The 72,089-nt window shown below is 38.1% G+C and overlaps 3 protein-coding genes and 1 pseudogene across 4 annotated transcripts; all 4 read right to left on the bottom strand.

The window, feature by feature from the left end:
* Positions 1-32,613: 32,613 nt before the first annotated feature.
* Positions 32,614-35,313, bottom strand: LOC107782732 (LEAF RUST 10 DISEASE-RESISTANCE LOCUS RECEPTOR-LIKE PROTEIN KINASE-like 1.1; annotated as a pseudogene).
* Positions 35,314-36,723: 1,410 nt separating this feature from the next.
* LOC107782731 (LEAF RUST 10 DISEASE-RESISTANCE LOCUS RECEPTOR-LIKE PROTEIN KINASE-like 1.1) lies at positions 36,724-40,602 on the bottom strand. Of its 2 annotated transcripts, none has more exons than XM_016603660.2 (4): positions 38,526-40,602; positions 38,365-38,412; positions 37,893-38,147; positions 36,724-37,812 (listed from the first exon to the last, which is right to left on the bottom strand). In XM_016603660.2, exons 1-4 carry the CDS (start codon positions 39,211-39,213, stop codon positions 36,872-36,874), a joined length of 1,932 nt encoding a protein of 643 aa, XP_016459146.1. In that variant the 5' UTR covers positions 39,214-40,602; the 3' UTR covers positions 36,724-36,871. The 2 variants fall into 2 exon arrangements, with proteins under 2 accessions (XP_016459146.1, XP_016459147.1); XM_016603661.2 differs by having other exon boundaries at positions 37,893-38,132.
* A 7,882-nt stretch (positions 40,603-48,484) lies between these two features.
* On the bottom strand, positions 48,485-51,191 carry LOC107782730 (LEAF RUST 10 DISEASE-RESISTANCE LOCUS RECEPTOR-LIKE PROTEIN KINASE-like 1.1). The gene is made up of 4 exons (XM_016603659.2): positions 50,137-51,191; positions 49,982-50,023; positions 49,643-49,873; positions 48,485-49,563 (listed from the first exon to the last, which is right to left on the bottom strand). The coding sequence occupies exons 1-4, from the start codon at positions 50,855-50,857 to the stop codon at positions 48,584-48,586; spliced, it is 1,974 nt and encodes a 657-aa protein (XP_016459145.1). The 5' UTR covers positions 50,858-51,191; the 3' UTR covers positions 48,485-48,583.
* A 7,107-nt stretch (positions 51,192-58,298) lies between these two features.
* On the bottom strand, positions 58,299-63,174 carry LOC107810176 (LEAF RUST 10 DISEASE-RESISTANCE LOCUS RECEPTOR-LIKE PROTEIN KINASE-like 1.2). The gene is made up of 4 exons (XM_016634920.2): positions 62,098-63,174; positions 59,805-59,837; positions 59,464-59,715; positions 58,299-59,371 (listed from the first exon to the last, which is right to left on the bottom strand). Exons 1-4 carry the CDS (start codon positions 62,864-62,866, stop codon positions 58,398-58,400), a joined length of 2,028 nt encoding a protein of 675 aa, XP_016490406.1. The 5' UTR covers positions 62,867-63,174; the 3' UTR covers positions 58,299-58,397.
* Positions 63,175-72,089: the final 8,915 nt, after the last annotated feature.

Here is a 72,089-nt window from a genome sequence, read left to right as displayed (position 1 = left end):
GTAAAAACGAGCAACTTGATGGTCCTGTCCTTAATCAATTGCCCGAAGACGGTGTATTTAATCAGGATCTGGTAGATGCGCAGAGTCAGGAAGAGACTAGTGATTATGACAACAATGCCGATGAGTCTGGAGATGACATACCCTTCCCTGGCGAGGGTGATGTTGAGGAGGAAGAGAATGCTGAACCTGATTTGACGAGGGAGCATGCTCCACCTCCCGTTAGACCAAAAGTATACGAGTCCCACGTGCCGTTTCATTCGAGACATATTCCCTACCTTGATCATTTGCCAAATATGCCGGATGTGGATGCCCTCACAAGGGATATTGACGAAATTCGGTCAGCAATGTGGGATGAATCTAGACCAACGGTGCTGTCAAAGGGCATATTTGTTTCCTGATAAGGCGCGCCTAATCAGGGCGGTGAAAATGTACAGCGTAAAAGAGTGCCGTGAGATGATGGCATGGGATTAATCTCCGAATGTATACAAGGCTGTTTGCCGTAGATGGTTTATGGGTTGTAATTAGATGTTGCGTGCGAGGAAGAAGAAAACAAATATGTGGGTTGTGGGTAAATACATTGGCACCCACAATTGTGAAATGGACACATTCAACGGAAATCACTTTAACTTGGATGTTGACTTGATTTCTCTTGTCTTGATTCCACACATTGAAGCCTCCATAAGGTACAAGATCAAAAAGTGTATTACATCTGTCCACCAGGAATATGGGTGTACCATTACCAAAAAAAGGCATTTCTCGAGCATAAACGTGCGTTTGAAATTGTTTACGGTGACTGGGATAAGTCATTTGCATCTCTATCCAGGTACATGGCCACATTGCAACACTTTAACCTCGGGACTATTGTTGAATGGAAGTTTGAGCAGAGTCCGAGAATACGAGAATATATATTCAGATACGTGTTCTGGGCCTTCAAACTAGCAATTGATGGTTTTGTGCATTGCCAGCCGATAATATCCATAGACGGCACTCATGTCTATGGAAAGTATGATATTAAGTTGTTGATCGCCGTTGCAGTAAATGCTAATGGACAAATATTTCCCCTAGCTTTTGCTATTTGTGCTAATGAAAGCGAAGAGACATGGACGCTATTTTTGGACCACTTGAAGGAGCATGTTGTCAAACAACGTTCAGGTATTTGTCTAATATCTGATCGGCATGGCGGTATTTTAAGTTCTGTACAGTATTTGCCTGAATGGCAGGAACCGTATGCATACAACTGTTACTGTGTGAGGCACCTGAAGGCCAATTTCCAGAAGGCACATCCCAACAAGGACTTGCATGATTTAATATGGATGGCTGCAACTGATCACTAGGAGTGCAAATTCAGGAGGCGCATGGAATCTATCAGGCAGGAAGACGAAAGAGCTTATCATTGGTTGATGCGACATGAGCTTGACAAGTGGACATTGCATGCGGATGGTGGCAGATGATGGAGAACCCTGACTACAAATGTTTCAGAGTCTTTCAATGGGTTATTGAAGTCTACACGTAGATTGCCTGTCACTGGCATGGTGCGGATGCCATTCAAACAGATGGCGGAGAGGTTTGTTGAAAGGCATAGAGGTACATCAAAATTGATGGAGAGGGGTGTTAAATTTATGCCAATACCAATGAAAAGATTTGAGAATACAGGAGGCGAGCACAATGGCATTCATTTTTACAGTATTCCAACGAGCGAAATATTTTTGAAGTTCGCACCGCTATCCATCAAAATCGGGGGAATAATACACACACCATAAATGAAGCCAGCAGGTTGTGTTCTTGTGGAAAATGGTCCATCTACTACATGTCGTGCTCACATGCCATGAAGTGCTTTCAACATACAGGTTTCGCGGCAACCCGGTACGTTGATAAGCAATATAGTGTTACTGCATACCTAAATACCTATAGTGGGCAGTTGCAGCCAGTTGGTGCTGAGCATTATTGGCCGCCAGAATCATTTAAAATGGTGTGTAACAAGGAGTATTTGCGTAAGCTACAAGTGCAAAAAAGAATGTGTATACGGAACCAAATGGATGTTGGTGATACCGTTTATGCGCGCAAATGTGACGTATGCTCGCAAACAGGACACGACCGTCGTAAATGTCTTTCAACTGGTTTGGGTGTCGGTGGTAATCCTACTCCTGGTAGAAGTTCATCTAATGTAGCCAACAATCAAGGATACACGTAGTGTTTTTATTTCGTTATGTAGTTGTAATAAGTGTATGTACTTGTTTATATTACAGAATGTATGAAATAAAATTATGTTTCCATTGCTGTTAAATATTTTTGATATTTAACATTAATACTTCAATACAACAATCTAACATAAACCCATTTTAAAAAAAAAACCTTCAAAACAATCTTTTTTATATTTAACATTAATACACGTAGTGGCATTTTTTTAATGGATGTTTTAATGTTTATTCAAAAGGTCTTTCAAATACATATGACTTGGTTCAATTTAAGAAGCTTTCTTATTGTACCGTAAAGAATCATTAGTACGCGAAGCATAGCGCGGTTACATACCACGTTATGTGTATTGTCTTGTCAACCTGATAAAGCTGTCGTTCTGGAAAAGCTGTCTTCTGAAAAAGCATTATTGTACCGTAAAGAATCATTAGTACGCGAAGCATAGCGCGGTTACATACCACGTTATGTATTTTTTCTTGCCTATATATGACTAGCACATTTTAGTTATTATCTGCGCTTAACCAAAACAAATAGCAAAACTTTCCATAAATTTTTTATTTTTCTTGCATTAACAAATGTCTGGACGCAATGACCAACCAAGGTGCTATTGTAGCAAACGTGCGATTATGAAGGCATGTTGGTCCGATGGTAATGTTGGGCGCAGATACTGGATGTGTCTATACAGGTTTGGAGGCAATGACAGAAATCATTGTATGTTTAAGGAATGGTATGATGAACCCATTAACCAGGAATACTACAAATCAATTTTGCAGTATGTATGGAATATGAACGCTGATTACCAACGCCAGATATCTGAAATGCAACAAAAACTTACGGCACTACAGGAGAAACTAAAAGAGGCGGAAGAAGAAAAAAAAATGGAAGAAAAATTTAAGTGGTTGGAGCAGAGGGTAATAGGCGGCAGTGACTAAACAAACACATGTATGTGTTGAGTGTGGTATTTTATCTTTATGTTTTCCATATCATATATTTTTATTAGTTGTATTAAATTTAAATTATGTTAAGTTGCTATATTTGTTTTGCCCAGTTTTAGTATTAAAATAACAAAGAAACCGAGAAATAATAACATAAGGCACATATATTGCTAAACCATAGATAAAGTTGCTATTATTTACCGATTGTCATATGTACATAAAATTAAAAAAAATCAATGTGTCCTACAACCTTTATGCTTTAAAGCAGCCACTAGCCTGAGGCGCATCCCATCCCACCCGGCTACACTATCAGGATCATCCTCATCACGTCGCCTCTTTATCGGAGGATGCGTTGCATTATGATCGTCAGTAAAGCTGGCAAGCTCGGTAGAAGGGGTCGTCGATCTAGCAGTAACCTACAAAATAATGAGATATTTTAGTATATGAAATATATATTAGTAATGTACGTGTTAGCTAAAAAAAATTAAAATGTCTTATCATGGTCTCAGCGGCCTCCTGAATACAATCATCAGTCTCAGGTCTGTCCGTGACAGGCGAGGAAGATGGCTTCAAAAAAAATAGTCTTTAGATATTTATGACTAATCAATGATATAAAGACAAATATAAATAATAGTAATACAAACTAACTGTGAGCACGTGATTTTTGCCCGACTAAAATTGCTCCTACAAAGTTCAAAAATAGATCTTTCTAAATTATTTTCGTTTTATAAAATTTTAGGATTTTCTGGTTAATTTTGTTTGCATTTAGTTGCATATTTAATATTTAAAATTATGAAAAATACCAAAATATATAAAATATTCATTGCATAGCATCTTAGATTTAATTACATATTAGGATATAATTACATGAGTTAATTGCATTATTAAACAAAAATCACAAAAAATGGTCATTTTTCCATATTTAGCTTTTAGTTTTAAAATTAGTATTTTCCTTTCATTAATTTTAGTTTAATTAATTATTTTAATGTTAGAAATAGATAATTAATTCAATTCTACAAATTAGATGGTTTTAGAACTTAACTTAGGTTTTTGATTAATGTGAGTATGATATTTAAAACAGGAAAAAAGAAATTAAAAAAAAAGGAATTAAGTTTATTTTTAGGGTCTGGGCCAAAACACAATTTCAATGGCCCAAAAACATTACCCCAAATCGGACCGACCCGCCCCTATCTCCCCATTCAATCTCAACCCTTCACCCCCATCTCATCCAATGGTTATTATTCACCCAACCTAAATATATAAACCTAATATTAGAAAACCTAACCCTATCTCTATCCTAACTAAACGACGCCCCCTCCCCTCCTCCACCTTCTGTCAAACGACCTCCAAACCCACCGGAAAAATCAACTCACTCACCTCATGTGCTCCCTCCTCTATCCTCTTGCCACATAGCGTAACTAACTCTGACAACGGAATTATTCCTTCCGAATTTTGCGTGTCTAGATTCTCTTTGAGGCGATTTTTAGATTATTGGGAGTCATAGATTGATTGACAATCAATCCATGCACTCTATTTGTCCCAAAAATCGTCCACACAAAGAGTTGAGCATTTTCGGATTTGGAAGGAGGGCAGAGCTTCTATATATTGGAGGTCGTTTTTGTTTCAGAGGGGGATTTTCTGGAGAATTTCGGATAGATTTCTTTTGGGAGAACAAAAATTTTAGAGAGAAAAATTGGAAAGGAAAGCTAGGGTTCTAAAAAAACGTTCTTCTTCTTCTCAATTGTTGATTTTCATTTTGATTTTTTGGTTTAGTTTCAGAACAAGAAAAATACAAAAAAAGAGAAATATGTTCAGTGTTCTTTCGTTCTATTTTATTTCGATTACTGTCTAAAAATTCTAAAATATATATATTCCTTCTCTTCTTTTCAATCTGGATTTTGGTTGAAAAATGGAGTTCTATTGAGAAGTCGTTGAGTTCGTCGTTGCTCGAGGTGTCGATTTTCGTCCGCTGTTGCCTTTTCAGTTCGATTTCAGTTTTGTTGCCGGGTTTCTCATTGTATATTCACGACCGAAGTTTAACTAAAAGGTCGATTTCAGGTTCATTTTTTGACTTTTTTCCTTATCTTGATTGTGGCGTTAATCTCAATATGGTCAGGGCCATAAGTCTAACAGATTTTGGGTTGGGGAGTATTTGAATCTTGAGTGTAGGGATTAACTAAGGTTGGATCCGATTGCTTTTCTATGCCATTCATAACTTTGTTTATGTGTTTTAATATATCACTTCAGATCTAAACGCTTTTGTTTGATATAATCGATTCGAGTTCGGCATGGTCATATAGTTATTGGAAGGATCATGAAATCAGTGACGACTTGCTTGCAATTTTCATAAGTGTTTCGGTATGTTGTTGTTAGCTTTAAGTTGTTAGACTCTCACCGGATGTTCTTTGGGTGCTTGTTGAATCAGTTTAGTCGTTCCAACATTTTAAAGCATGTCTCGTTGTGCTTAAATCAGTTCGGTTGATCTTTGTAGTCATTTTAGATACGAAATATCCATGTCATTATTTGTGATTTTCTTGGAATATCTGGAGATTTTTTCTGTTTGCTTGATATGAAAAGTGCTCTTGAGTCCCTATTGATTGTATGTTTGTTGATGTACAGATCGATCCACACTTTTGTGAAAAACATTTAATAAGTTGTGTTTTATGTATGTTGAGGTTCGAGATGGCAGATTCATAGTTTTCGATTTCATGAAATTGATTTTGTCTACCTAATCAAGTTCGAACATTGGTATTGGGTTGCTTGAAATTTTACATATGAATATGGAACCTGTCTAATTAACCTCCCTGTTCTAGTTTGGATTTATTTAGTGTCTGATTTTTCATACCATTCTGTGTTCATTGCGAGTGTTTGTGAAAGAACCGAGTGTATGATGTTGCATTTGGTCGCCTTTCCATTGCCCACAGCTTCTGAAAGTCCCCATCTGTTTCCCTCTAAGTAAATGCGTGACATGTATTTGATGTCTGATTGTTGAAGGCAATTTGATCAAGCGAATTGTGTACTAATTTGACACTCCAACTGTTGGTTTAAGTTTGTGACATCTTCCAAAAGTCATGCTTTTATTCCTAAATACACATGTAGCAATTTGAAATCAAGTTCGTCATCAAAATACCACTTGAGCAGTGGGCATCGATGTGTACAAGTTTAGTCAGGTGTAGATTGCAATCTGGATTATTTCGTTCTATATCTATATTTCATTTGCTTCATTCAGCTACTTCCCCTAATTCGATTAAAAGAGTTAGCTGACTCCCGTAGGTGTAATTTCATAATTCTAGACCCCCTTATGTAACCTCAAATCTTAGGACAATAAATAATTTTGAATATCGTAGTTCGTTTTAGGTGCGATAAATAAATTATCGTGGTCATGGGTACGGTTCCCGTGGCATGGTCACGAGACGTAAATTCCAATTCGAGTGTGCATTTCATGCAACTCGACCACAACTTCAAATAATAATAAAAATAAACATGTCGTAAATCGCGGGTGCATTTCATGTGGTGTGATTTGCAATGTATTTCCAAACGACAAGTGTACGACATCGTGACTTGTTCCAGAAATAATTCCATAAATAATTAAGTTCCAGAAATAATTCCATAAATAATTAAAAGCGGTTAAAACGTGAAAATGCACAATAGGTTTCAAACATGTAATAAATCGGATAATTAGGCCAAGTAGTAATTGTTAAGCGACCGTGCTAAAACCACGGAACTCGGGAGTGCCTCACACCTTCTCCCGGGTTAACAGAATTCCTTACCCGGTATTTTATGTTCGCGGACCGTAAAATAAGAGTCAATTTCCTCCATTTGGGATATAAAAATAAACCGGTGACTTGGGATACCATAAATTATTCCAAGTGGTGACTCTGAATAAATAAATAAATAATTCCATTTAGATTAATGTCACTTTAATTTGGAAAAACTCCTCTATCCCCTGCAGGAAAAAGGAGGTGTGACAGCTCTGGCGACTCTGCTGGGGAAAATAACCCAGAATCTCTGGTTCAGGATTTAGAATTTGAGTTTAGAATAAGTGTTATAGTTGGTTTTTGTCTATTATATGATTTTTACGTGTTTGAACCTAATGTGCTAAATGTCGCTTTTTACTGCTTTGCTATTATGCGAATTGTATATAAACTGCTACAAAACTCTCCTTTTCTCTGAGTCTTTTAAATCTTCTGGGGAGCGTGCGCTTCGCGTGACTTCTTTTCTGTTAGAGTCATATCCTAATTTTAGAACGAGGTTCGGACAAGTTGCAAAGCCGGTGAAGCTTCTGTATTCCCGGTTCGCTCCCCCTCCCCCTCCCCCGGCTCGAGTTGTCCGCTCGGGTAAGCCAGGTCTAGAACAATACACCCAGGATTTAAAACTTAAATAACACAGCCTCATGCCGGATCCCTAGTAGGTACGTTTGCTTGCATCACGTGCATTTGACTTAGAGGACTCAACACAGGGGTTGGGTCCGTCTAGGATAGATGCACCCGAAAATTAAAGGACCATCCTGATGCATTCTTCACGTGCTACTTGTGCATTAATTTGCTTGCTTGTATGTTGACCGGCTTCTTGAGTTAGAAAAAAAAATTGAAAAAAAAAGAAGAGAAAAACCAAAGAGTGAGGTAGAATAGAAAAATGCCTGGTTTTGACAATCCCGATATTAAAAAAAAACCCGTTACTCTGTCAAAATTTCAAGAATAAAGAGAGAAAAGCATTTCAAAACAAATCATATTTGTCTGTGCATCAAAATTGACCGAACTACGTGGGTTTGATTCTCACCGGATGTGAGATACGTAGGCAACCCTCATCCGGTCCGGCCCCTTTTTGCAAAAATAACTAAAAAATGCTTCATTTTGTCATAAATAAATTTAGGGGATGCCATTTTCTGTCCAAATGGCCAGAAACGTCCCGACGGGACGCCGAAAGGCTTGTTTTGCAAGAATAGCCACCTATGGCTCTTTTCCTAATTTGGCCACTTAGCAAGCACAGTTTTAAAATCTTCATTTCTGAAGGGCTATATTTGCAAAGGTGGCCTTGAGTTGTTTGAGTTTTATTTTGCAAAAATAATCTTTCTTTTGGGGTCAAAAATCACTTGTTTTTAACTAGTCGCCTTAAATAAAAATGTGCAGGATGAGCACTGTTGAAAATATATCTTTTCGAGTCGTAGACGAGATTCCACTAGGACTCCACATGTGGTGGAACGACCTGGGGGAGGTCGACAAGCGTTCTGTGACAAAGGCTTTAGGTGGGCTCACTGGTCTTATGGAAATTAAACCAAGGGTTGATATAATCAAAGCTTTGATACCATTTTGGGACCCGACACACAATGTTTTCCACTTCTCTCATTTCGAGTTGACCCCTACACTAGAGGAGATAGCAGGTTATGCTGGTTTCGAAGGGAAGCTAAGGCATCAATATCCAGTAGCACCAAGAACTGTAACCCCTCATAAGTTTTTGGACCTCTTGAGTATCAGCTGGCAGGTTAAGGATGAAAATTTAGCCGGAGGATTCTGCACATTCCGTTTCTTATACAGCCGGTATGGGGACCCCCACGGATTTGAGGCTCCGGACACTGGTTTGAATCATCAGGGAAATAAAGACAAATGGGAAGCACGCAGGGGTTTGGCCTTTGTGGTGGCATTTTTAGGCACTCTGATATGCCCAAGGAGTGACAAACATACAGAATTGGGGCTCGCAGGAGTGGCCGACTTTATGGTCAAAAAGGCTAATGGCACTATCATACCGATGATTCTCGCAGAAATTTATCGAGCTTTAACCGCTTGTCGAACCGGGACAAAGTTTTTTGAGGGTTGCAACTTGCTTTTACAAATGTGGTCAGTAGAACATTTTTGTCATCGCCCAGGTTACATGAACTACGGTCTGATCGGACTCAATTGCATTGAAGAATATGAAAACCGGGTAAACGGTCATGAGTTGCCAGAAGGTACTGAGGCATGGTTCGCGTATTTGGGTTCTTTAAACGCAAATCGAATTGAGTGGACTTTCGATTGGCTCCCGGTCGACGAAGTTATTTACATGTCCGCCGGAGTGTGTTTTCTTTTATTAATGGGTCTTCGGAGTATTCAGCCATATGACCCGCATCGGGTCCTACGCCAATTGGGTAGATACCAGACAATCCCCTATGATGAAGATTTGAGTCCACAGGTTATTGAACTATGCCCAAAATCCGCATTCCCAGAAGAAAGGGTTCGCCAGATTTGGCACCAATGTAGGTTCCTGGAGCCATAGACTCAAGTATGGGATTTGTCCACGGGTGAAGTAGGATCCAACTACGCCACATGGTATGGTAAAAGAAGTCGGGTCGATCAAGAGCCAGAACAGCCCGCCAAAAGGCCCTATGTCCAACAATTCACCGATGGAGCACGAGAGCAATGGGTTTGGTTAGCTAAAGAAAAGGAATACCGAACTACTATAAACAAACTAGAAGAACAAATTAAAAAAATCAAATTTGATAGTAGTTTGCAGGCAGCTGAAGATGAAGGGGAAAAGAAGAGGTTGTCTAGGGAAAATGAAGCCCTTCGAGCCCAAATCCAGAGAATGAAAATAGCCGCCGAGACACTGGTAAGAAGTGAGAGAGATGAGAAAATTATAACCAACCTAAGGCGGAAAGTGCATGATTATGGTTTTGACTTGACAAAGGCCGAAAGGGACTTGTTAAATGCTCAAGCAAAGTTGGCCAAAAAGTGCAGAAGAACATGCTAGATTAGCCCACCAGTTGAAGCAGAAATATGACAAAGAAGTAGCAATTTTACAGAACAAGCTGGTTGCCCTGGAAAATGAAATTGTCAAGCAAACAAAGGATTTCAAGATAGAAAGAGAGCATTGCAATGCATTGATTTACCAACTACAAGAATGTCTGCAGCAGTTACAAGACCAAAACAACACAGATACACAAGTGTTGGAGGCTCGAGCCCAGCAGATTGGACGTTTGCTTCAAGAAAAGGGTGTCATCAAAATGAGGATTAAAGAGATAGCTGATTATGTTATAATGAAATTCCATGAATGTGAAGACATGACCAAGTCTATGTTTTTTGCTTCTGTGATGACATTTGTTCGATAGGTGATGGTTGACCTAGACCACCTTCAAGAAGATATTGCCCGTAGGCCCGTACGGAGATCGGCTGATGTCCCGCAAGCCCCCGGAGTACCAGTGGATGCTCTTATGTATTTTTGATTTTTTTTTTTAGTTTTTGAGTCTGCTTTTTTACTTTCCTCGAGTTTTGTTCGTCTTTGTCAAGGCTGTTTATTATTTCGAATCTGTAGATTTTCCTTTTGTAGTCATCACTACTTTTAAGTCTTTGTAACAGAAAATCCAAAAAGATGTCTTTTATTAATGAAATATTGAAAAAACCAAAAAAAGAAAGCCAAAAAAAAATTCATTTCGCATTTATATTCCTGAACTACGTAATGATCTGACTCATGTGGCATCATGATACGTAGGCATTCCCCATAGGATTTGATCATAGTCTTAAAATAAATACAAAGAAAAAGAAAAAAAAAAGAAAAAGAGAGAGGGAAAGAAAAAGGGTGGGAAGAAAGAAAAGAGGGGCCAAACAAAAGGAAGAAAAGAGAATGAAAATTAAAAGAGCGAAACACAGCAAAAGGAGAGGAAAAAAATCAGGATTTGAAATTTGGGAAAAGAGCCGGGATGAAACACATAAGCCGTCGCAAAGCATTTAGAAACGTTTAACTGCTCAGGTGCATTGCATCCCCAATATGCGATTCCCTATCTGTTAAATGCTCCAAAACTGACCAAGTTATTGTGTGTGCATAAAAAGACAGGTTCTGTTTAGGTGGTTAGTTTGTTGGCATCCTCGCAAGTCACCCCTATAACACCAGATCAAAGTGCAAGGCAGTCATGACTAGCAAAGAGTCGGACACGGGTGTTGTTGACCCGCCGAGGGAAATTGTAGAATCGGAGTCTGAATTGAAAGAGGAGGTCCACAGGTTGAAGCATCAAATGGCTTAAATGTATCAAGCCTGGATCAGGGGGCATCCTCCACCTTCATTTCCCGCTAACGACACAGAAAATCCTGCTTTTATCCCACTACTGGCACAAGCCCAGAATCCCGCTACCGTTGATCTTTCCCCTCAGCATGCACCGGGTTTTACCCCTTTCCACCACTACCCCGGTACCTCATCCCAAACTTTCCATGCTCCACCAGCCAAAACAACCGCATACCCGGCTCCGACATCTGCTCCTATTTTCGTAGCCCCTCCGCGAGCTACCCTCCATCGATCTTCTAGTGAACCCGCGTTCCAAGCTCCAGATACCCAATATTATGCTCCGGAACCAACTTTCATAGTCACGGATCCTTATTCCTACACCCCTCACTTTGAACCTCCTGTTGAAACTGAGAAGCCATCCCGGAACGTGGAGCAGGATGAGATATTCAGGAAAGTGAAGAGTCTAGAGCAATCTTTGAAGAACATGCAAGGGATAGGAAGCCAAGTAAGTGTGGCTTACAAGGATTTATGCGTATTCCCTGATGTCCAACTTTCCGCTGGGTTCAAGATGCCAGGTTTGACCTGTACGATGGACATGGAGATCCCGTGGCCCATTTGAGAGGCTTTTGCAGCAAGATGAGAGGCGTTGGTGGAAAAGACGAATTATTAATGGCGTATTTCAGTAAGAGTTTGAGTGGGGAAGCTTTGGAATGGTACACCCGCCAAAACGCTAGCAGGTGGTACACATGGGACGACTTGGCTCAGGCCTTTGCTCGGCACTTTCAGTACAATATAGACATTGTCCTGGATCGCCTATCTTTGACCAAGGTAGAGAAGAAGCCCAGTGAGAGCTTTAGGGAATATGGTTGCAGATGGAGAGAACAAGTTGCATGGGTCAATCCTCCAATGGAAGAAGATGATATGGTCGAGTACTTTCTTCAAGCCTTAGAACCTACTTACTTTTGCCATTTGATCTCAGCCATAGGTAAGTCCTCCAACCTCAAGCCTATACCCAAGCTCCATATAATCCATCCCAATATTATTTCCCACCATAAGACCCTCAATATTCAGTCAGACCACCCCAATACCATGTTCACCATGCACAGTCATATGCGCAACCCCCTCCTTACCCGTAATGGCGTGCTCCAACTCCACAAAATCCTTATCCACCCCCACAACCATACCGAAACCCTACTGGTCCAAGCTTTCGATCAAGGCCGAATTATAGAAAAGAGAGGCAGCAGCGGAAAGAAACCTTCACCCCTCTTGGAGAGTCATATACCAGTTTGTTTCAAAGGTTAAGGCAGTTGGACGTTTTGTGGCCGATTGAGCCAAAGACACCAAATCCACCTCCAAGGAACCTTGATTATTCCCTCAGATGCACATATTGTTCTGATGCCCCAGGGCACGACACAGAGAAGTGTTGGAATTTGAAGAGGGCGATCCAAGAGCTTATTGATACAAATCAAAATATGGTCCAGAGCCCGGAGGTGCCAAACATCAACCAAAATCCTTTGTCGGCCCATGCAGAGACACATATGATTGAGATAGTTCACAAGGATGGGGAGCCCAAGAATTCTTCCAAGTTTGTCATGATGATCTGGGCTAGCGAAAGTAATCCAGTTAAAGCTCCAGATTTTGCAAAAGCAATGCCCTTGACAGTTGAAGGGGTGTTGGAGAAGCTAAGCACGCTCAACGTGAAGCCATCTGTATTGGTTGTGAAAGGGCCTCCGATTGATGTTGAAGCGAACCAGGAAAAGCAAAAAGTGGTCGTGCGAGGGGTCCCGGGCAAGCCTGTCATAATTATGGAAGGGGCTTGTATTACCCCCGTTATTATTAAGCAGTGACCCAATTACCAATGGTTAACACAAAGGCCGTCCCGTGGAATTACAAACAGGTAATAGTAACATATAAATGGAAAGAAGTAGAGGAAGAAGTCAATGAAACCGGAGGACTGACTCGTTCTAGGAGATGTTTTACCCCAGAGGAACTGAGGAAAGCCAAGCCATTCAAGGATGGCCACATCCCAGTAAAGAAGCCGGTCACCGAAGAAGAGGCTAAAGAGTTCCTGAAAAAGATAAAAATGCAAGACTATTCCATTATAGAGCAGTTAAGGAAAACACCAGCTCAGATCTCTGTTTTGTCTTTGCTGATACATTCAGATGAACGCCGCAAAGCCCTGATGAAGATTTTGAATAATGCCCATGTTCCTGATAAGATCATGGTGAACCACTTGGAAAAGATTGCTAACAAGATTTGCGAAGCAAACAGGATCACTTTCTCTGATGATGAACTTCCTATGGAGGGTACAGAACACAACCGAGCTCTTTATCTCACAGTGAAGTGCAAGGATTCTGCTGTCTCAAGGGTACTGGTTGATAATGGTTCTAGTGCAAATATTTGCCCTCTGTCCACTTTGCAAAAGTTAAAGATCGGCACTGAAAGGATCCACATGAACAATGTATGTGTTCGAGGCTTTGATGGAGTAGGGAAAGATTCTGTCGGTGATATAATGCTCGAATTGTCAATAGGGCCAGTTGAGTTCACTATGGAGTTCCACGTGCTAGATGTGATTGTCTCCTACAACTTGTTGTTGGGCAGGCCCTGGATACATGCTGCCAAGGTAATCCCGTCTTCTCTGCATCAAATGGTAAAGTTCGAATGGGACATGCAGGAAATAGTTGTGCACGGTGATGAGAACCTATCTGCTTACAATGACATAATTGTTCTATTTATTGACGTTGAAGATGATAAAGGGCCTTGGGTTTACCAAACGTTCGAAACAGTGTCTGTCGAGAAGATTCCTGAAGGAGAATGCATTCCAGGTCCAAAGCTACCCTCCGCGTCCGTCATGGTAGCAAATGAAATATTGGAAAATGGTTTTGTGTCTGGCAAAGGCCTAGGTTCGTCTCTGCAGGGTATTGCACATCCGGTGTGTCCACGTGAAAGTTTCGGTACATTTGGTTTGGGATTCACACTCACAGGGAAGGAGATGAAAATGGCTAAAAATTTGAGAAGAAAGGCATGGTCACTTCCTAAGCCTGTTCCACATATCTCCAAGTCTTTTGTCAAGCCAAGGGTCGCAAAACGCCCAATATCAGCAGTCCCAAAACCTGTGGTCGACTTTGATGAAGAGCTGATCAAGAGGTTCCAGAGTCTGTTTGATGAGGTTAATATGGTGGAAATCGGGGAAGGTTCCAGTAATGCCGATGTGCAGCTTGTTGAGCCAAATGTGAAGCTTAGCAATTGGAAAGCTACTCCTCTCCCCACCCGGAAGGAGTTTTGGTAGTTTGATTTGTTTTCCTTTCTGTTATCTGGGTTATTCGAGGGTTGTAATCCAGATTTTTTATTTTATTTGCTTGTTTTGATGTACAAACCCTTCTATCCTTTTATTTTCAATAAAATACTATTTCCCGTTTTCCATTATTCCTTATAGCGTTTCATTTTTGTTTTTTTTTCTCTCTGTACAATTCTTTTTATGCTGGTTTCAATGACATGACATGCATGAGGAATTTTCAGCCAAATCTTAAAAGCCAATCTAATTCTGAAATAACAATCTAAGAAGTAGAGTGTGATGATGAAACGAAATATGATGAAGAAGCAACATTTGAGGAAATCAGTAGAGAACTAAAACACTTTGAAGGAAAACTCAAGCCTAATTTGAATGAAACTGAAGCAATCAATTTAGAAAATCAAGATAATGTCAGGGAAACCAAGATAAATGTGCATCTGGAACCGCAAATCAAGGAAGAAATAATCAAAGTACTGTTTGAATACAAAGATATCTTCGCATGGTCGTATGATGATATGCCGGGTTTGAGCACTGATTTGGTAGTTCATAAATTGCCAACTGATCCTGCATTCCCTCTTGTCAAGCAAAAGTTAAGAAAGTTCAAGACTTACATGAGTGTGAAGATTAAAGAAGAAATCACAAAGCAACTTGGGGCAAAAGTCATTCGGGTCACTCAATATCCCATTTGGTTAGCTAATGTGGTGCCAATACCAAAGAAGGATGGTAAGACCAGGGTGTGTGTTGATTATCGTGATCTCAACAAGGCAAGTCCAAAGGATAACTTTCCATTTCCGAACATCCACATTCTGATTGACAATTGTGCCAAGCACGAGATCAGGTCTTTTGTGGATTGCTATGCGGGATATCACCAGATCCTGATAGATGAGGAAGACGCAAAAAGACAGCATTCATCACGCCATGGGGGACATATTGCTACCGGGTAATGCCATTCGGTTTGAAGAATGCTGGGGCAACTTACATGAGGGCAATGACTACCATATTTCATGACATGATACACAAGGAAATTGAGGTTTATGTAGATGATGTGATCATAAAGTCAAAGAAGCAGTCCGACCATGTTAGAGACTTGAGAAAGTTTTTCCAAAGGCTCCGCAGGTACAACCTCAAGCTCAATCCGTCAAAATGTGCATTTGGTGTCCCGTCCGGGAAACTGTTAGGATTCATAGTCAGTCGACGCGGTATTGAGTTGGACCCATCAAAGATCAAAGCCATCCAAGAATTACCATCGCCAAAGAACAAAACCGAGGTGATGAGCCTTCTTGGAAGGTTAAACTACATCAGCAGGTTTATCGCTCAACTCACAACAACTTGTGAGCCCATCTTTAAGTTGCTGAAGAAGAATGTTGCGGTTAAGTGGACTGATGAGTGTCAGGAAGCATTTGATAAGATCAAGAGTTACCTGTCAAACTCACATGTGCTGGTCCCGCCGGAACCTGGGAGACCTTTAATTCACTATTTGACGGTCTTGGATAATTCTTTTGGTTGTGTGTTGGGTCAACACGACATCACGGGCAAGAAAGAGCAAGCCATTTATTATCTCAGCAAGAAGTTCACTCCTTATGAGGTTAAGTATACTCTTCTTGAAAGGACATGTTGCGCCCTGACTTGGGTGGCACAAAAGTTGAAGCATTATCTGTCATCCTACACTACTTACCTCATTTCTCGCATGGATCCTCTAAAGTATATCTTTCAGAAGCCTATGCCCACAGGAAGATTGGCAAAGTGGCAGATTTTACTCACAGAGCTTGACATCATCTATGTGACTCGGACCGCGATGAAAGCCCAAGCCCTGGCCGATCACTTGGCCGAGAATCCGGTGGATGAAGAATATGAGCCACTGAAGACTTATTTTCCTGATGAAGAAGTGATGCATGTTAACGAGACTGATCATGATGAAAAGCCAGGTTGGAAAGTCTTCTTTGATGGAGCTGCTAACATGAAAGGTGTCGGAATATGGGCTGTACTCATTTCTGAAACAAGGCATCACTACCCCGTAACAGCTCAGCTTCAATTTTATTGCACTAACAACATGGCTGAATATGAGGCATGCATTATGGGTTTGAGACTAGCTATGGACATGGGAGTTAAGGAAATATTGGTTTTGGGAGATTCAGATTTGTTGGTTCACCAGATTCAGGGAGAATGGGAGACTCGGGATTTGAAGCTCATACCGTATTGACAATGTCTGCATGATCTTTGTCAACGATTCAGGTTAGTAGAATTCAGGCATATTCCCAGGATTCATAATGAGATCACCGACGCCTTGGCTACTCTGGCGTCAATGTTACACCATCCAGATAAGACTTACGTTGACCCTCTGCATATCCAAGTCCGTGATCAGCACGCTTATTGTAATGTGGTTGAATAGGAAATTGATGGTGAACCTTTGTTCCACAATGTCAAGGAATATATCAAGTCAGGGTTATATCCGATATATGCCACAAGTGATCAAAAGAGAACCATTCGACGTCTGGCTAGTGGATTTTTCTTAAGTGGGGGAATCTTGTACAAGAGGACTCCAGATCTAGGATTACTAAGGTGTATAGATGCTAAACAAGCTTCGACTATCATGGCCGAAGTGCATTCCAGAGTTTGCGGGCCGCATAGCATGTCTTGGCAAAGAAGATTCTTCGAGCAGGTTATTATTGGCTCACCATGGAACGAGATTACATCAGCTTCGTTCGCAAATGTCATCAATGCCAGGTGCACGGTGATTTGATTCATTCCCCGCCATCTGAGTTGCACACTATGTCTGCACCTTGGCCCTTTGTTGTTTGGGGCATGGATGTCATTGGACCAATTGAGCCGGCAACGTCAAACGAGCATAGGTTTATTCTGGTGGCCATTGATTACTTTACCAAGTTGGTCGAAGCTGTAACTTTCAAGTCCGTGACCAAGAAGGCGGTGGCAGATTTTGTTCATTCAAACATCATTTGCCGGTTCGAAATTCCCAAGGTAATCATCACAGATAATGCTGCTAACCTCAAAAGTCATTTGATGAAAGAGGTATGCCAACAGTTCAAGATTATGCATCGAAACTCCACTCCATATCTTCCTAAGGCAAACAGAGTTGTTGAGGCTGCTAACAAGAACATAAAGAAGATACTTCGTAAGATGGTGCAAGGTTCCAGGCAATGGCATAAAAAGTTACCTTTTGCTTTACTGGGTTATCGCACTACTGTTCGTACTTCAATAGGTGCAACTCCCTATTTGCTGGTATATGGAACTGAGGCAGTTATACCTGCGGAAGTTGAGATTCCATCCCTGCTGATCGTTGCTGAAGCTGAAATTGATGATGATGAGTGGGTCAAAACCCGACTAGAGCAATTGAGTTTGATTGATGAAAAAAGATTGGCAACAGTATGGCACGGTCAATTGTATCAGAAAAGAATGGCAAAAGCATACAACAAGAAGGTGTGTCCCCAGAAATTTGAAGTGGGCCAGCTCGTATTGAAATGCATCCTTCCACATCAGGCTGAAGCTAAAGGCAAGTTCGCCCCAAATTGGCAGGGGTCGTTCATTGTGATAAAAGTGTTGCCTAATGGTGCTTTGTATTTAACAGACATAGAAGGTAAATGTGTGGATATGGCTATCAATTCTGATGTAGTCAAGAGATATTATGTATGATTTCTTTGCTTATCTTCAATCGCATTTTATACTAGGCATGTTCAAAGTTGGAATGACGAAGGTATTTTATTCTGCTATCCCAAACACTTTTATCATTTGTTATCCTTTTTTAGCCTTATTTATTTTCTTTCATGCCCCACTTTTGGAATCAAAAGTAGAGCTGGAAACAGAAAAGAAAAAGAAAATTAAAAAAAAAAGCGAAAGAAAGAAAAGAGAAAAAGAAAGGAGAAAAAGAAAAAGAAAAGCAAAGTAACAAAAACAGAACAACTTTTACTAGTTTGAATTACGTTTGACCTGATTCCTTTTAAGGATACGTAGGCAGCCTTACACGGTTCGGTCCCATTAAATAAAAATCGAAAATTCTCCAGATTCGAAGAAACTGGGGCAGAAGTTTTAGTTTTATAACAAGATCTGATTCCAAAAGTTGTAATTTTGAACCCCTTCATCTTAAATTATTTTGTGCCTGCATGCCACCATTTCTTTCTAACCCTGTCCAAAACTTACACTACAGTCCAAAGAAAGACCTTCTGATCAACTTTGAGGATGCTAAGTCAAGTGAGATGGAGGTATGATTTACATCATGGGTAGCACCTTTGTTCATGGGCACAAGGAAAAGTGAATAAATGAGAGAGTCTTATTGGTGAAAACCCTCACGGGCACCATAGGGCGATGATGAGTCGAAAGAAAATTCAAATGAGAAAGTCTTATTGGTGAAAACCCTTACGGGCACTGTAAGGCGACAGTGAGTTGAGAGAGGAGCAAAATGAGAGAGGCTTGCTGGTGAAAACCCCTCGGGGCATTACAAGCCGAATGGGGTTCATGACTATACAGAGAAATTGAATTATGGAAACCCCGATTTTGAAGTATGAAGACATGGCATGAACTGAAATGTGATTAGTTGGATGGATTAGGCTGATCAATCCGAAATGCATGTCATGATCATTGGAGCCAGCTGCTTCATTCAGATAAGTCTCTTTTCCATTTTTCTTCAAATAGTCATTTTTTTTATTTTTTTATTTTATTCCTTTTTATTCCTAATTCTCGAAGTGACTTCGCTTCGTTTCTTTTGGGTCTATTTTTCTAAGTCTCTGTCAAATTAGTCTTTGTTAAGCAAGCAAGAAAGGACTTCAAAGCTCGTTACCAGCTTTTTATTTGCACCAAGCGGAATTAGGCCAGGCACATCACAAGTGACATGATTTAGAATGAGCAATGTGGTGGTAATTGAAGTTCAGGTGATCATGTGATTCGTGAATTTGTAGGAAATGCAAAGCTTTAACAGTTGTCAGAATAAAAGTGTCATACGACGAGTTGAGCGTAAGGGATTCAAGTCATTCAGAGGTTTTGTGGTCGAGGTCCGATCAAAAGGTCAAACAAATTCTTTGTAGCCCGAAGCAGCTAATTAGAATGAAGTGGGGTAGTGGCAGAAGCAGACACTTTCAGTAAGGATGCCACAAACTAACCGCCACATTTTCAAACTGACAAAATTTTCTTTGTTTTAAGCAGGGGAAAGAAATCTTGTTTGCTTTGCCAGGAATCCCCCATGAGGAAAGCATGTTTCATATAAGTTCAGTTTTAAGTTTTCAGGCCCCTCCTGGATAATGGGAGTTAATTTCAACTGTTCGGGACCCTCCTGGATAATGGGATTTAATTGCAGGTTTTCAGGACCCTCCTGGTTAATGGGATCTAGTTTTATATTTTCAGGACCCTCCTGGATAATGGGATGCAACTACCAATCAATGTTCCTGGTACAAACTGGGGCAAAAACTTTTCTCTGTTTTGTCTGTGTTGTTGTGATAGCAGGCGCCCACCTGGAGAACGAGGAAATTCATTTCAGTTTTAAGTCAGCACAGGCGCCCACCTAGAGAATGGGGGAATTTATTTCAAGTTTTAAGTCATCAGGTGCCCACCTGGAGAACGAGGGAATTCATTTCAAGTTTTAAGTCATCAGGCGCCCACCTGGAGAACGAGGGAATTCATTTCAAGATTTAAGTCATTGGCAGGCGCCCACATGAAGAACGAGGGAATTTATTTTAAGTTTCAAGTCATTGGCAGGCGCCCACCTGGAGAACGAGGGAATTTATTTCAAGTTTCAAGTCATTGGCACGCGCCCACTTGGATAATGAGGGAATTCATTTCAAGTATTAAGTCAGCATCAGGCACCCACCTGGAGAACGAGGGAATTTATTTCAAGTTTAAGTCAGCATCAGGCGCCCATCTGGAGAACGAGGGAATTTATTTCAATTTTAAGTCATTGGCAGGCGCCCACCTGGAGAACGAGGGAATTCATTTCAAGTTCAAGTTAGAGAGGCATCAGGAGCCTGCCTGAAGAACAGGGTCAACTTTCAATTTCAAGTTCAAGTTAGAGAGGCATCAGGAGTCTGCCTGAAGAACGGGATCAACTTTCAATTTTCAAGTTCAAGTTAGAGAGGCATCAGGAGCCCGCCTGAAGAACAGGGTCAACTTTCAATTTTCAAGTTCAAGTCAGAGAGGCATCAAGAGCCCGCCTGAAGAACAGGGTCAACTTTCAGTTTTCAAGTTCAAGTCAGAGACAACAGGATCCCTCCTGAAGAATAGGGGTAATCTCCAGTCTTTTCAATTCAAATCAGAAGTAGCACGAGCCGCCTGAAGAACAAGGTTTGCAAGCTCAAGTCTACTCCAAGTTCAAATTTATTTCAGTTTTAAGACAGCAGGAGCCCACCTGGAAAATGAGGAAATTCATTTCAAGTTTTAAGTCAACATCAGGCACGCACCTGGAAAACGAGGGAATTCATTTCAAGTTTTAAGTCAGCAGGTGCCCACCTGGAGAATGAGGGGATTTATTTCAAGTTCAAGTTAGAGGTAGCAGGAGTCCACTCAAGAATGCGAGTCGATAGTTCGAGATGCACAACAGAACTGTAGAAGATTCAAGATCAAGTTTCTGAAGACCTATAGATAGGAATCTTGTAACTCATAGCGGATAAACTTGCTTAGTTTTCTTTTCATTTTGATTTTGATGTAATAACAATACCACGGACCGGAGCCTCGAACGGTACCTCACTCGACTCTCCAACTCGCCCTTCCATCATTCTCCAGAACTACACTGACCTGATTCCTTTATAGCCAAGGATATGTAGGCAACCTACGAAGCAAGGTTCGGTCAAACTCTTTCAAAACGCTTCCCATGGAGTATCCAAATGGGCAAAAATTGCTCGTATTTGCTCACTTTATCTTTGCCCGAAAACTTTTCGTGTTTCCGAGCAAAGAGGGGCAGCTGTGAGCACGTGATTTTTGCCCAACTAAAATTGCTCCTACAAAGTTCAAAAATAGATCTTTCTAAATTATTTTCGTTTTATAAAATTTTAGGATTTTCTGGTTAATATTGTTTGCATTTAGTTGCATATTTAATATTTAAAATTATGAAAAATACTAAAATATATAAAATATTTATTGCATAGCATCTTAGATTTAATTGCATATTAGGATATAATTACATGAGTTAATTACATTATTAAACAAAAATCACAAAAAAAATAGTTATTTTTACATATTTAGCTTTTAGTTTTAAAATTAGTATTTTCCTTTCATTAGTTTTAGGTTAATTAATTATTTTAATGTTAGAAAAAAATAATTAATTCAATTCTACAAATTAGTTGGTTTTAAAACTTAACTTAGATTTTTGATTAATGTGAGTATGATATTTAAAACAAGGAAAAAGAAATAAAAAGAAAAAAAAAGGAATTAAGTTTATTTTTAGGGTCTGGACCAAAACACAATTTCAATGGCCCAGAAACAGTACCCCAGATCGGACCGCCCCGCCCCTATCTCCCAATTCAATCTCAACCCTTTCCCCCCATCTCATCCAATGGTTATTATTCACCCCACCTAAATATATAAACCTAATATTAGAAAACCCTAACCCTATCTCTATCCTAACCAAACGACGCCCCCTCCCCTCCTCCATCTTCTTCCAAACGACTTCCAAACCCACCGGAAAAATCAACCCACTCGCCTCACGTTCTCCCTCCTATCTCCTCTTGCCACGTAGCTTAACTAACTCTGACAACGAAATTATTCCTTCCGAATTTTGTGCGTCTAGATTCTCTTTGAGGCGATTTTTAGATTAATGGGAGCCACAGATTGATTGACAATCAATCCATGCCCTCCATTTGTCCCAAAAATCGTCCACACAAAGAGTTGAGAATTTTCGGATTTGGAAGGAGGGCAGGGCTTCTATATATTGGAGGTCGTTTTTGTTTCAGAGGGGGATTTTCTGGAGAATTTCGGATAGATTTTTTTTGGGAGAACAAAACTTTTAGAAAGAAAAATTGGAAAGGAAAGCTAGGGTTCTAAAAAAACGTTCTTCTTCTTCTAAATTGTTGATCTTCATTTTAATTTTTTGGTTTAATTCCAGAACAAGAAAAATACAAAACAAAAAAAAGAAATATGTTCAGTGTTCTTTCGTTTTATTTTATTTCGATTACTGTCTAAAAATTCAAATATATATATATATATATATATATATATATATATATATATATATATATATATATATATATATATATATATATATATATTCCTTCTCTTCTTTTCAATCTGAATTTTGGTTGAAAAATGGAGTTCGATTGAGAAGTCGTTGAGTTCATCGCTGCTCGAGGTGTCGATTTCCATCCGTTATTGCCTTTTTAGTTCGATTTCAGTTTTGTTGCCGGTTTTCTCATTGTATATTCAAGGCCGAAGTTTAATCGAAAGCTCAATTTCATATTCATTTTCTGACTTTTTCCCTTATCTTGATTGTGGTGTTAATCTCAGTATGGTAAGGACCATAGGTCTAACAAATTTTGGATTGGGGAGTGTTTGAATCTTAAGTGTAGGGATTAACTAAGGTTGGATCCGAGTGCTTTTATGTGCCATTCATGACTTTGTTTCTGTGTTTTAATATATCACTTCAGATCTAAACGCTTTTTTTTGATATGATCGATTCGAGTTAGGCATGGTCATATAGTTATTGGAAGGATCATGAAATCAGTGACGACTTGCTTGCAATTTTCATAAGTGTTTCGGCATATTCCTGCTAGCTTTAAGTTGTTAGACTCTCACCAGATGTACTTTGGGTGCTTGTTGAATCAGTTTAGTCGTTCCAACATTTTGAAGCATGTCTCGTTGTGCTTAAATCAGTTCGGTTGATCTTTGTAGTCATTTTAGGTACGAAATATCCATGTCATTGTTTGTGATTTTATTGGAATATCTGGAGATTTTTTCTGTTAGCTTGATATGAGAAGTGCTCTTGAGTCCTTGTTGATTGTATGTTTGTTGATGTACAGATCGATCCATACTTTTGTGAAAAATATTTAATAAATTGTGTTTTGTGTATGTCGAGGTTCGAGACGGCAGATTCATAGTTTTCGATTTCATGAAATTGGTTTTGTCTACCTAATCAAGTTCGAACATTGGTATTGGGTTGCTTGGAATTTTACATATGAATATGGAACCTGTCTAATTAACCTCCTTGTTCTAGTTTGGATTTATTTAGTGTCTGATTTTTCATACCATTCTGTGTTCATTGCGGGTGTTTATGAAAGAACCGAGTGTACGATATTGCATTTGGTCGCCTTTCCATTGCCCACAGCTTCTGAAAGTCCCCATCTGTTTCCCTCTAAGTAAATGCATGACATGTATTTGATGTCTGATTGTTGAAGGCAATTTGATCAAGCGAATTATGTACTAATTTGATACTCCAACTGTTGGTTTAAGTTTGTGACATCTTCCAAAAGTTATGCTCTTATTCCTAAATACACATGTAGCAATTTGAAATCAAGTTCGTCATCAAAATACCACTTGAGCAGTGGACATCAATGTGTACAAGTTTAGTCAGGTGTAGATTGCAATCTGGATTGTTTCGTTCTATGTCTATATTTCATTTGCTTCGTTCAGCTACTTCCCCTAATTCGATTGATCTATAACTGGACAGACTTGAAATCATTAGTGGTAAAATATCTGCTTCTAATTTCTTATTTTTCTTCTTTCTCAATAGCACTTTGTTAAATTAAAAGAGTTAGCTGACTCCCGTAGGTGTAATTCCATAATTCTAGACCTCCTTATGTAACCTCAAATCTTAGGACAATAAATAATTTTGAATATCGTAGTTCGCTTTAGGCGCGATTAATAAATTATCGTGGCCATGAGTACGATTCCCGTGGCATGGTCACGAGACGTAAATTCCAATTCGAGTGTGCATTTCATGCAACTCGACCATAACTTCAAATAATAATAAAAATAAACATGTCGTGAATCGTGGGTGCATTTCATGTGACACGGTTTGCAATGTGTATCAAAACGACAAGTGTACGATATCGTGACTTGTTCCAGAAATAATTTCATAAATAATTAAAAGCGGTTAAAATGTGAAAATGCACAATAGGTTTCAAACACGTAATAAATCAGATAATTAGGCCAAGTATTAATTGTTAAGCGACAGTGCTAAAATCATGGAACTCGGGAGTACCTCACACCTTCTCCCGGGTTAACAGAATTCTTTACCTGGTCTTCTATGTTCGCGGACCGTAAAAATAAGAGTCAATTTTCTCGATTTGGGATATAAAAATAAACCGGTGACTTGGGACTCCATAAATTATTTCAAGTGGCGATTCTGAATAAATAAATAATCCCATTTCGATTAATGTCACTTTAATTTGGAAAAACTCCCTTATCCCCTATCCCCTGCGGGAAAAAGGAGGTGTGACACTAAACAATTCAGTGAAAGATCCTCAGCATCCCTCGATGATGAGCCATAACTCAGTCGGCGCCCACTATCCATATCTCATAGCGGACGAACAACAGCAATAGTCGATGCCTCTGGAGGGTCAGGAAAATACGTATCCCAGTCATGCATGTGAGGTAAAGGCCGTGCTCGCGATCAACAATGGAGCTGACGGAGTCACCTGCGAAGTCCCTGAAGTAACCCCCAGGCTAAATGATGGAATATCAGTAGGAGCTAACTGTGGCTCAGGCTGGTCACCCGACTGATCAACTCCAACATCCTCAACAAGTGCCTCAACGCCCCCTTGCTGGGGACCACCTCCTCGTCGACCCCCACGACCTCGTGGGACACCCCTGCCTCGTGGGACACCCTTGCCACGTCGACCACGTGCAGGTTGGACTGTTGGCCCATGATGGTACTGCTCTGGCGCCATATAATCAGCCTCGTGTCCTAAGCGCTCATCATCCCGGGCTCGCTGCAATGTCCGGGCAGCCAAATCTGTAACCCGCCGGCCATAGTCGTGCAAAGCGACCTCTCCCTCGTCTTTATGCTGCTGCATCTGCAGTCCTAACTGGTGGAAAAGATGTAGGCCAATAACCTACACAACATGTAAAATATTAATTGTGAAATGGTAATGTTAACGTTATAACTAAGTATACTAAATAACATACTGCCTCATGCCTCCCAGCGTATGGAACGAACTGACCGCCAGCTCGATGAACGGGATTCTCGATAAAAAGTTGGGTAATACTGTGGTATCAGCCCATATACGCATACTCACCATCCATAAGATCGGGTGGAGGGGGTGGCAAAATCAGGTCACGCCGCTGGTCCCAAGTCTCGATCTGCAACTCTAGTGTAACGACCCGGCCGATTATTTTGAGTATTACAACCAAGTTTCCTCATTTACTGCTCAAATTGGGTTTTACAGTTGTTGTGTGATTTTCCGGGGCAATTGGTTCGGGTCCGATGAGGTTTTGGAATGAATTGGAATACTTAGTTTCAAGGTTTAAAGCTTAAGTTAAAATAGTGACCGGATGTCGACTTATGTGTAAACAACCTCAAAATTTAATTCTGATGAATCCAATAGCTCTGTATGGTAATTTTGGACTTAGGAGCATATCCGAAAAATTATTTGGAGGTTCGTAGTGAAATTAGGCTGGAAATGCCGAAAGATGAATTTTTGGAAAGTTTGACCGGAAATGTTGACTTTTTGATATCGGGGTCGGAATTCGATTCTGAAAATTGGAATAGGTCTGTAATGTGAAATCTGACTTGTGTGCAAAATTTGAAGTCATTCCGAATTGATTTGATGTGTTTCGGCACAAGATGTAGAATTTGAAAGTTCAAGTTCGTTGATTTTCAATAGAGGTGTAATTCGTCGTTTCGATATTGTTAGGTGTGATTTGAGGCCTCGAGTAGGTCTGCGTTATGTTATGGGATTTGTTGGTATGTTCGGACAGGGTCCCGAGGGGCTCGAGTGCGTTTCGGATGGTTAACGGATTGATTTTTGAATTTGGAAGACTGCTGGAACTGAAGCCTTCTGGTGTAATCGCACCTGTGGAAAAGTAGTCGCAGGTGCGAGCTCGCAAATACGAGTAGGGATGCGCTGAAGCGAGTTGCGCAGGCGCGAGAAGGAGCACAGATGCGAGCAGAGGGCCGTGAGGCATTGGTCGCAGGTGCGAGGGAATATTCCGCACCTGCGTGAGCACGGATGCGAACGGAAGCGCGCAGAAGCGAAAACTGGGCAGGCGATTGAAGTCCGCAAATGCGATGTTTTGCTCGCACAAGCGGAGGCGCATATGCGCATATCTTGTCCGCATGTGCGGATCGACTGGGCAGAATCCTGTAAGTTCGAGGGTTCGATATTTTCACCCTTTTTCGGATTTTGGAGCACGGTTTGGGCGATTTTGGAGAGGAATATTTTCACACAACTTGGGGTAAGTGTTCTTGACTCTCTTGTGATTATATTTCATGAATTAATCTTCATTTTTGGTGTAAGATTATTGAATCTTCAAGAGAAATATAAGAAAATTTCTATAATGTCACAAAACGAATTTTTCAAGTTTGAATACCGATTTGGAGTCGGATTTGAGTGAAATTAGTATGGTTAAACTTGTAATCGGATGAGTTGTCGTATTTTGTGAGTTTCACTGGATTCCGAGACATGGGCCGAAAGGGTGATTTTTGGGGCATAATTTCGGATTTGTAAAATATTAGTATTTTGATATGGAATTAATTCCTATAATTTTTGTGAGCTGAATCAAATTAATTGTGACTAGATTCGAGCCGTTTGGAAGTTGATACTCGCATAATGAGATTTCTAAATCATTGTTTAGCTTGCTCGATATTGGATTCGGCTTGTTCGAGGTAAGTAACTCTTCTAATCTTGGAGTTGAGGGTATGAACCCTGAATATATGTATTATGTGAATTGTTGGGAGGTGACACACATGCTAGGTGACGGGCGTGTGGGCGTGCACTATAGAAATTGTGACATAATTGTTTATGTGGAATTTTATAGTTAAATGATCTTGGTATTTTCCATGCGGTTTTATGAGTTAAAGAAATTGAGCTGAAAAGTATATTAAAAATCATGTTGAGGCTATGTGCTAGTATTATTGGGACCCACAGAGGTCATATTGCTGTGAATTATTTGCTTAAACTGAAAATTCATACTCAGTCATATTCATTTTATTGCATATCATATCTCAATCTCTGTTGTTATTTATTGATACACCATATCATCTTTTTTGGGCTATTTGCATGACATTGTGAGCCCGAAAGACTGGAGAGATTGATGACTAAGTGAGGCCGAGGGCCTGATTGTGAGGATTAGTGTGGATCGAGGCTGCCCGCCTGCAGCATGCTTTATATACTTTATTATTATAGCACGTGAGTTATCCGTGCAGCACGTGAGTTGTCCATGCAGATTATAGCGCTTGGGCTGAAGGAGCCCCTCTGGAGTCTGTACACACTCCCAGTGAGCGCAGGTACCTACTGAGTACGAGTGCCGAGTGATGAGTGACTGGAAGGCATGAGTGATTGTGAGGTATGCCTGAGGGACTGTTTACGAGTGATTGTGAGGTAAGCCCGAGGGGCTGTTTATGATTTTATCACTGAGTTGCATAACATTGGCATGCACACATAACATACAGGCATAAAGATGTATTTTTCTCATGTTGTATATCATCACATCATTCATGATTTCTTACACATTTGACAGATGGGCATAGTGATGCATTTGTTTTACACGGGTTATCCGGAAGGAAAATCAAACATCTTATTTATTAATTAAAAGATTTTGAGAGAAATTTATTGTTTTCAAACTATTTATATTTTTGGCAACTTCGGCAAACGATTTGGGTTTTCACTGATGAATTTGAAAGGAAGAACTATTATTTTTGAAATCATGATTTGGCTGAGCATTTTATCTCTGAGTCACTTATGGTATTATTTGCTTTATGTTGTTATGAATTGTTGTGGACTAGTTGTTTTGGACCCGATCTTGGTAGAAGCCCGTCACTACTTTCAACCTACGGCTAGGTTTGTTACTTACTCAGTACATGGGGTCGGTTGTACTGATACTACACTTCTGCACATTGCGTGCAGATGTTGGCTGTTGTTGTTGCTGTGCTCGATGGTTGCGGGATTTGAAGATGTACCTGCATTCCTGTTGTAGCTGCCTCTTGTTCAGGGTAGCCTTAGATTTATAAAAGCTTTGTTTATATATTATTCAAACAGACTATGTATTTATTTCATTTCCGCTTTGTATATTCTATTCTTAGAAACTCATGATTTGTACTACCAGTTCTTGGGGATTGTATAAGATTAAGACCTTTAATTTCTTAAATTGCTTTAATAATTATTATTAGAATTGGATAGTGGGTAATTGGCTTACCTAACGGGTTGGGTTAGGTGCCATCACGATTAATTAAATTTTGGGTCGTGACATCTAGCCATGCCTCATATGCCTGGTCAACCCTAGAACGATTATCCCGCTGGTAATGTGTCATAAGCCAAGCGGGCGGTGGAGGTACAAGTTGCGGTCGACCAAACTAGCGAAGGACTCGCTCGGTGGCATGATGCTCGACAATATCGAGACACATCAACGGGACGGAAGAGCTCCAGATAAGTTACCCGGTCGAGCATAAATCGGGCAAACTAGCTATTAGCTCGTCATTGTATGGCCTCCAAATGAACTATTACGTAAAAACAGGAACCGTGAGTATACGCAACACATATAAATCCATGCCAAGTAAACTTAAGTATAGAATTACCTGTGCGTCCTCCAGCAAATCCAACAAATCTCTGTAATAGGGGAGATTATGTCGAGCCTCGTACTCGCGTCTGTATCCCCGCCTATCAACCCACCTCCTAGCCAAAGGGAGAAACGGTGGAGGTGGTGCATCCTGAGCTGTGGGTGGTAGAGGTGACTGAAACTGCAGGAACCGCTCCCAGGCCCAAACCTAATATACAATTTGGACGTAAAATTTAAATTATATTTTTATGATGTATGTTACAATGAATAGAGTAATTGACTATGTTTTCACCTGCAGTAACGACATAAATCCTGCAACGTCTTGCTGGGTGCCCATGCATGCCCGGCACATCTGCCTGTACAAGTAACCAAGAACAGCAACACCCCAGTTGTACTAATGTAAATCATCTAACCTCTCAAGATGATGAGGAAATCTCAAGCTGACTAGGTTTCCCGAAGTGTTCGGGAACAATACGCCTCCAAACATAAGGAGCAGCAGTAACCTTGTGTACCGGTTAATATGAAGATCTGGTGTATCATGAGTAATATCATCATGCATGGCCTCTAAATGCAGCCGGAAGGGCATCAACGTAAGACGACTAGCCTCAACCAATACACCCTCATCCTCTGGTCGGAAACCGGTGAGCCGCTGCAACGTCTCTAGGTACTGATCTCCCGTATAATCTCTCATGGCATGCGGCAAAGCAACAGGAAGTCCATCAACCGGCAGCCCATACAGAACCTCCACGTCGTGCAGCGTGATAGTGGCATCGCCAATGGGCAAATGGAATGTGTGCGTCTCTGGTCGCCACCTTTCTATCAAAGCCGTGATCAACGACCAATCCAGCTGCAGCCGGCCGATCTCAATGATCCTATAGAAACTCGTATCCTGCAGGCGTCTGACTATACGGGGATGGAGCTGGCGGGTCTTAAGAAAGTTCCACATATCGTCTACTCTCCTAGAACGTAAAGTCTGGGCCAATAACTGCCCCTCCCATATGTAGGAAGACCAATGCTCGACCTGTAGCAATAGTAGCTCTAGAGAGGCAAGTCCGGGATGCGAAGGCGGAACCTCCATGACAACTACTGTAAATTGAACAAAATTAATTACATTATTTTTCTTTTCCATTGCTTAAATATATTGCAATACCTTGAATATTAAATTTTATTCGATATTTTTACTATATTGTTAATTAGGTTGATACATTTTCAATATTAAAATTTTATATTTAATATGTTAGTTTTATTATTTTATATGTTTGTTAGTTATTCACCTATTTTTTACTATATAGGATTTAATTATTAAATATTCTCATTTTGGTTCCGGACACAATATTTGAGGCCCAGTAGCACCAATGTATCCTGAATTCTTATGTTCATGATGAGAATTGTTTTTCAATTTTTCACTCAACAGGTCTGTTATTTTATATGTTAGTTTATTATTGTATATGTTAGTTTTATTATTTAATATGTTGGTTTTATTATTTTATATGTTTGTTTGTTTGTTACTGGCTTATTTTTTACTATACTAAAATTAAATAATTAATTTTTATAACTATACAAGATTTAATTATTAAATATTCACATTTTGGTTCCGGACACAATATTTGAGGCCCAGAAGCACCAATGTATCCTGAATTCTTATGTTCTTACGTTTGTTGACTATAATTGGAGATAGTTTGTATTTGAACTGTCAGCTTTTTGACGTATTTTTGGGAATAAGAGATACTTAAATGATTAATTTTTATAACTACAAGGATACTACGCTAAAGGGCACTACGTTTTACTACGCTAAAAGGTCACTACATTACAAATACGAGCACTACATTAGGCCACAAGATACCACTACAGGGAACTAAAGTAATAATTTATCTAGTTTACTAGTCTTTTAGCAAATAAATAATCTAAACCGGATAAAAATAATAAATCAATTTAAACACGAAACAATCACGAAAATACATATACCACAGTAAAAAGTAACTAATTAATATTTTTTTTAACAACTAATAACAATTTTTCTATTTTACGAATTTGTTTAGCACACTAAAACTATAGTCCGGATAAAAAATAACAAATTAGTTAAATCGCAAAACAATCACAAAATAACATAGAGCACATAAAAAATAACTAATATGTATTTTTTATACAAGTTTTAACCAAAACTAAGTCGGAATACCTCGATTTAAGGTTTTTAGAAAGTCGAAGATTTTGTGATTTGGAGCCGAAACAAGCAACAATGTCTGAGATAACACCTTAGCTAGCACGTGGGACCGAAAATCTTTACTTTTTATGGGACGAGTGGGCTCCACACAATTCTTTTTGGATTAAAAATGGAGGATGTTTAGATTTTTTAAATTTTTTTTTTGGGGGGGGGGGGCTCGACGATTTTGTTTTGAGGAAGGGAAGGAGACGATGTATATTTATATGTATAGCGTCTTTTATTAAGACACTATATATATATATAGCATTTTAACAAAAGAGCAATAGTTCCCGCTTAAACCAAAATATATAGCGTCGTTTTAAAAGACGCTATACCTAACTGGCCAAACGACCGTTAAGGTATAGCGTCTTTTAAAACGACGTTATATATATTTTGGTCACTGTGTATTTTTTAAACATATTTTTATTTTTTGAGTCCAAAAATACATTATTTTGGTTCCGGACACCTTCTCCTTCTTCCACCACTACCTTTTTCAAAAAAATTCCACCCACCTAATATCCCCAACACTAAAATCCTTTTCGGATCTCACCAAAATCTTCTGCATCACTAATGTTTTTCATCTCCACCTGTGACCGAGGATCTACAGTTTGCGGGAATTAGAATTAACCCAATAAATTGGGTGTTGTAAATTATTGTCCAGTTAATGTGAAATCGCCATGAATGAGTGTTAAAGAGTGAATTGGATTATGAATTGACTTGACATCATCACATGAGCATTAAGAGTGAGGTGGTGGTGGAAGAAAAGAAGTAGGACAAGGGTAAAATGGAATAGATGTGCAATGAGGTGGCATGCCACATGGTATCCACCTCAGCGATATGTCTGGCCACATAGGTTAGTGTTGCCATGGTGGAGGGCCCTAACGGTAGAGGGGTATTTTTGCACCAATTATATGACGTCGGGGGCTATAGTGGACCAATAGTATAACGGATGGCATAAATGAATATTTTCGAATAGTAAAGGGATATTTTTGAACCTTCTCCGTAATTTCAAACCATAGTCCAAAGTTGAAAGGTAAATTTATACGTTTCTCGGCAAAGAATTTGGACACATGGAGTCCATTCATTTCATATTAGAACTCTGTTAATGGTACGGGAAATACGAGATGATTTGTTAACGGCACGGATATGAGTAGACCAAAAGTGTAACAAAGAAAAAAATTGAGCATTTTAGATAGTACAAGGACAAATTTTGACATTTACCCTAGAATTAATAACTAGTTAAAGAATTTAAGAAATGTGTACTAAAAGTGTTATAATATCCATATACGTTGGTTAAGTTACCTGCAATAACAAGTAATTAATTATTTATAACAAATATGATATGAGAAGCCGAAAAATAAACTAGATAAGCCTGCAACATGTTAAACTGTACAAATAGAGTAAAACTTTCATTACACTACCAATGTATATAACTTAATTCTTATGTAATGAAACTAAAAATTGAATCACTTCAACTCATGGATACATAGTTCAAGAATTTTCTCACAGTACTACATTCATAGTCTCTCAAAATTCACATCAAGAACATAAAGAAAGGGGCTATAGAACTTTAACTAGTTGTGCTAGTTATATCAGAGCAAGTAAACCATTTATCAGTCAAAGAATTTGGTGAAGGTAGTGATTTGACTTGCTTCAACAATAACAGATTTTCTGATTCAGGGAAAGGAGGGCTGCTACTGCTTTAGCTTTCTTCTCATTGTCAAATTCACTAGTCTGAATCTCCTTTAGAATATCCAAAACTTCAACCATACTAGGCCTCATATCCCTATCTGTCTGCAAGCATAGAAAAGCCAGTTCTGCCACTGAGGTCGCCATTTCCCTAATATTGGTATCTAAATCGAACCCCAGGGATGGATCGATCAACTCATTAAATGCAGATTTTATGATCTTGTTTATCGCATAGTTGGACAAATTAATCTCTTGGCTATGCCTATTCATATCCACAGCTGGCATTGACGAAATGAGCTCGACAAGGACCACCCCGAAGCTATAAACATCGCTTTTACTAGTCAGCTGGTAACATTCGTGATACTTTGGATCAATATAGCCAGGGGTTCCCCGCGGTGCAGTTGAAATATGAGAGATATCATTTGGGAAGAGCCTTGAAATCCCAAAATCTGCAACTTTAACACTAAAGTTGTGATCAAGAAGTATGTTATTAGTCTTGACATCGCAATGTATTACGTCAGAAGCATGCAAGTAAGCCAATGCTCCAGCAATTTCAATGGCAATGTTCATACGGATTGGCCACACGAGTGATCCGCCCTTCGCTCTGTCACCATGGAGATGATCAGCAAGAGTTCCATTAGGAATGTATTCATACACAAGGAGTAGTTCACGGCTTCGCCTTGAAGTGCAGCCATAGAGGGTGACAAGATTGTTGTGCCTTAGTCTAGTAAGGATCTCAATTTCATTTACAAACTGCTCCATTCGCTTGCAGTTGTGCTCGTAGAGGCGCTTCACAGCAACCTCTCGTCCATCCTTAAGTTTTCCTGTTCATCAATGGACAAGATTTAGCAAAAAGAAGAAATTGTTGAAGCATAACTCAGTTGGATTGGGAAGTTTCTCACCATAGTAAACAGTTCCAAAACCTCCATCTCCAAGTACTCTCGAGGAATTGAAATCATTTGTGGCCTCTTCAAGTTCTGAATAAGGGAAGACTGGGATACCAAAGAATATACTGCCTCCCTCAACATCGTGATTAAAAATATCTGATAGTTTCTTTGTCGAGAGGAAGTGGGATGGACTAAATTTACTCTTCTTGTAACGCCAGATAAAGTATACGACTACACAAGTTATCATCACCGATCCTACTCCACCAAAAACTGGAAAGAAATCAGCAATCACAGGTTTTCAGTCAAAAGGGAAAACATCGCAAGGAGAAAGAATGTCCTCTCAACTCCACTATCTATACATTTTTGTAACCTAAAGTACTTGTCACTTCTATCATCCTTTGCGATTATGGATATGTTTTGATCTTTTACCACAATGAAGAAGAAAATTCAAATGATATGCAAGGAAATTCTCTAATTGGAAAGAGCATTCCAATTAATGGATATTTAACTACGTACCTGCGCCCAGAGTCCGTCGCAACTTGCTTCTTGTCGTTTTTGCTCCTAAAATGAAGAGGGAAAATAATATGAAATTTTTATCATTATGTGATATGAAAACAAGCAAGGACTCTTAAGGGATATGCACTAGACCTTGAGCATGTGGATTATACTGATTTGTACAGTGAAATTTTTTGGTTTTATCAGTCTGGCATTGACCTCCACCAAAGTGACATTGGTAACACTCATCAGACAATTTCCATTCTACCTGAAAAGCAGGACTTAACATTTTGAACACATCACCATCATCTGGCATTGAATTTACTGGCAATCTGATAAGTGAACAGTTGACAGTAAGGTTGCCTGCTCGAATGTCTTCATCGCGATCTTGGAAAAACTTGTAGTATATGCTAAAGCCTTTACAACCATTGTATTTTTCATAAACAGGAAAATGGTTGATCTTCTTCTGGGTAGTACTAGTGCTGTTGCATTTGAAGAAGTTGACAATATTTGCTGGGAGAACTTTGTAAGAAATAGAAGGAGAGTCTGGAAGGGAGATATTTTTGTTAAAAGCCTGGCAATCATGTTGCCTCAACTCGGCATTAAGCTTCGGGTCCCCAAGCGCAACTGTATAATTATTCAGCTTGGCCAAAGCATAATACCAATCTCCTCCAGGAAGTAGTTGGATTCTTGGAGGTGTTTTTGCATCACAACCAGAAATGGGCATTATTCCACAGTCAGGTTGTGTGGAAAGAGAGAAAGGAAAGCTCAGGTCAGTAAGATTCCCACATGAAAAGGACTTTGGACAAGTTGAGTTAGTTAAACCATTTGCCTGTACTAAGATCAGAAGAAGAGATAGAAGGAAGCAAATAAAAGAAGAAGCCAAAGCCATATTGAATCCTACTGCAAGAAGAGGAAAGCTAGCTGAAGTTTTGTGAATTGTAACTCTAGCTAGCTAGCTCACCAGATATCTTATAGGATCAAGTTTCATAACTTCTAAATACTTTATATATTACTAGTCTTTAGCTTATTGGTAAAATTTGCCAAAAAGAAACAATATGTGAAACCAAATTAACGTAAAAGAAGGGTCGGACTTATTAGAGAAAAGAAAGATGAAGAAAAAAATAATGTTCACATTAGCTTTTGTAGGCATTGGCACCAGTAGAAAGACTTGACTTCTTGACTCTGCATAGTAACAGCAACTACTGATCATTTTCATGACCAAATTCTAAGTTCTAAATTTGTAAAAGGTAAATGTTTTAAACACTTCTAAGTTCTAACCATGCATGTTCTTCAATTGCTCTGATGTGGATAGAACCATCTTCCATTCTTCTAGAGATTTGGTTCTGTAGTCTATAATTGTTATTTTAGTTACATGTCTATGTTTGTCTTTTTGAGCCGAGGGTCTCCCGGAAACAACCTCTCTACTCCTCCGGGATAGGGGTAAGGTATGCGTCACTTTACCCTCCCAGACACCACTTGTGAGATTTTATTAGGTTGTTGTTGTTGTTGACCTATCACTAAAAAATAACACGGGAGATGGAAATCATTGTAGGGTCATGTACTTCCATTCAAATTGTAGGTACGCATAGGACATCATTTCATCTGTTCTTTTTCTTTTTCATTTTCTCCAATTACTTGTCTGTTTCACCAGTTTCAAACCCCAACCCACCTCGCCGGAAGCAAAACTCCGGCGAGCCTCACATTCTCTAATAAGAGTCATGCCAAGGGCCCCCTTTTTTCCGGTGAGTTGTTTTGCTCCCAGCATTTGCTACTGTTGCTACATTCATAGTCGCCGGAACACCGGATTTGATGATTGCTTCAGAAAAACTTCTTACTCCCTCCGGTCCATAATAAGTGATCATTTTACCTTTTTATTTTGGTCCAAGAACATATTCCAATATGTCAATGTAACAGTTAATTAAAGGTTAATTTAGTAAATACATCTTTTTTTCTCTAGGAGTTCGTATTTCCTTAATGGATATGCCAAAGGTAAAATGATCACTTATTGTGGACCGGAGGTGTACCATAGTTCACTGTTCCATATCCTCCATCTCCAAGTTCTCTGTAGGAATAAGGAATCAAAATTCATGGTAGCAGAACAACAGAATATTTTATGGTTATGGTATTGAAATAGATAAATAGTTGCCTATCAACTTATATAAGAATTCTAAGTTTGAGCAGAACAGCAGGATATTTTTGTGCAAGTCTAGTTACAGATAAAAGTTACTGCTAAATATAGACATATACCTGTGACTAGAATTAGTCCCAAGTTTCTTTTGTTGCTGCAGGAACACACAAATAATAGAGTAGTTAGTCACAATAAGATTGAGCGCAATGCACTTCCATTCGCATTGATATGTTAAACATCTCGGAAGGAACCAACCAACACACATTTAAAGCTTTTCTGCTGCCAGTGTATATAACTTGAACTCTTATAAAATGAGATTAGAAATGGAATCACCTTCATTCATAGATACATAGCTCAAGAAACCTCTCTAAGTAGTACATTCATTGTCTCTCAAAATTTACATCAAGAACATAAAGAAAAAGGGGTATACAACCTGAACTACTTTGTAATATTTATATCATAGCAAGTAATCCATTTATCAGTTACAGAATTTGGTGAAGGTAGTGATTTGACTTGCTTCAATAATAACATATCTTCTGATTCAGGGAAAGGAGGAGCTGCTACTACTTTAGCTTTCTTCTCATCATTAAATTCACTAGTCTGAATCTCCTTTAGAGTATCCAAAACTTCAACCATAGTAGGCCTCGTGTCCCTATCTGTCTGCAAACATAGAAAAGCTAGTTCTGCCACTGAAGTAGTCATTTCCCAAATCTTGGTATCTGAATCGAACCACAGGGATGGATCGATCAACTCGTTAAATGCACATTTTACTATCTTGTTTATTGCAAAGTTAGCCAAATTAATCTCTTGGCTATGCCTATTCATGTCCACAGCTGGCATTGATGAAATGAGCTCGACAAGGACCACCCCGAAGCTATAAACATCGCTTTTACTAGTCAGCTGGTAACATTCGTGATACTTTGGATCAATATAGCCAGGGGTTCCCCGCGGTGCAGTTGAAATATGAGAGACATCATTTGGGAAGAGCCTTGAAATCCCAAAATCTGCAACTTTAACACTAAAATTGTGATCAAGGAGTATGTTATTAGTCTTGACATTGCAGTGTATTACGTCAGAAGCGTGCAAGTAAGCCAATGCACCAGCAGTTTCTATAGCAATGTTCATGCGGATTGGCCACGCGAGTGATCGTTTCTTCGCTCTGCGACCATGGAGATGATCAGCAAGAGTTCCATTAAGAATATATTCATAGACAAGGAGTAGTTCACGGCTTCGGCTTGAAGTGCAGCCATAGAGGGTGACTAGATTGTTGTGCCTTAGTCTAGTAAGGATCTCAATTTCATTTAAAAACTGCTCCATTCGCTTGCAGTTGTGCTCGTAAAGGCGCTTTACAGCAACCTCTCTTCCATCCTTAAGTTTTCCTGTTCAGCGATGGACAAGAATTAGCCAAAAAAAATGAAATTGTTGAAGCATAAGTCAGTTGGATTAGGAAGTTTCTCACCATAGTAAACAGTTCCAAAACCTCCATCTCCAAGTACTCGAGAGGAAGTGAAATCATTTGTGGCTTCTTCAAGTTCTGAATAAGTGAAAACTGGGACACCAAAGAATATACTGCCTCCCTCAACATCATGTTTAAAAATATCTGACAATTTCTTTGTGGAGAGGAAGTGGGATGGACTAAATTTCCTCCTCTTGTGACACCAGATAAAATAGACAACTAAACAAGTTATCATCGCCAATCCTACTCCACCAAGAACTGGAAAGAAATCAGTTAATCCAGGTCTTTGGAAAAGAAAAAAAAATAGCAAGGAGAAGGCATTTTCCCTTAACTCCACCATCCGTACACTTTGTGTAATTTAAATAATTAGAGAAAGGATTTGAGCTTTTACCACTATGAAAATGAAATTTAAATGATATGAATGGAATCTCTATAATAAGTAATATAATTGCAGCTATAAAATATATTTAACTACCTGCTGCCAGAATCAGCCCCATCATACTTCTTCTAGTTGTTTTTCCATCTAAATAGGGGACAATATACGAAATATGTTATCAATATGTGATACGAAAACAAGAAAAGGCCCTAAGAATATGCACTTGACCTTGAACACGTAGATTATTTGGAGATGTCTACCTTTGTGACAACAAAAATTGTTGGTAATATCAGTCTGGCATTGACCTCCACTATAGTGACAGTGGTAACAGTAATCAGACAGTTCCCATTCTACTAGAAATTTGGGACCTAACAAGTCAAACAAATCACCATCTCTTGATACCGAGTGCAATGGCAATCTGATAGGTGAACAGTTGGTAGGAAGATTGTCTGCTCGAATGTCTCCGGGAAGCTTGTAGTATATGCTGAAGCCTTTACAGCCATTGTACATTTTATAACCAGCAAAATGATCTTTCATCTTCTGCGTAATATTATGACTGGTACTGTTACATTTGAAGATATTTTGAAGTGAAAGAGTAGTGAAAGAAATAGAAGGAGAGTTTTGAAGGGAGAAATTTTTGTTAAAAGCCTCGCAATCGCGTTGAAGCTTCGGGTCGCCAAGCCAAACTGATGAATTATGCTTCTCTAAAGCATAGTACCAATCTCCTCCAGGAAGCAGTTGGATTCTTGGAAATGGTTTAGCATCACAATCAGACATGGACATTAGTCCACAGTCTGGTTGTGTGGAAAGAGAGAAAGGAAAGCTCAAGTCAGTAAGATTTCCACATGAAAAAGACTTTGGACAAGTTGAATCACTTCTGCCCTTTGTCTGAACTAACATCAGAAGAAGAGATAAAAGGAAGCAAATAAAAGAATAAGCCAAAGCCATTTTGAATCCTATTGCAAAGAAGAGGAAAGCTAGCTGAAGGTTTGTGAATTATAAGTCTAGCTAGATCACAAGAATTTCTTAACATCAAAATTGTCATAAATTTGTCAAAAAGAAACACTTTGTGGAACCAAACGTATAACATGGGCCAGACTTAATAGGGAAAAGGAAGGTGAAGAAAAAAAAAAGGAAATGTTCACATTAGCCTCTCTTAGTCATTGACAGCACTAGAAAAACTTGACTTCTTGACTCTGCATATCAACAGCAACTTCTCATCATTTTCAGAACCAAAGTCTCCAAAATGGATGACCTACACTGTAGAAATAGAAGCTATATTCACCGGTGTATCTACAACATAACGAGCAGGTTCAATCGAATCCAATAGCTTCGGCTTAGACCCTATAGGTACAAAAATATGTTCTGAACCTAGAAAATCAAATGAATTGTGGGTTAAGAAAATTACGAACCCATAAAGTTAAAATCTTTGATCCGCCCTGTCTATATTCATTTCAGATATCTAATGGTTTATAGATACATCCAAAGGTGAAAGCGAAAAAGGAAATGGTACTAGTCAGTATTAAAAAATAAAAATCAAACCTTCCATTTGCTCACTTTCTCATTGGAAGCTACCAAGAAAGTTTTTCAAGTTTGGCAATATATAGAAAGCTAGAAATTATTGCTATGTTCCAAGCCATCTTCTACAAAAATATGAGAAAGAATCAATCATTAATTTTTATTGCTAGCTTTTTATGAAATAAGCCCGGGGGCGGATCCAGTGCTTCGGCACGGATTCATTTCGACCCGGAGAATAGATTTATTACGTGAAAACACAAAAATGTCAACAAATATTAAATTTTGAATCCAAAATTTTAAAACTGTAATAAGTTCAATACTAATAACCTTAAAATTCGAATACAGTATATACTAAAATCCAAAATCCGATTCTGGACAAAGTGCCTATAACTATGGCTTAATACCCAAATTGACACTTGTATTTGCACAGATTTTTAAAGTAAAAACTCCTTAATTCCATGAGTACTCAAATATATACCTCAACTTTTAAACACTTCTAATCCTGTGTGTTCTTCAATTGTGCTTCCTTTTCTGTTTCACCAGTTTTTGAGCCTCAGAAAAAAGAGAGGGACTTTGAACAGAGAAATCACTGCTTTTTTTAAAAATTAATGGTTTGCCGGAAAATTACTCCGGTGATCCCCTTTACATTTTCCGACCAGCGAGGGTTCAACAAACCCTTCCCCATTTTCCATTCCTCTTCCTCTTACTTCTCATTCGTTAAACCCATTTTAATCTTCAAACCCTAACCTACCTCGCCGGGAAAGTAAACTCCGGCTAGCCTCACGTAAGAGCTGGTCGGAAATGGTGTTTTGTCTTTTATTTTTATTTTTCTGATTTTAGTCCCTTGTTTTAAAAATAAATCACCATATTCCCGCTTATTCAGTGCCCCATAAGTTTAGTTAATGACCAAAGACATTAAACATAAGTTGAGGTGTCTATTTTATAAAAAGAAGAATTAATCATAATGACCAAAGACATTAAACATAACTCGTTTAAACTAAAAATAGTTACGGATGTATAATGTTTACATAATTTATGTATATATGTATATAATCATTTATAATCGATGCCTAATTTATAGTTGTCTTACGAATGATTGGGGTGGGGGATTCTCGTAAGAATAAAGAATTAGAATAAAATCGACTAGAAAAAAAGTAAACAGTTAATCTGATATGATGTTAACTACATGTTTAGGCTTTGATTCGAACATTCTAATTTCTTCGAAATAACAACACAAAAGGCACGACCTAGTCAAGAACGCATCGCGAGAGGTACGAAATGATAGGTGCACACCTAAGGCGGGCTAATCAATCCACTCCATAAATGTAGGAAATTGACCGGCAAATTTTTCGTGTTTTATTATTTTATTTATAAATATCTCATTGTTAGTTTGACATTTTCGTCCTACATTTAACAATTTTTTAGTTTCTACCGCAGTATAAATTGATGACTTAATAGATCAAATAAGTCTCTAACGTGTCATTATAAAAATTCTAGGAAAATATCATGGAAACTAAACGATTGAACATTAGCTAGGGGGATATACATTTACATGTAATTTTTCGAAGAGATGTGAGACTCTCCAAAGGATAAAATAAACTAGATTCGTCCCGAACTTTTTTAAGTTCATATTAGGAAATTAATGTAAGAATACAGTATGATTGTATACGTGTATCCATTAAAAGGGAAAATCCACAATTAAATTATGATATACTTCCTCCGTTCCAGTTTATGTGAATTTATTTTCTTTTTAATCCGTTCCAAAAAGAATAACCTCTTTCTAAATTTAAAAATAATTTAATTTAAACTTACAATTCTACCCTTGATGAGAAGCTTTTATAACCGCACAAATACTGTGGCCCCTTTTTGATTTGTTTAGGACCACAAATTTCAAAATTCTTCATTTTTTCTTAAATTTCGTACTCAATCAAACAGGTTCACGTAAATTGAAACGGAGAAAATTGGAATGGAGGGAGTATATACTAGACTTTGTACATGTTAGAATTGTAATACTCACTAAGTACTATAGCCATTTTATTTAAACCAAACTGAAAGAAGTAAAGAAGCATATTTTCCTCCAGAAAATGATTGATCTTCCCAAATTTTCCAATACTCTCAACTTGACTTGGAACTCATTAGTAAAGTCTTGAAGAAGCAGACATCAAAAAAGAGGGACCTGACAAGAAATTGGATAAATTTTTCCACTCATCTTATCATTTGACTAGGTCTTATTAGAAAGGACAGAAAATAGTAGTTCTCATCGTTTTCACTCATGTGAACAAAACATGTCTATCTTTATCTTTGCATTGATTATATGTAGTGATATATTTCCACAATTATTATTTTCCATAGAAGCTGCAGAACTGGCATATCTACTCGTCGGGTAGTAAGATTTGTGTACACATTACCCTCCCCAAACCCTACTTGTGAAATTTTACTAGGTCGTTGTTGTTGTTGGTGGTGTTGTAAGATGCAGAACTGGAGATAATTTATGTCTTTTCAGTTTATGTGACATTATTTCCTTATTAGTACATGATGGTAGAGTATAATCTCGTGTTTTAGTCGCTTATTACACTCGAATTCACTGCACTTTACTAGTGTTGAGCTTTAATTGGTAATGTTATGCACTTATTGTGCGTTTTATGCCTCGTAGGAGTGATTCTGAGTTATGTAGATGTAGTGGAACTAATTCGAGCTATTTGGAGCTTTGAAGTCTGAGTAGAAGCCCAAGCAATTAAGTCGGGATCACGTTCGGGGGTCGAAAACCAAGTCTGGATGTCAAAAAATTTAAAAACTCATTTCTCGCCACAATATGCACTACCGCCCCGCGGGGCGCTATATTTGGAAGATTTAATTGTTGCATCTATATTTACTTGTTCTTGTAATCGAAAGAGGCATAACTTGTGATATCTTTGCACTATATTGTTAGTTGAGTTCATAGATTCTTCTAAGTAATCGAAAAAGGCTAGTTGAATCATTGATTAAACCTAGTTAGGAGAATAATCGAAAGAGGTTTTCCTAAAGATCGATCCACTACGAATTCTTGCATATCTTCACAGTGCTTAAATTGGTTCATATTGAGAGGTTGAGACTTAATCGAGAGAAGAGATTCTACTAAACAATTGTACTGATAATTAAATGAATTCGAGAGACTCACTTGAACATTAGAAGTGAATTATCTAGAGTTAAATCCCAGACAATTATCTTGCATCTATCCTATCAAAATTCCATTTTCTCCCATTGATATCTTCCTTTGCTTAGGCCTTGCTTCGATTGTTATTAGTTAATTAGCTCTAGATTCTTAATTAATTTTAGTGTTAACCACATAAATCTAAATTGTTGATCATCTTGGATAGCAATCTAGCTACAAACTACGATAATATTGTTTAACTCAAATCCCTGTGGATATGATATTATACTATACTATCTTTGGCTAGCGAGCACAATTTAAGTGTGTGTTTTGTGCTCGTCAAATTTTGGCGCTATTGCCGGGGATTGGCAATCAATAGTTTTTTAAATAGTTTGTAATGCTAATTCAGGAATTAGCTTTTAATTTTTATTTTAAAAGAAATCTTGAAGAGCATATTCTTGTTATTGAACTCTAAATGATGTGAAGATGGAATACAACCAGCCTAAGAAAACGGTTGAAGAGTTAGCACCTGAATATTATCAGCGGTGTGCTACGTATTTTAAATGCGGTGAAAATCATATATGGGTTGGTTGTCAAGCAGGTAGTTATTCTTCCTATGGTTCATCTTGTGAACACTCTCACTTTGGCTCTAGTCTGTATAGGTATGAGAATTCATATAGGTATAATTCTGACTCTGGTTGGGATGAATACCCTTATTTTGACTGGAATGAAAGCGAAGTGAGACAACCACCTAAAGAGGAGAATGGTAATTTAGAAGAGCTTATGTATAAGTTCATAAATAAGGTGGAAGAGAAATTTATACAAGATGATGAAGCCACTAACAACCTAACAATGCAAGTGAATCAATTAGTAAATAGACTTAGCTCGTTGCATTATGATGGTGAATATATGGAAGAGATACCTTGTGAAAATGAGCTTACCTGATATGATGAATATCTACGGAGAGAGTTTTCCACTCTGCAAGAGGACTCTGTTTCAACTGAAATGATTGAAAATGAGGCTTTGGTTGATTATGAAGCAATACAAGAAGAGTCCAAACCCCCATCCACATATCCACAATTGCAATTTTTAGTAGAATAGAATGAGGAACAAATGGTCTTGGACTTACCAAAGGAGTACTCACATGACCTTTCTTCTTCATTTTTTTATTCTAACCTTGATCATGTGGATTTTATTTTTGGGGATTTACAGGAATATGCAGGGATTGATCTTGTGAATGAATGCAGAAACAAGTTGAGAATGATCTTACAAGAACAATCCACAGATCAAAATGAGGCCAAGAAAGAAAGAAAAGAGCGGGTCTTGCAAATATCCTTAAAGGACTTTGGCCTGATGAGCTCCATAAAGAATCTCGAGGAGCGAAAGCGAAAAATGCATTCAGAATTAGGGGTGGAGTTCACAAGTTCTCGAAAACTGAAAAATTTCAGAGAAATTTTCTTTACCTCTTGCTTTTTATTTGTGTGTCATGGGGACATGCCACAATTTAAAGTGTGGGGGTGGGGGATGTAAATATGTAAATAACTGTTTATTTTTGTTTCTTGTGTGTGTTTTTGTTTCTTTTGATTGAATTTTTTAAAGTCGAAAAAAAAATTATTTTCTTAAGGTAGTATAATAATTCCCCCTTGGTTTTCTTTGTGTCGCGGTTCTTTTCTAATGGTTTTGTTTGAAACGGGTGTAGTTAGTTTTTATATTTTTTTTAGGAGTAGGAAATCTTGTGCTATGTTTTGAAATGAAAGCAATACCTCTTGACTGTATTATGCCTTGAGAATAGTAAGAGCCCTAGTTGTGGCGCTTAGGCTCAATTTTTTTGACTCTTATATAAGTACCTTAAATGGTACGATCGTAACTTTGATTAACTGCTTGACTAGAGTGTCTCGATGAGCCCGATCCTGAGTGAATTATGTGTCTTGTGTGTGTGAGGATTTGTGTATTATGTTCATTGCATTTGATGTCTAGAATTTGCCCTGCGTGTTTGCAAAGCGAAATAGTAGTTTTATTCAGTCTTGAAAGTGATATAGGCGTTTCTTTGTTAAGCCGGTTATATATTGTACTCACCTAATTATTATGTATCTTAGTTGACCCCTTTGAGCATGTAATCTTGTTTCTTTGGCAACCACATTACAAGCCTTACCCAATTGTTTGAATTGACCATCTATTTGAACCTTCTTACCTCTCACGAGCATTTAAAATTATTATGAACTTTGTAAAAGTTAAAGTGTGGGGTGTTGGTTTGGCTTTTGAGTGGAACTATTGAATTAAGGAGAAATGTACATTATTTTAAAAAAGTAAGAGCCACTCAAAATTTTGTGGTAATTCTTAATGTATTTGTGCTTAAAGAAGTTGAGAGTTGAAATATATTGATGTAAGGGTAGAGTTATGGTTTGACAAAAGTATGAAATTTTGAACGGTCAGTTGTATATATTAAAGTGCTTAGGGATGTGTAGTCAATATATCCAAATGTATCATACCCGTCCCGCAGCCTACATTACAACTAAATAAAGTCCTACTTGATCCTTGACTGAATGAGCTCAATTAGTAGAGTAATACATTACGGGCAAGCTTATGGTACATCTTTTGTAGCACGTGAGTATTACTTCTGAGAGTGAGTGAATTCTTTTTATCTTGAGTTCCTAATTGTTCTTAAACCTTATTATTTTTTGAACTACTCTCTATTGTTGTATGAGGGCACTTGATTCACGAAGGAAAGGTAATGTCGTTAACCTCTGTGCTAGAGTAAGTGAGCGGGTTGTGAAAAATACGTGGTGATTTTGAGTCAAATCTTGGGGCTAGGATGTTACGGTATTGTGCTTAATCTGTTTCGATTAGTCTTGGTGAGATGAGTTAGGAGAGTTGCTTAAAAAGGTCGTGTATATGTGAAGTGTAGTTTAATTGCTCGAGGACGAGCAATGGTTTAAGTGTGGGGTGTTGATGGTAGACTATAATCTCGTATTTTAGTCGCTTATTAAACTCTAATTCACTACATTTTACTTGTATTGAGCTTTAATTGGTAGTGTTTTTGCACTTATTGTATGTTTTATGCCTTGTAGAAGTGATTCTGAGTTATGTAAATGTTGTGGATCTAATTCGAGCTATTTGGAGCTTTGAAATCTGAGTAGAAGCCCAAGCAATTAAGCCGGGATCATGTTCGGGGGTCGAAAATCAAGTTTGGATGTCAAAAATTTGAAAAATTCATTTCTGGCCACAATTTGCACTAGCGCCCCGCGCAAAGTGGCCAAAATTCATATTATGGCACGTTCTGGAATTTCCTACATGCGCGCCGCTTGGGGCTGCGCGGCATGCGGCCCGGTAGCCCAAAAGTGTTAGTGTGACTTTCCAATTCCGCTAAAAAGGGGTAGTTTCGTCCGGTGTTTATTTTGAGGGGCTGCTTAAATACACCAAAACACTATTTTAGATGGACTTTTGATAGATTTTCGACCTAAGGAGTCCAAGGAGGCTAAGGAGGAGTTGGAAGAACACAAGCACACGGATTTCATCATTCCTTCCTCACTCAAGATTCGGGTTTAGATTGAATCTATATTTTCATATACTTTAATTACATTTGTGAAGAACTTCTCCATGTCTATGGAGTAGATCCTTTTGGGTTTTGATGGATTTGGTGTATTGATGATTGTTTGTGAATTATAACTCTATTTTAATGTAGTTGAATCGTTTTTAGAAGATTTAATTGTTGCATCTATATTCACTTGTTCTTGTAATAGAAAGAGGCATTAACTTGTGATATCTTTGCACTATATTGGTAGTTGAATTCATAGATTCTTCTAAGTAATCGAAAAAGGCTAGTTGAATCATTGATTAAACCTAGTTAGGAGAATAATCGAAAGAGGTTTTTCTAAAGACCGATTCACTACGAATTCTTGCATATCTTCACAATGCTTAAATTGGTTCATATTGAGAGGTTGAGACTTAATCGACAGAGGAGTTTCTACTAAACAATTGTACTGATAATTAAGTGAATTCGAGAAACTCACTTGAACATTAGAAGTGAATTATCTAGAGTTAAATCCCAGACAATTATCTTGCATCTATCCTATCAAAACCCTATTTTCTCCCATTGATATCTTCCTCTGCTTAGGCCTTGCTTCGATTGTCATTAGTCAATTAGATCTAGATTTTTAATTAATTTTAGTATCAACCATATAAATCTAATTTGTTGATCATCTTGGAAGCAATCTAGCTACAAACTACGATAATATTGTTTAACTTCAATCCCTGTGGATACGATAATATACTATACTATCTTTGGCTAGCGAGCACAATTTAAGCGTGTGTTTTGCGCTCGTCAGTACGTTCAGAAAAGATTGACATATCTATATATTTGGAACAATTTAATTTTGAACTTCTGTTTTACCCTTATTGAACATGGTTAAGATCAAGTTTCAATAATCCGGACAATGTTATGGCATGTTTACGATCACAAGTTTCAAAAATCTTCTTTTTTTTGTTGACTTCGTGCTAGATAAACTAAGTCATATAAATTGAAACAGAAATAGTAGCATTTATGTTTCCTTGATATTTCTGTGGATTCTTTTAGAAGCATAATATACGTCAAAATGTCTCATCAATTTCAAGTTCCTAGTGACTTGAGTGCTAAATGGAGCTTGTGGCATCATATTATTTTGTCCACAAAACTAATGAATGCAACAATGAGAGTTAAAACGAACAATAATTAGGAAAACGTGTTGTGTTTAGTGACCCTCGTTGGTTTGGTTGATGGAGTGGACTGTTGTCTCCGGGAGCGAAGCTAGGTAGCGGAAAGGAGTTCAGCCGAACCCCCTTCGTCGAAAATTATACTCTATATATAAGCTTCTTCTTTTTTTTATGTATAATAGTAGGTGTTGAATCCCCTTAGCTTCTTTGCGTGTTTACTATTTATTCTTTGAATCCCCTTAATGAAAATCCTACTTCCGCCATCTACTTATATGATCTTAGGTAATACTCATATCACGAGTTTAGTTTTTTCGATTGAGTTACTAATGTCCCTTTTATTCAATATGGTATTAGAATCAGGCTCATATCTATTTTTGGTTTACCCAATGTTGGACTCCTATTTAATGTACACGTTCTAAATGTCCATCTGTTGACATGCATAAATGTTAAAATGTCTGGGTTGATTGAGAGAATGAGTTGTTGTCTCCTTGTTTTTGGCCTTTTGATGCATCTAACCTACTATATCTAAGGAATTTCTCCTGTTATAAATAGCCAAGTTTGAGTTTAACTAAGGCCACTAAGCACAAATTTGATGGTTGCTTCTTTTTTTCCCTACTTTTTGTTGCTCCCTCATAAGAGAATTTGTCACTCACTGATCTTGAGCCGAGGGTCCATCGGAAACAGCTCTCATATGAAGTAGGGGTAAGGTCTGCATACACATTACCCTCCCCGGACCATACTTGTGGGATTCCACTGTTGGTGTTGTTGCTGTTGTTTTCCGACTTTTAACTTGAAAGCCAGTAGTTTCAGTTGAGGCACAGGAACAAGATAAAAAAAACACATTGATTTTTTAGAAAGGAAATAATTTCAGGAACATTACAGTTGAAAAGCAAAAGAAGCATAACCTATTTATTATATGTGCATTACCTATAGTATATTCTGAAGTCTGAAAATACATTCTTTTGTAAATTCTTAAGTTACTCACTCACTTGTGCTTGTTGTAGTAGAGCCACTAATCCATATCTCACTATTAGAATCCGATGAACTTAGGAACTTAACTTTCTTGAGCAGTGCAACCTTATCTGATTCAGGGGAAAAGGGAGGGATATTAACACTCTTAGACTTGATTAAGTTAAAACTATCACTAGACTCTAATGTCTTCTCATTTTGGAATTTTCCACTCTGAATCTTTCTTAAAATGTCCAATACTTCATCCATTGTTGGCCTGATATCTTTCTCAAGTTGCAAGCATCGAAAAGCTAGCTTCGCGACAGAGATAGTCATTCTCTTAACAAGTGTATCTGATGTAAACCCGAGCGATGGATCAATCAGTTCATCAAATGCACATCTTTGTATCCTGTTTATTGCCAAGTTAGCCAAATTGATCTCGTGTTTATGCCTAGTTATGTCCACAGCGGGCATTGATGATATCAGCTCGATAAGAACAACCCCGAAACTATAAACATCACTTTTGTCAGTAAGTTGATAACACTCATGATACTCAGGATCGACGTATCCAGGAGTTCCTTGAGGAGCAGTGGATATGTGAGAAACTTCGTTGGGGAAAAGTCTTGACAGCCCAAAATCTGCAACTTTGACACGAAAGTTGTCGTCAAGAAGAATGTTATTAGTCTTGACATCGCGATGTATCACATCAGAAGCGTGGAGGTAGGCTAATGCACTAGCAGTTTCTACAGCAATACTCATACGGATTGGCCACGTGAGCGATCCCTCTTCTGCTCTTTCGCTGTTAAGATGATCAGCAACTGTTCCATTGGAAATGAATTCATAAACAAGGAGAAGTTCACGGCTTCGTCTTGATGTGCAGCCATAAAGAGACACAAGATTTTGGTGCCTCAAACGAGTAAGAATTTCGATTTCATTTATGAACTGCTGCATTCTTTTGCAGTTGTGCTCATATAGGCATTTTACTGCTACTTCCCTTCCATCATATAGTTTTCCTAAATCATAACATGTAACAACAATGAGATACTGAATTTTTTAGTTTAACATATGTCTTACATTTAAAGCTATACATACCATAATATACAGTTCCAAAACCTCCATCTCCAAGCTCATTTGAGGGATCAAAATTATTAGTGGCTTCTTTAAGTTCAGCATAGGAGAAAACTGGAACCTGAAATCCAAAATATTTGCTCTCTACCTCAATCTCCCGACGAAATTGTGTAGAACCACTCTTCCCTCTCTTGCGACGCCAGATAGAAAGGATGACAATGGAAGATACTAGGATCAAACCAACTCCAATAAAAACTAGAAAACATAAGATAAAGTAATCAAAGTTTGATTCTTTGGAAGTGTACTATTTTAAAGTAAAAGCATTGTTAGTGGCAACAAATATTGTTAATAACAGACAATTACCTGCAGCCAGAATCATTCTCAGCTTACTTTTTTCTTTTTTCCCTGAAGTAAAAAAAGAAGCTATTTTAGATAAACCTAAATAGAAAACAAGCAGAACAAGAGTTTTTTCCCACTAAAGATGGGTTGACACAATAGTAAGTTTCAGTTGTTTATACCTTTGGAACAATGAAATTTGTGGTCGCGACCGATCAGGCATTTCCCTCCTTTGTCAAGACAGTGATGACAATCATTGGACAACTCCCATTCTAGCAGAATATTAGAACTCAACAGTTCAAACAAGTCACTTGCATATGGTTTTGATGGTGTAGGCAAAGGAATTGGCAATTGTATTATTGAACAGTGATCTGGAAGTTTGCCACTTATCTTATGACTAGAATTTCCCAATGTTTCATTGGGATGGTGATAATAGACATTGAAATCTTTACACTTGCTGTAATTCTCAAAATCATGAAAAAAGGCATCAGTTTTCTTCTGCATGATGTCCTGACTATGGTTGCATCTGTACAAAGTTAAGTTAGGAATAATTTGGAAAGAAATCAAAGGGGAGTTTGGAAATGAGAATTTTTTGTTAAAAGACTTGCAACTTTTGTTTTCTAAGTATTTCTGAAGCTCAGAATCTGAAAGAAGGAAAAAATCACTCTTCCTCACTAAAGCATCATACTTGTGTTTACCAAGTTCAATCTTTGGATATGGTTTAGCCTGACAATCAAACTTGTATATTCCACACTCGGGGTTGCTAGAATTTGTGAAAGGAAACTTCATAACTCCAAGATTTCCACACTCGAATTCCTCGGTGCAGTTGGATTTGGAGTTACCTTGTAGTTGAGGTAGGTTAAAGATCAGTAAACAACACAAAAACAAGAAAGTAGAAGCCATACCATGTACTCCTATATGGAACAAGAAAAACAAGAAAATAAGAAAAGAAGGGTGTTAATGGTTTATTCTGCAATATTAACCTTGTTTTCTGGTTTAATTTTCTATCAGTTGCCTTGGAATTGGTTTACAAAGACTTTGAGGAAGGGAAACAAGATTCAAGGAGGGACAAGATGGAAGAATTTTCCACTCTTCTTCCTCATTGACTATAATGTAAAGACTTGACTTATTGACTCTTAATCTAAGAGATTTTTCTGCTTCTTTTTGTCTATTTTAAACAGAGTCTAATAAGCATGTACCTTCTTTCTGAAGCAGAAGGTAAGCATTTTGGATCATATGATATTTCCATTAGAGAAAGGGAAGTTGGTAAATATATCAGTTATGGGTCATTTTCTAGTGAACTGTAAAGGTAATATGTTATCAACTAATCTGGACAAAAACTTGCCCAAACCTGTGAATATATGACATGTATTCTTCTACCAAAAAAGGTTGTGGTGGAATGGTAAGTACTATTTCATCCTTAAGCAAAGGTCTCGAGGTTCAAGCCGTGGACATAGAGTTTCCTTTGTCAATGAGCACTTTAACCCCCACCCACAAACTCCCATGTGGAACTTCCTGCCGCGAATTCAAATTTAGCCGGTCCCAATGCAAGTACAAGATATTGAGAGGGAAACCAAGAAAGTCTTTTTAATTATTATGCAAGGGTTACCGAATGTTTATGCACATACCATTATTTAGTTATAAGCATTCTCCATACTATATATTTGATGGGGTCCATCTCATTCAAAAGTCAAAGTAATAGGCATGTGCCTAAAAAAAATACTTGGCTGAAAATTTCTTTGGTTTGGCAGTCAACTTTATTGAATTGTTAACATTAAAGAAAAAGAAGGAAAAATGTGCAAATTGTCAAATATAGTAGGCTTCAGAGAGTGAGTCTTTGGCTATAAAAGGAGAGTTTCAGCTCTCATTTCTACACACCAACAAAGAGAAAGAAAGAGTGAGGTTTCACAGATAGGATATAAGAAAATAGTCTGTGAGAAAATAGAGAGTGGGCGATATTGTAGTGAGGTGAGAATATCAAAAAAGGGTTATTTCTTTTGAGTGTTGTAGTGGTCTTTGGAGTATTTTACTCGGACCTACAAATTATAAAATTCTTTGTTATAGTGATATCAGTTGCTCCTCTCGGGGCCTTAGTTTTTTCCCTTATTCAAAAAGGTTTTCCACGTAAAACACTTGGTGTCGTTGTCACTCTTTTATATTTGTTAATTACCGTATCTCGGAGCTACGTTATAATTCCGCTTTTATTACCGTGAATATTATTTATGTGGAAGTTTATTCCTAACAACTGGTATCAAAGCACATGTTATGCTCGTTCACAGAAGTACTATTCACTGTCGGTAGTACTATACTCGGTAAAAAAAAAATATCCGGGGTAAAATACGAGGTAGCAAAATTCAACGGACATAGCGGTTTCTCAACATGGCAAAAAAAGGATGAGGGATATACTCATCCAACAAGGATTACACAAGGTACTAGATGTTGATGCCAAGAAACCTGATACCATGAAAGGTAAAGATTGGGGTAACTTAGATGAAAGAGTTGCTAGTGCAATCAGGTTGCACTTATCGGATGATATGGTAAATAACATCATTGATGAAGACACTGCATGTATCATTTGGACAAGGTTGGAAAGCCTATATATGTCCAAAATGGTGACAAATAAATTGCACCTGAAAAAGTAGTTATACATCCTACACATGGGTGAAGGTACGATTTTTTTGTCGCATTTAAATGTTTAACGGACTAATCACACAGCTCGCCAACCTCGGAGTGAAAATCGAGGAAGAAGATAAGCCATCTTTCTATTGAAATTGTTTCCATCTTCATATGATAATTTGGCAACAACCATCCTGCACGGTAAGACTACCATTGAGTTGAAAGATGTCACGTCGATTCTTCTACTCAATGAGAAGATGAGAAAAAAGATTGAAAATCAAGGACATGCTCTCATCAGAGAAGGTAGAGGCAGGAGTTATCAAAGGAGTTTGAGCAACTATGGTAGATCCGGATCTCGAGGGAAGTCTAAGAACCAATTCAAATCAAGAGTCAGAAATTGCTAAAATTGTGATCAACCAGGTCACTTCAAAAGAGATTGCCCAAATCCAAGGAAGGACAAAGCTGAAAGAAGTGGCCAGAAGAATGTCGACAACACAACCGTCATGGCGTAAAATAATGATAATGTTGTCCTCTTTATAAATGAGGAAGAGGAATGCATGCATTTGTCAGGTCCAGAGTCGGAATAGGTGATTGATACAGCAACATCTTACCATGCCACATCGATAAAAGATCTTTTTTGCAAATATGTAGCAGGTGATTTCGGCACTACACAAGTTACTTGAAGATTGCGGGGATTGATGATATTTGTATCAACGCAAATGTCTGATGTACATTGGTTCTAAAGGATGTGTAACATGTACCTGATTTGCAGATGAACTTGATCTCGGGAATTGATTTAGACCGAGATGGATACGAGAACTATTTTGCAAATAAAAAGTGGAGACTCACCAAGGGATCATTGGTGATTGCAAAGGGAGTTGCTCGTGGCACGTTGTACAGGACAAATGCAAAAATATGCCAAGGTGAATTAAACATGGAACAAGATGATATTTCTACAGATTTGTGGCACAAAAGAATGGGTTATATGAGCGAGAAGGGATTGCAGATTCTTGCAAAGAAATTACTCATCTCTTTTGCCAAAGGTACAACGATAAAACCTTGTGACTACTATTTATTTGGTAAGCAGCATAGAATCTCATTTCAGACATCGTCTGAAAGAAAATTAAATATGCTTGATTTAGTATATTCTGATGTTTGTGGTCCAACAGAAATTGAATCGATGGGTGGCAACAAATATTTTGTTACTTTTATTGATGGTGCTTCACGAAAATTATGGGTTTATATTTTGAAAAACAAAGATCATGTATTTCAAATTTTCTTGAAGTTTCATGCTTTGGTGGAAAGAGAGACGGGTCGAAAGCTAAAGCGTCTCCGAAGTGACAATGGAGGTGAGTACACTTCAAAGTGTTCAAGTCATGGGATCAAACATGAAAAGATAATTCTTGGAACCCCACAGCACAATGGTGTAGCCGAGAGGATGAACTGCACCATTGTTGAGAAAGTGAGAAGCATGCTCGGAAAGGCTAAACTGCCTAAGTCATTTTGGGGTGAAGCAGTTCATACAGCATGTTACCTAATCAATAGGAGTCCATCAGTTCCATTGGAGTTTGACATCCCAGAGAGAGTTTGGACCAACAAGGAAGTGTCCTACTCACATCTAAAGGTGTTTGGTTGCAGAGCTTTTGCACATGTACCAAAGGAGAAGAAAACAAAGCTGGATCATAAATTTGTTCCTTGCATATTCATGGGATATGGATATAAAGAGTTCGGGTACAGATTATGGGATCATGTAAAGAAGAAGGTCATTAGAAGCATAGATGTAATTTTCCGAGAAAGTGAAGTTGGAGTTGTAGATCATAAGTCAGAGAAGACAAAGAATGGTATAATCTCTAGCCTTGTTACCATTCCTTTTTCTTTTAACTATCCCACAAATGCAGAAAGTACGACCGACGAGGTTGCCGAGCAAGGAGAGCAGCCTGATGAGGTTATTGAGCAGGAGGAGCAACTTGATGATGATGTCGAGCAAGTGGATCACCCCATTCAGGAATAAGAACAACCTCAACCTCTGAGGAGATCAGAAAGGCCAAGGGTAGAGTCATGCAGGTACCCTTCCACAGAGTATGTCCTCATCAGTGATGAGGGGGAGCCAGAAAGTTTTAAGGAGGTGATGTCTCATCCAAAAAAGAACTAGTGGATGAAAGTCATGCAAGAAGAGATGGAATTGATTTGATTCTACCAAGAGAAAGGCAGAAGAAGACAATGACCAAAAAGAAGGTTTGCCTTCCTGGACGTTGAGCCAAAATACAGTAAAATTGTCACGACCCAAATTAACCCTCCGTAAGGTGTCGTGATGGCACCTAGTCTTTACGACTAGGTAAGCCTAATATTACGAAAAATGTAAAGAAAACACAACATCTTAAAGATAAACAACATATTGTGAATAGCCAAAAGTAGTACCACTCGACATATACAAAATAATTTCCCAAGACCCGTAATATCACTAAGTCACAAGCTGCTATAATCTATGTAGCTTTATACAAAAGTCTGAAGATAATAAAGAAGGTCTCTAGGCGAGGGAGTAGTAGGGGACTCCGAAGATCTGCGGACGCAAGCAGAAGTACCTTGAAGTCTCCTAGAATCAGCAGCATGCGCTAACCCCAAGGCTGATAGCTCGTACCTGGATCTGCACACAAAAACATGTGCAGGAAAGGGCATAAGTACACCACAATGGTACCCAATAAGTGCCAAGCCTAACCTCGGTTAAGGCCCTACCGGAGTAAATATAATAAATTAAATAGTAAAAGATATAAGTAAATTTTACGGTAACACAGTTAAAGAAATTCTCGAAAATTTAACAGTTAAGGGAGCCCTCGGCTTAGAACAAGGTAAACACAGTGGGGAATCTCTCAGGATACCGTCCCGTAGTTTCAAATGAATATGCAGTACAGGGGGATCTCCCGGAATACGTCCGTAGTCCCAAAGTAAATATGCAATGCTGGGGGATCTCCCGGAATACGTCCGTAGTCCCAAAGTAAATATGCAGTACAGGGGGATCTCCCGGAATACGTCCGTAGTCCCAAAGTAAATATGTAGTACAGGGGGATCTCCCGGAATACGTCCGTAGTCCCAATTTAAATATGCAACGCAAGATGAAATGGCAGGTATGGCATTGAGTTATACAGTTTATACTGGACATAGATAAGGCAAATAAGGACTTAACTAAACATGACGCATAGAATGTCAATTAGGCAGTTAAAACACGTAAGCATGCTTCTCTAGTCTAAGTTTCACAACTAAACGTGTTAATGCAATTTAATAAGGAAAAACAATTTATGATTTAGAAAGGAAAAAAACTGGATTTTTGCAATAATAGCATGTGTACGTACTCGTCACCTCACGTACACGGCGCCCACACATCAATTAATATCAAACACTTTAAGGGAAAAGTCCCCAACACAAGGTTAGGCAAGCCACTTACCTCGAACCTCTCAAATCACCTCGATAACATGTTCTTGCCACGAGTATCCGGCTCCAAATGGCCCGAATCTATTCAAATAATTGCATAATGTAAATATAATTACAAGTAACTAATTTAGCTAATTAATTCGAAGCTAAAGTGTGAATTTAGGGAAAATGCCCAAAAAGTATCCCCGGACCCACGTCTCGAAATCGGGTAAAAATTACAAATTATGAACACCCATTCACTCACGAGTTCACTCAAACAAAAATCATCTAAATCCGACGTCAAATTCCCATTCAAATCTCGGATTTTCAATTGGGGAACCCTTTTCCCCCATTTCCAAACTTCTACCCTCAATTTCCTCAATTAGACGAGTAAAACAACAATAGATAAATGTATTATGATCAAAATAGAGTTAGAATTAGTTACCCAATAGTTCTCCTTCAAAATCCCTTGAGAAATCGTCTTCCACCGAGCTCTAAATCGAATTTTGTGTTATGAAATTTCAAACCCTCGAAACTCTCTTTTCTGCCCAGCGATTTCCGCACATGCGGACCTAGGACCGCACCTACTGTCACGCACCTGCGGACAATCCATCGCAGGTGCAAAGTCCACTTACTTGAGCTGGGTCCGCATCTGCGACTGCCCTTCCGCAAATGCGGCTCCGCTCCTGCGGCTCACTCATCGCATCTGCGACCACTGACTCTCTGGCCTAAAATCGCACCTGCGATCCCATCCTCGCCTCTGCGAGGCTGCACCTGCGGACTCCCCACCGCAGGTGCGAAAACACCAGAACCAGCAACTCCAAAAATTCCTCTAAGTCCAAGTTCATTCCGTTAAGCATCCGAAACACACCTGAGGCCCCCGGGACCTCAACCAAGCATACCAACCAATCCTAAAATACCATACGAACTTAGTCGAACCTTCAAACCACGTCGAATAACACCAAAATCATGAATTAAGCACGGATTCAAGCCTAAGAATTTAAAATTTTCCAAATTCTACAAACGACGCCGAACCACATCAAATCTAGTCTGAATGACCTCAAATTTTACACACAGGTCACAAATGACATTACGAACCTACAGTCACTTTCGGAATTCCATTCCGAGCTTGATATCAAAATTTTCACTATCGGCCGAAATCGCCGAAAAACTAATTTTCGCCAATTCAAGCCTAAATCTACTACAGACCCCCAAAACACATTCTGGACGCGCTCCTAACCCCAAAATCACTCAACGGAGCCAACGGAGTCGACGTAATTCCATTCCGGATCCGTCTTCACACAGTTCCGACTACGGTCCAAACTCTAAGGCTTAAACTCACAACTAGGGACTAAGTGTCCCAAAACTCTCTGAATTCCATAACCAATCACTCCGGCAAGTGCCAAAAGTAGAAACAATTATGGGGAAAGCAGATATTAGGGGATCGGGGCTCTAACTCTCAAAACGACCGATCGGGTCGTTACAGAAACAGTCTACGGAAATGATTGTAAGTTAGCGCGGAGAGCACCTCCATTTCAGTAGTTAGAATCCTCTGCATTAGAAACTGTGCTTAATAGTTTGAACAGCTGCCGTGGAAACACACATGGAAGGTAAATGTTCCATACAAAGTGGCATGGTTTCTTTGGCTGGTCGCAAAGGAGGCTTGTTTAACTCAAGAAATCTGAAGAGGAGGGGAACGTAACTGTGTTCTAATTTCCATTTCTGTGGAAAATTTTGAGAAAGCCATCTGTTTCTAAATTGCAAAATGACTGCACAATTATGGGACATCTTTCTAGCAATGATAGGCCTGAGTGGGACAATGCCAATGGAAACTTTGGCGGAGTTGAATGATCAACAGACCAGAAAAGAAGAAAAGGGCAGCCCGGTGCACTAAGCTCCCGCTATGCGCATGGTCCGGGAAAAGGACGGACCACAAGTGTCTATTGTACGTAGCCTTACCCTGCATTTCTGCAAGAAGCTGTTTCCACGGCTTAAGCATAATTCCAGCTTGCATATGGTGAACTGTCTGGATGGAGAGGAATTCAAGATGTTTTGAAGATAAAAGCAACTCAATCCAGAAGATAAAACTAATTGTATTATACTGTTCTATTTCTGGTGTAAACAGGAATATATGGATGATACTGAGTCTCTATTAGAAGTACTTAGAGTCTCTATAAGGTAGAAGATACTTTTTGGTAGTTCATACCTTTTTGCTTCATTCACTTTGTAATTATGGCCCACACAGCCTTTTGTGTTTTTAATAATACAAAACTTGTTACCATTTCCCCAAAAAAAAAAACTGTACTTAATAGAAACATACAAAGAAAGAGATAATCTGGTGATTCCTTTACAGATGATGCAATGGGTGTGAGTACATATTTGTATCAAGTACTTTTAGATGAAAGCAAAGCGTGTAAAAGTTTCACCCGCTAATACTACTACTGCCACAGCTACTAAGCCACTTTTCAGTTACAGAAATTGGTGAAGGTGGCATTTGCCTCTTCTTCAGCAGTACAACATTATCGGGTGCAGGAGAAGGAGGGACCTTTTCACTTTCAGGTTCAGTGTCATTGACAATTTCTTCCTTTATCTTCTCATCTTTGATATCATCAGCGTGTTGAATATGTTTTAGCGTCTCCAGTACTTCATCCATTGTCGGTCTGAAGTCCTTCTCAAGCTGCAAGCATTGAAAAGCTAGCTCTGCTACTGAGGTAGTCATTCTCCTAACTTCTGCATCTGATGTGAATCCCAGCGACGGATCAATCAACTCATCGAATGCACATTTTTGAATCTTCTTCATTGCTAAGTTAGCCAAATTGATCTCATGTCGATGCCTTGTAATATCAACAGCAGGCATTGATGAGATAAGTTCAACAAGGACAACACCAAAGCTATAAACATCACTTTTATTAGTGAGCTGGTAACATTCATGATATTCTGGATCGACATATCCTGCTGTCCCTTGAGGAGCAGTTGAGACATGAGTAGCATCATTAGGAAAAAGTCTTGAAAGCCCAAAATCTGCAACTTTGACACAACAATTGTCGTCGAGGAGTATGTTGCTAGTCTTCACATCGCGGTGTATTATGTCAGATGCATGGAGGTAAGCCAACGCACAAGCAGTTTCTACAGCAATATTTATACGGATAGGCCACGCAAGGAATCCGTCCTTTGCTCTATCACCGTGCAAGTGATCAGCCACTGTTCCATTTGAAATGTATTCGTAAACAAGGAGGAGTTCACGGCTATGCTTTGGTGTGCAACCGTAAAGGGTAACAAGATTCCGGTGCCTTAGGCGAGTGAGAATTTCAATTTCATTCTTAAACTGCTCCATTCTCTTGCAGTTGTGCTCATAAAGTCTCTTCACTGCAACTTCTCTCCCATCCCTAAGTTTACCTAGTAAGGAATGTACAAATTAAGTAAGCTGTATAAATTTAGTTACCTATTCGTGTCATTCGAACATCTATTTTTGCTTTCAAGATTCTTACCGTAGTAAACAGTTCCAAAACCTCCATCTCCTAGTTCTCTGGAGGAATCAAATTTACTAGTAGCTTCTTCAAGTTCAGTGTACGAGAAGACCGGGATGCCATAATTACTACCTCCCTCATAGTCATAATTTGAGGAAGGATCAGAAAATTTGTTTCTTGATGGGAAGAATAAACAACCTTTGTGTTCGTTCTTGTAACGACAGACAATAAAGGCGACCACCAAGATTATTAACAGTAATGCTCCACCTAAAACTGAAAAGAAGACAAAAATGAAAGTAAACAAGATGTTGGAACTATGATCAAATGTCAAATTCAGGGATAATAATATAGCACTAACTTACCTGAGCCAAGAATCAGTCCCAACTTATTTTTCCCTGAAAATGAGGTAATGTCAGACAAATCATGGAGGAGGTAGTACAGAAAAGCAATGATCTGCATCTGACAAGGAAGAAAAGAGAACATATAAAATGTTTCAGTGGATAGAAATGGATATACAAGGACATGCATTTTTGAATAAAAATATTGGTTTTGGATCAGTAGGCAACTGCTTGCGGATATGCCAAACGATCCAAGTGTTAGTAAGACACTGACCTCCTCTAGTGCCACATTTTGAACAAGCATCAGAAAATCCCTATATGAGTAAAACTCCATAGATCAAAATCTTAGACAAGTTAGAACTCTTTGACCTTGAACTTTCTTCAGGCAATTGAATAAGTGAAAGAGTCACCTACAGTCTCACTTTTCAAGTATTATCTTATGTTCCCAGTCATACATAGCATGGAACATTTGACAACATCATAGAAATCTTTGTAAGTCAAAGATTCTTATGTAGAATGCATTTAACTAGATAGTATTGGAAGAAAGATAGGATCAAAAGGTTGAAACAGCGTAGGCACACAATCAATTAGGGATGTTCGTAGGTCGGTACGATACGTTATCTAGTCATTTCGGTTCGGTATTTTCGGTATTCGATTTCTTAAAATGCTATACCAATACCATACCTAATTACATTCGGTATGGTTTGGCTTTTCTCCTTCCGGTTTCGATTAATTCGGTTCGCTAATTTCAGTTTATGTGGCTTGAATATTAACTAGTGTACAAAGTCATAGACTGTAATATTCTTAATTAAAATACTCAAGGAAAACGTTCTAAACTCACTTGAATGTTGACAAAATCTTTATCCAAAATCATCAAGTATCAACTAAGAGAAAAAAGGTACATAAAGGAATACATTTAATCATTGGAAATATCATGTTACTTGCATAGAGTTAATTGTTGAAATTAGAGAATACAACAAGGACTAACACTACAAGAAAATTGCAAATTGCATGGAGATTTTCTTGGGGATTATACGGAAAACAAGAGTAACGGAGTAAGAAACACCTCAAACCGTTGAAATATTAACGTTAAACTGCTTGGCAATCTAGAGAGTAAGAATTAGAATCTGCATCCTACCGTGTTCCTCCATTTTCCTAAAGAAGTACATGGGCTTTAGTGTCAACCTCAACATGAATGCCAAAGAAATGTATTGTGTAACTTAGTATGTTGATCAATAATATCTGCAATGTAAAATTTAGTATATATTTCGATACGGTATCAGTATTTCGGTATTATTTTTTTAAATAACAAATACCATACCTAGTTGTGAGCATGATATAGAATTGCTACACTATTCTCCAGACTTGCGCTTAAACAAATTTCCTGATTTTAACCCCATAGAAGGGTACTTACTCTCAATGCCGTACAGTGCAGAAATGTACCATTGAGGAGTTTAGTGAAGAAGCTGTTGAAGACACATACAGGGAAAGGACCACAAGTTCAAAGGGATTTAACAACTTCATGTTAGCCTACTTCAATAAATCTTTGCAAACTATTAACCTAGTCCTTCATATGTATCATTTGAGATGACATCTTGGACATGAATTAACTCAGATATAGCTCAACTAATAGATGATCACAAGCGTTATTCATTTAACGGACCTTTTGATTCTACAATTGTGTACTCAAAATGTAAACTTGAACTTGTTAATAAAGCAGGAGATTAGGCGGCCTATTAGATTGAGAAAAGAATTAAAGAAGTCTTCAATTGGTAACCTGTTCTACTTAACAAAATAATACTGGTGTAACCAAAGGATTAACAGGACAAAAGATCAAACCCCAAAATGCATAGTTTAATCAGAATAAGACACCATTCATCAGATAAGTTATTAGCTGCTATAAGGGTATTTCCTTGGCTGCATTAATTTTGTTGTTTTTACACATCATTAATCATCTCAGCATAATCTAAATCTCCAATTCAGTTGTATCTTAAAGGGGAGTCTTGGCGTAATTGGTAAAGTTGTTGCCATGTGACCAGAGTTCACGGGTTGGAGCTGTAGAAACAGTCTCTTGCAGAAATGCAGGGTGAGACTGCGTACAGTAGACCCTTGTGGTCCGGCCCTTCCCCGGACCCCGCACATAGCGAGAGCTTAGTGCACCGGCTGCCAATTCAGCTATATCTTGATGCCTACATCATCAAGCTAAACCTTTTGTGCACTTGGTAATTACACGAAAAGAACCTAAAATGCGGTGCCTAATCATAGCATAAGTTTCTGAATAATTATACTGGAAATTAACTACCAGAGAGAGGCTTACTGGTAGGTTTGCAACTCGCGGAATGAGGCCTGTCAGTACAGAAACATTTGAATTGATAAGGAGTTTCTTCAAATCCACAATGCCCTCCGCTTTCTGCACACTCACTGCAATTACTAGCTTTCCAACTCAATCTAAAACCCCTTCTCAATATCAATTGATAATCAAGAACTTGATTGCTTCCCTCATTTTCAAGCATTTCCACTGGTATCATTAGATGATTTTCACACACTTGTAATGCAAACTCAAAGCCTTCATCCTCAGCAAACATAGCAACACCCCAATCATTTCTATTTTCTTCACCACAAACAAAACCAATCTTGTGCTTCAAAATATGCTCGGGTATCGACTCATTACACTTCGACAACAAGTAAATTCTTGATTCATTGACAAATTTAAAAGGGCGATTATCGAGTGAGATGTTCTTGATCTCAGAAACACAACCATTGCTTGTAGTACTATTAAAGACTGAATTTTTCAGCTGAAAAATATGATCTTGGTATGAAATCTTTTCAACTATATACTCATTTGCAGCAATATGTACAACAGGAAAACCTTGTTCACTACAATTTAGCCCAAATCCAGGGTATCCACAATAAGATTCCTGCTCATCTTGAATATAAAATGGAAAACTTATGTTTGGACCATTTTTGCAATTTATAGGCTGACACGCTACAAACTGAGGATCAACAGCAGAACATTTACCTAGGATTAAGGAAAATATACAAAGGTTTAATGATATTATCAAAATATACCTGTTTTCTTGGTTCATTTGTAATCTTGAACAGCTCAAAATATACAACTAGACAAGTAGATAATGAAAAATACACTAAGGGGAGATAAGGGTGTTTCTTGAATTTTTCTTTTTGTTAGCAAAAAGATGGCTTCATTTGATATACAAAAGTTGACTTTGTATCTACCTCATATCTTAGAGAAAGTTGTATGTTCAAGATTAAACTTAAATGGGGTCAATTTTTTAACAATTAAGTTGCATATATTGACCAATAAACTCTATTGACTAATGATTATTTAGCTTGAAATAGAAATACAAATGTCTGCTTTAAAGATATTTGTCAATTCACAGAGGATAAAGAAAATTCTGATTTTATATTAAAAGTGGGACACGGGTTTCCTGCTCATATGTCTGCTGCAGCAATTTGCAGCTACCCCTTTAGAAGAAAGATTGAGTTTTTATTATATGAAGTGTAATTTTGGCCATTAATTTTTCCTTTTTTTTGTTGGAAAAACAAGATTTGTTGCGTTATTTCTGTAGATCTCGGGTTCGAGCCAGGTGTTGTCATTCCCCGAATTCTGCATGGATGAAAGATGATATATGCGCGAAGCTACTTTTTTTTAAAATCAATAAGCAACCTTTAGACTTTAGTACTATCAAATTCTATGCTCAAAGGATTTAACCATTCAAATTCTTTGGAAAATCGAGAGAGGATTGAATATCCTTTTTTAATTTTATTTTTAATGTCTTTGTGGTATAACCTTTAGGTATCTGAAACTCACTAACTCAATTAATCCAGATTTCTGCCGCATAAGAACGGTTAAAGGGAGAAATACTTCCTACTAAAAAATTATTTTTAAAGTTCGAATTTGCGATTTCCGATTAAAAGTGGAGGAATCCATCCGGCTTTTCGGTAACATCATGTTAGGAGTTATTCACCATGAAGTTGATAGTTTATCTAGAAAGGTCAACTTATTTGTTCATAATTTAAAATATTCTCCTAATCAAAGAAATTAGATTTTTTTTAATGCAACATCAATTGATGATTAATGTTTACTAGTAATAGGTTTGAGTTACTATATTTTACTGAGTTGATTTTTTTTTTTGGCGGGGTCATATTCAAACTTGACTTTTCTCTTCTTTTTTGTTGACCCTTTATAATTTTCTCTCTTTTAAGAACTCTAATAACAAGAGTAAGGAATAATATGAATTGCAGTAAAAGTTTGGAATTTTTTAACAAATATACATGTTAATATTCCTATGATACTTCATAGTATAACATATTACATCCTTTTAAGTTATAAAACTAGAGAGAATATGTCCTTTTTTTAAAATAATTTCTCTCTTTTATGACGGTCACGTGTTTGGCACGTGGATGAATAATTCTGTTTTTGCTTTAGTGGTGAGCATCCTTCACTTCCAACAAAGAGGTTGTGAGTTTGAGTCACCCAAGAGCAAGGTAGAGAGTTCTTGGAGACAGTGGCGAAGCCAGGAAATTCGATAAGGGTGTTCAAGCGTTTGCCAATGGACTATGTAAGGGTGTTCAAAGTCTATTTTTAATCAATAACAAGTAATATTTTACTTTATACGGAGTATAATTTTCCGGCGAATGGTGGTCAGTTGACCACCCTTGGTTGAACGTAGCTTCGCCCCTGCTTGGAGGGAGGGAGCCGAGGATCTATCGGAAACAGCTTCTCTACCCCAGGGTAGGGGTAAGGTCTGCGTACACACTACCCTCCCCAGACCTCACTAGTGAGATTATGTTGTTGTTGTTGTTCCACTTTAAGAATTTAAAGAAATTGTGGAATGTTTGAAGTCCTTTTCTTAATATTCCTTCGTCTTAAAAGTAACAAAGAATCAAATTACCACTAATTTTCTACCTTTGGTGAGCCACCATTCAATTTCTTAATTTTTACCTTTAGTCATTTTTCTTTTTATGTCCTAAGACAGGAAACAATATAACAAAATAAAAGAAATGAAATTAAGTTTTATTTTATTAGATGGTCTTTTTCTTAAGCAAAAGACAGCATAACCAAAAAGGACAACTCCCAAGAAGAGGACAGAAAATTTCAAGTGTTAGAAATTGACTTTTAAAAATATTGATTTCACACAAGAAAAATTAAGCAATAGTAGTAAGTGATGTAAAATCAGAAACGAGAAAGTGATGACAAAAGGGGATGTATGTTAATAAGGAGCGACATAGACAGAGGCGGAGCCAGGATTTGAACCTTATGGGTTCAGAATTATAATCATTTTAAGTTATTGGATTCTAAATTAATAAGTTGTACATATTTAATGAATTTCTTAAGACAAATACATTATTTGAACAAAAACTACTGAATTCGGCCAAACCAGCATCTCGCACTCTACCTCCGCCCCCGGATAGAGACCGGAATAAGTGCTAATTAATCATCGGAGGGTATAGTGGGATGTTTGAGACCCTCCGCTTTTATTTAGATGTCTGATTTCGAGCTTTTAAAATTAAGAATTTCTTTAGTACAGATTTTTTTATCTCGTTATTGGACTTATTTGGCGAGAACTCAAATTAATCGAATTAGTGGATTTCAGATACTGGAAAAAAATCTTGGAATGAGAGATCTAAATATGTGCCTAGATCACCTTTATTTATTTTTTTATAACGGTGAAATTTAATCTAACTTGCTACCTCGATATTTTTGTCGAATATATGTTACCTTTCCATTGAGATTTGGACTTTAATTTCCAAAATTTACACTCGTTCCGTTGACCACCAGACCACATTTTTAATGCGAGGCAACATCACATTTATATCTTGATAGACATGTCATTGTCTTTTTGCATTATTGGCCACTCAATTGGATTCTCAATTATCAAAGTTTCATTGTTCCCCCTTGAGAAAGAAGTGGTTCAAAATGGTCTAAATCAAAATCCACCCAAGCTTCTTGCTCCACTTTAGGGAATAATGATATCCATGATATCTGCTTAGGGTAAAGTGGAATATATGCAAGCATTACATATAGTTTATTTAGAGCGTCTAAGTTTTAAAAGAAACTTTAATTTTGTAGTAGCTATGTATGGTAAGTCAACGTCTAACAACCGAAGCAACTGATATAAACTTGTATATTTAATACTAAGTGTACGCACATAATTTTTGACCTGTCACGTTTTTTGAGCTATTTTTAGTGTTTAAAATATTTATTTAATTTAACTTTAATTTTTATGGAGTTTTAGTCAATTTTTACTTCAAATTACAATTTTTAACACAAAAATATTTCATCTTTAGCTTAAGGTCCATTAGTATATTTAGGTTTATAGTATTTTATTTTTACCATGACTTTAGCCTATTTTCTTTACTTTTTATTTTATTATAATATTTGAAATATAAGAAGAAAAAAAGTTTCATATTATGTTATAGTTTTACTTTAATTAATTGAAATTAATTTTACATTTAACTGCATATTTTTAAATTATTTAAAGGAATGGGATTAAGTTTTCTTCATTGTTGGACCTTAAGAGTTGGGTAGCCCCAGATTTGGCCCAAATCGGATTTTTCAGGCCCATACCCTATCTATCCACAATATAAAAGAATAATTAAAAACAAAAACCCCTAAGATCGAAGGCCTAGAGCTTCTGCCGTTGAATTCCCTAACCTAGCGCCTCCCCCTTAAATCTCTCTTCCTCATTCTAACTGGAAAGAAAACAATCCCCACTTCCCTTAAAAATTCGACAACCCCTTCCCCCTTATCATTTCTCTAAGCTACACACACAAGATAGTGAGACACATTAGAGGGAGTGACGAGAAAATGGGGGTGGGGGGAGGGGGAAGGATTTGAGCGCTCCTAAAAATCCGCCACTAGCCCAAGGAAGCCGAGTTTGAGTTCGCCGATGTGGTCTTCGTCGCGGCTTCCGGTTGCGATTCAATTTGTACACAAGCTTAGCGGATCTACGCTCCTTATGTATTAAATCAGATAATTATGCCAAATATTAACAGTTGAGTGACCGTGCTAAAATCACGGAATGCGGGAGTGCCTCACACCTTCTTCCGGATTAACAGAATTTCTTACCCGGTCTTTTATATTCACAGACCATAAATAAGAGTCAGTTTTCTCGATTTGGGATTTAAAATAAATCGGTGACTTGGGACACCAAAATAATTATCCCAAGTGGCGACTCTGAAATTAAATAAATAATCTCATTTCGAATAATGTCACTTTAATTGTAAAAACTTCATATCCCGAGTAAAAAGATGTATAGCAACTCTAACGACTATGCTGAGGACAAGAACCCAGAACTTCTGGTTCATGTTCAGAATTCGAGCATAGAATAACTGTTATATTTGATTTTGTTTATTATCTAATTTTTTACGTGTTTGAGCCTAATGTACTAAATGTCGTTTTTGCTGCTTTGATAATGTTTGAATTGTATATAAAACTGTTACGAAACCCTTCAGGGGGGAAGTGCACGCTGGTGTGACTTCTTTTCTGTTAGTGTCATACCCTAATTTAAAACGAGGATCGAATCTGTTACAAAGTTGGATGGCCTTTTGATTGCCCTCCTCCCCCCGGCTCGAGTTGTCCCCTTGAGTAAGCCAGGTCTAGAACAATACACTCAGGATTTAAACTTAAAATGACATAACCTCATGCCGGAACCCTAGTAGGTACGTTTGTTTGCATCACGTGTATTTAACTTTGGAGACTCAACATAGGGGTTGCGTCCATCTAGGACAAGTGTACCCAATTTAAACCATCCTGATGCATTTTACGTGTTACTTGTGCATTTATTTATTTCAGTTTGCATGTTGACCGACTTCTAGAATAGAGAAAGCAAAATTGAGAAAAAAACAAGAGTGAGGTAGGAGAGAAAATCACCCGGTTCTGAAAATTTCGATATTCAAAAATATCATGAGACTGTGCCGGAATTATGAAAAAGAAAAAACAAACGTAGAAAAAAAGAAGAAAAAAGAAAAAGTCATTTCAAAATAAGTCATATTTTCTTGTTGCGTCAAAACTGGCCGAACTACGCGGGTCTGATTCTCATCGGATATGAGATATGTAGGCAAACCCCATCGGTTCCGGCCCCCAAAGTTTTTTTTTAAAAAAAATAAAATAAAAATTCTTTTAATTTCTTCTTAAAATCCAAAAATATTTTCGTTCTTCTTCAAAAGTTTTTCTTTCGAAAATCAAAAAGAAAAATTCAAAATATTTTCTTTCTTCTTTAGAAGTCTTTCTTTTCAAAAGTTCTAAAAAAAAATCGAAATTAAAATTTTTTATCTTTCTTCTTTATAAGTCCTTCTTTCGGAAATTTAAAAAAAAAGGGGGGGGAGGGGGGATTCAAAATCCAAAAAAAACGAGTTAGTTTATTTATTTTATTCCTAATCTTCCCGAACAACGCATACTTGATTCTCGTCTTTCGGGGCGTGATACGTAGGCAACTCACATAGGGTCTGGTCTTCATAGTGAGTCTTAAGTTCTTGGCTTCGAGGGTCGTAGCCAAATCTTTCATGTCTAGTCACGTTTGGCCACATCGATCATTTTTGCAAAATAGGGATATTTTTGCTAAAGTGGCTTATTAACCCATGTCTTAGAGTCGTAAGTTCACAACAAGATGTTCTCTCAGTTTAAGGTCCATTCTTGTTGAATTTTCATGCTTAGCCATTTTTCGGCCAAGTGGGGTCATTTTTGCAAAGCAATTTTAGGGACCGTAATTCGTGAGAGTTTATGGGCTTTCGTGAGATGTTTTCATGTTTTAGAAGTCGTCCTAATTGAGTTTTCACTTCTTGCCGCCCTTGGCCACGTAGGCGATTTTTGGAAAAATAGCTCAATCATGTCTTGCATGTCTCCAATAAGAGGAGTTGTGGTGTCGCATATTGTCCTGAGATACCAACTCTGTCTGGTCTTATCCTTCTCATTAAGGTTTGGATCTACTTATCAGAGGTTGAGCATGACAGACGCCCTAGGACCATCCCAGCCAGGACCGTTGCCTTCAAAAGCTGTTTGAGAAGACTTTTTATATTTTTGAGTCTGTTTTCAAGTTCTTTTTAACTTTCTGGTCTTGTCCAGTAGTATTGAGTCTTGTCGGTTGTGTCAGAGTCTGTCATAGTCTAGCTGAGTCTATCAAGTTTTTCTTGTCATCGTATTTCCCATTTTGTATTTGAAAACCAAAAAAAAAGTTATAAATGAAAATCTAAAAAGATTTTGTTTTTAGTTTATTCTATCCATCACTTTTCCAGAACTACGCTTGATCTTATTCGCACGGATGTAAGATACGTAGGCAACCTTCATCAAGTTCGATCTCCTTAGTTTAAAAAAAGGGTTTCCAAAATAAAGGTTGACTTGTGACAAGTTTGGAGTTGAACAAACACCATTCCGACTTTTTTTTAACCAAAAGCAATCTTGGTCAGAAATGATAATTCAAGTGCTTTCAAGACTACACCCATCTTCTTTCAATCCATCCTCACATAAAAAAACATAGACCATGTACCACTTGATACCAATCGTCACTTTCCTTCATGCCCTGACCCTTTAAATACTTTAAGGTTTTGATTAATTAAAAGGATCCAACGAGATGATTCAAAATGGAGGATACCAATGCACTGAGGCTCAAGTGCCAACAATAGCCTATGACCTTGTCCAAGGGACTCGAGGATAGTTTACATCTCAATCCTTTCTTGTGCCAAAGGGACTTGTTTGTAGTTTTAATTTGGTCATTCTTTCGAATAAACCGGTTCGATTAGGGTTTTTGGATCGTGTTTTGCTTGTCTTGTTCAACCCCAGTGTCCTTTTTCACTTCTCTCTCTAAAATGCAATCTTTTACCATTCCCCATTGTTCTTGCATTCTCATTCTCATTCAATACAATTCATTATTTTTTAGCCTACTAAATGTGACATGCGTCATGACCAGTGGCAAAGTTTGGACATTAGCAAAAGCTTTCTAGCAATGAGTCATAAGATAATGAAGTTTCAAGGAAAAATATTACAATGAACTTCACATTCAGAAAGAGGCAGTTTTTTGAGCTAATGATAAGTATCTCAAGGACTCAATCGACGAGAAAAAATTTATAGTGGAATCTGAAGTTGTTTTAGCTCTATTCTTCGAATGTACGTTAACGGTTAATCCTTCAGGATATTCTAGGTGAAATCATTTTGAAACATGTCTTAAGTTGGAATTTTTAGAATTGAAATGACGAAAGGCTATTTTCTGCTATCCAAACACCAATACCACTTGTCAGCTCTTTGAGCCTTAATATATTTTTCTTTCAGTGGAAACCCTCTTTTAGAATCAAGTGCATGTCAAGGTTTAGAATCTTCCTTTTTTGAATGCTAATATCCAAGAAAAAAGAAAAGAAAAGGTAGAACGAAAAAGAAAAGAAAAAAAAGAAAGAAAAAGAAAAAGAGAGAGATCCTCATACCATGTAGTTTTTTTAACTACGTTCGACCTGATGTCAAGTTATTTGTCTAAATGCATGTCACATTCCTTTGCCTTATTCTTCAATTTAGATAAGCTCTCATTCTTTTTAGTGGAATCTCATCATATACCACTTTCTTTGATTTTTACTTGTGCATTTCTTCTTCTTCTTTTGCTCAAAACAAGCAAGAAAGAATTTTCAAATTTGCCACAAATAGGTCCCAAATTAGGAAGGGATGTGATCAATTTGACAATCAATGTGAAAAGACGCTCAATTCGGCAATCCAGGTGAAAGGGAAATAAGTTGTTTGGCAATATAACTGAAATGAATGAATTAATTTTGGGAATTTGAGTGAAGTCACGTGAACAAACTTGGTCGAATCCCATGGGAAAATCACTTTGGATCTTCTTCGAAACTAATGCAAATCAACCCTGGCAAGCCAGGTCAAATAACAATGCTGCATTTTGCAAGTTTGTCATGAGTCAACCAATTATTTTTAATTAAAAAAGAAAAAAAGAGAAAAAATCATGTGTTTGTATTAATTGAAGCATAGGTTGTTTGATAATCTCATTACCCCCGGGCATTTTCATAGTTGAGAAGATCATTACCTCCTAGGCATTTTTTCTAGTTAAGAAGAACCATACCTCCTAGGCAATCCCCCTAGTTGAGAAGAAGCTTTAGCTTTCTTTGAGTTCAGGGGTCCCGCCTGGAGAATAGGGTCAATTTTAGCTTTTTTAAGTTGTTAATCTTTAGCTTTCCTTGAGTTGAGAAGTCCCGCCTGGAGAATAGGGTCAATTTTTGTGTTCTTAAGTTAATCTTTAGTTTTTCTTAAGTTTAGGGGTTCCGTCTGGAGAATAGGGTTAGTTGTTAATCTCTAAGTTTCTTGAGTTCAGAGGTCCCGCTTGGAAAATGGGGTCAGTTTTTATTCTAGTCAAGCTTAGTTTATAGTTTTCCTCAAGCTCAATCTCACATCTAGGAGACGCAATTCCTAGTTTGAGATATTCAATTTCTAGGAGATGCACTTCCTAGTTCAAGTTTCATCCTTATGAGACGTACTTCCTAGTTTGGATCATTCACGTTTCACCCCTAGGAGACGCACTTCCTAGTTTGGGTCGTTCAAGTGTCACCCCTAGGAAATGCACTTCCTAGTTTGGGGCATTCGGGTTTTATATTGAGCAGACGCACTTACTAGTCAAACTTTTCTTGGTTTTACTTACATAAAATGCACATCCTAGTCGAGTCTTTAGTTTTAGTCTCATCATTGCATCATTCATCGATAGCATAGCTGATTTACAATTTTGCTAACAACTCACAAATCTTCATAGTGCAAACTGGGGCAGAAAATTTTGTTTGTTTGTCTTGATTGCAGGCACCCACCTGGAGAACGAGGGAATTCATTCCAAGTTTCAAGTTGGTAGCAGGCGCCCACCTGGAGAATGAGAGAATTTATTTCAAATTTAAGGCATTATCAGGCGCCCACCTAGAGAATGAAGGAATTCATTTTAAGTTTCAAGTCATTAGCAGTCGCCCACCTGGAGAATGAGGGAATTTATTCCAAGTTCAAGTTAGTGGCAGGCGCCCACCTTGGAGAATGAGGGAAGTCATTTCAGAATTCACTTAGAGTTCGAGTTAGAGTCACCAGGAGCCCACCCGAAGAACATGGTCAACTTTCAATTTACAAGTTCGAGTTAGAGGCACTAGGAGCCCGCCTGAAGAATATGGTCAACTTTCAATTTCAAGTTCAAGTTAGAGAGGCATCAGGAGCCCTCCTGAAGAACATGGTCAACTTTTAATTTTCAAGTTCAAGTTAGAGAGACATCAGAAGCCCGCTTGAAGAACAGGGTCAACTTTCAATTTTCAAGTTCAAGTTAGAGAAGC

The sequence above is a fragment of the Nicotiana tabacum genome, chromosome 24, assembly GCF_000715075.1.
Source record: "Nicotiana tabacum cultivar K326 chromosome 24, ASM71507v2, whole genome shotgun sequence".
In the NCBI taxonomy this organism is placed as follows: Eukaryota; Viridiplantae; Streptophyta; class Magnoliopsida; order Solanales; family Solanaceae; genus Nicotiana; species Nicotiana tabacum.
This window is presented reverse-complemented; position numbering and strand designations above follow the sequence as displayed.

Bases quoted from the DNA above. Each gene is read 5' to 3' on its own strand.
- LOC107782731 (XM_016603660.2), bottom strand. From the start codon at position 39,213: ATGGCTTTGGCTTATTCTTTTATTTGCTTCCTTTTATCTCTTCTTCTG. The intron at 38,413-38,525 runs GTAGACATCTCC...TCCCCTATTTAG, and splicing joins CAATTTTTGTTGTCACAAAG to ATGGAAAAACAACTAGAAGA. The intron at 38,148-38,364 runs GTAGTTAAATAT...ATTTCTTTCCAG, and splicing joins GGGGCTGATTCTGGCAGCAG to TTCTTGGTGGAGTAGGATTG.
- LOC107782730 (XM_016603659.2), bottom strand. From the start codon at position 50,857: ATGGCTTCTACTTTCTTGTTTTTGTGTTGTTTACTGATCTTTAACCTA. The intron at 50,024-50,136 runs GTATAAACAACT...TTTTTACTTCAG, and splicing joins CAAATTTCATTGTTCCAAAG to GGAAAAAAGAAAAAAGTAAG. The intron at 49,874-49,981 runs GTAATTGTCTGT...TATGTTTTCTAG, and splicing joins GAGAATGATTCTGGCTGCAG to TTTTTATTGGAGTTGGTTTG.
- LOC107810176 (XM_016634920.2), bottom strand. From the start codon at position 62,866: ATGAACCAAGAAAACAGGTATATTTTGATAATATCATTAAACCTTTGT. The intron at 59,716-59,804 runs GTAAGTTAGTGC...TCTTCTTTTCAG, and splicing joins GGGACTGATTCTTGGCTCAG to TTTTAGGTGGAGCATTACTG. The intron at 59,372-59,463 runs GTAAGAATCTTG...ATTCCTTACTAG, and splicing joins TTTTGGAACTGTTTACTACG to GTAAACTTAGGGATGGGAGA.